Source organism: Labeo rohita, chromosome 16, assembly GCF_022985175.1.
Source record: "Labeo rohita strain BAU-BD-2019 chromosome 16, IGBB_LRoh.1.0, whole genome shotgun sequence".
NCBI lineage: Eukaryota > Metazoa > Chordata > Actinopteri > Cypriniformes > Cyprinidae > Labeo > Labeo rohita.
In genome coordinates this window covers 22,838,782-22,899,729 of record NC_066884.1, presented here as the reverse complement: position 1 = coordinate 22,899,729, position 60,948 = coordinate 22,838,782, and the positions used below count along the sequence as shown (strand labels likewise).

The 60,948-nt window shown below is 36.2% G+C and overlaps 5 protein-coding genes across 8 annotated transcripts in view; 3 read left to right on the top strand and 2 right to left on the bottom strand.

The window, feature by feature from the left end:
* Positions 1-299: 299 nt before the first annotated feature.
* Positions 300-18,023, top strand: pex5 (peroxisomal biogenesis factor 5). Of its 3 annotated transcripts, XM_051131728.1 has the most exons (17): positions 300-553; positions 4,323-4,480; positions 4,688-4,726; positions 4,843-4,960; positions 5,038-5,181; positions 5,374-5,464; positions 5,741-5,831; positions 8,074-8,196; positions 10,479-10,589; positions 11,128-11,211; positions 11,311-11,430; positions 13,563-13,706; positions 13,834-13,904; positions 13,990-14,211; positions 16,382-16,547; positions 16,631-16,788; positions 17,050-18,023. In XM_051131728.1, the coding sequence occupies exons 2-17, from the start codon at positions 4,367-4,369 to the stop codon at positions 17,288-17,290; spliced, it is 2,037 nt and encodes a 678-aa protein (XP_050987685.1). In that variant the 5' UTR covers positions 300-553; positions 4,323-4,366; the 3' UTR covers positions 17,291-18,023. The 3 variants fall into 3 exon arrangements, with proteins under 3 accessions (XP_050987685.1, XP_050987683.1, XP_050987684.1); XM_051131726.1 differs by lacking the exon at positions 10,479-10,589 and having other exon boundaries at positions 17,050-18,022; XM_051131727.1 differs by lacking the exons at positions 8,074-8,196; positions 10,479-10,589 and having other exon boundaries at positions 17,050-18,022.
* Positions 18,024-18,451: 428 nt separating this feature from the next.
* Positions 18,452-23,328, top strand: cdca3 (cell division cycle associated 3). Its single transcript, XM_051130506.1, has 7 exons — positions 18,452-18,654; positions 18,829-18,982; positions 19,147-19,249; positions 20,947-21,557; positions 22,301-22,637; positions 22,866-22,945; positions 23,072-23,328. Exons 2-7 carry the CDS (start codon positions 18,845-18,847, stop codon positions 23,162-23,164), a joined length of 1,362 nt encoding a protein of 453 aa, XP_050986463.1. The 5' UTR covers positions 18,452-18,654; positions 18,829-18,844; the 3' UTR covers positions 23,165-23,328.
* Positions 23,329-24,706: 1,378 nt separating this feature from the next.
* On the bottom strand, positions 24,707-31,756 carry gnb3a (guanine nucleotide binding protein (G protein), beta polypeptide 3a). Of its 2 annotated transcripts, none has more exons than XM_051131668.1 (9): positions 31,609-31,756; positions 29,819-29,961; positions 29,561-29,706; positions 29,099-29,162; positions 27,670-27,832; positions 27,479-27,545; positions 27,198-27,399; positions 25,608-25,824; positions 24,707-25,497 (listed from the first exon to the last, which is right to left on the bottom strand). In XM_051131668.1, the coding sequence occupies exons 2-9, from the start codon at positions 29,873-29,875 to the stop codon at positions 25,391-25,393; spliced, it is 1,023 nt and encodes a 340-aa protein (XP_050987625.1). In that variant the 5' UTR covers positions 29,876-29,961; positions 31,609-31,756; the 3' UTR covers positions 24,707-25,390. The 2 variants fall into 2 exon arrangements, with proteins under 2 accessions (XP_050987625.1, XP_050987624.1); XM_051131667.1 differs by lacking the exon at positions 31,609-31,756 and adding an exon at positions 30,582-30,824.
* A 6,265-nt stretch (positions 31,757-38,021) lies between these two features.
* p3h3 (prolyl 3-hydroxylase 3) lies at positions 38,022-46,769 on the bottom strand. Its single transcript, XM_051130473.1, has 16 exons — positions 46,446-46,769; positions 46,045-46,229; positions 45,783-45,941; positions 44,438-44,624; positions 44,091-44,222; positions 42,344-42,486; positions 42,085-42,174; positions 41,925-41,977; positions 41,763-41,842; positions 41,545-41,672; positions 41,318-41,413; positions 41,061-41,211; positions 40,836-40,953; positions 40,375-40,450; positions 38,478-38,618; positions 38,022-38,401 (listed from the first exon to the last, which is right to left on the bottom strand). Exons 1-16 carry the CDS (start codon positions 46,732-46,734, stop codon positions 38,234-38,236), a joined length of 2,196 nt encoding a protein of 731 aa, XP_050986430.1. The 5' UTR covers positions 46,735-46,769; the 3' UTR covers positions 38,022-38,233.
* A 1,946-nt stretch (positions 46,770-48,715) lies between these two features.
* usp5 (ubiquitin specific peptidase 5 (isopeptidase T)) overlaps positions 48,716-60,948 on the top strand; it is a 13,813-nt gene continuing 1,580 nt past the window's right edge. The window contains 19 exon segments of the mRNA XM_051130708.1: positions 48,716-49,046; positions 49,493-49,621; positions 50,785-50,796; positions 51,017-51,083; positions 51,186-51,313; positions 51,393-51,538; positions 51,662-51,846; positions 51,989-52,083; positions 52,179-52,372; positions 55,177-55,248; positions 55,907-55,997; positions 56,168-56,293; positions 56,379-56,532; positions 56,611-56,739; positions 56,742-56,784; positions 56,868-56,956; positions 58,159-58,344; positions 59,774-59,917; positions 60,009-60,151. Coding sequence (XP_050986665.1) covers positions 48,939-49,046; positions 49,493-49,621; positions 50,785-50,796; positions 51,017-51,083; positions 51,186-51,313; positions 51,393-51,538; positions 51,662-51,846; positions 51,989-52,083; positions 52,179-52,372; positions 55,177-55,248; positions 55,907-55,997; positions 56,168-56,293; positions 56,379-56,532; positions 56,611-56,739; positions 56,742-56,784; positions 56,868-56,956; positions 58,159-58,344; positions 59,774-59,917; positions 60,009-60,151 — 2,241 coding nt within the window. The 5' untranslated portion in view covers positions 48,716-48,938.

Here is a 60,948-nt window from a genome sequence, read left to right as displayed (position 1 = left end):
TTCTGTTTCGGTATACACGTTTATAGCAAAACGCGCCTAAATGATACATACATATAATTATTTAAAATAAATTACAGCGCTTAAAAGATACTGCAGCACAGGAATGATTTTAAAATTACTTCTTATTCTACAAAATAATTTCCCAGGATGGTAAAACAATAGGTTATCAACCTGTCACTCAAAGCATGCGCTGTCACTTTAGGAGTTTTACGTAACTTTCTACGTAAATCTCGCTCCGTCCGTTATGATGCTCAGCACAGTTGCCGTTGGTGTTTACGCAAATCGCGTTTGTGAATAGCCGGAGCGTAGCGTGTAGGATTCGTGTGGCTGGTTCGCTCCTGTTCCAGTGGGCCACACGAGGAAGGTAAATAGACAGGACGGTCACCAGCGCAACATTTACCCGTCAGGTACCGACAACCAGAGGGCCGTTAACCTCAGCTGTCTCTTTCGGGCCTACTACGCTCAGACGTGTTTTGTCTTTGTCCAAACTCCATTACTCTCGGGATAAGAGGAGAAAGAGGGAAGAAGAGAGGTGACAACATCGCCTGTGCAGGTGAGATGAGTGTTTTTAGCTTGTAAGCTAACTGTTTGCTGCATAGTTGACTTATTTGACCTGCTAGCTTCAATGTTATAATCAAACCTGCAGCACAAAAACGGCTGTTGTTAGCTAACCGGTTGTTGTCTGTTACGTTGCTATGTATAACTGCCATTTACATTTGAGGAAAGTCACACTGGCACTTCATGTTCCTGTGCTGAAGCCAAACTGACAGCAGACAAGAGCCAAATTAGGAACAGAGAGTGTTCAGTATGTCTGACATTAGTTTTTAGTGCAAGAATGATGTGGTCAGATGACCAGTTCAACCGGTGGTCATTCATAGCACAAACACTCCTGTTGGTCTCATTGATTTTTCATCAATGTGACAAATACATGAGGGAAGCAGGTTGTTTTGGGATTATTGCAAAAGGACAGCAAGGTAAACCAGAGCTGCTTGTTCACATGCAGTCTTGGTTAATTGTTAATAGCTGTTTTCAGGAACAATGAAATCTGTGTAATCCTTCTAGTCTGGATAAGCTGATGGAACATATGTTTATGCCAGTGGAAAGGTAGCTCAGTCGGCAGGATTTATCTCAAGCTGATGATTCATTGTCTTTCAGTCTCTGTTCAGGCTGGAGACATTTATGTTTGTGGCAGGTATGGTGGCGTAGGACTCAACGGCAAGATATTCATCCTAACCACTTCCAGAGGTGAAATGGTTTACAATAATCATTATTGAATTTAATTCATATAAACAGACTAGAAGTCACTCTCAGGGGCACTGGTGATTCTGGTAACTTTTTATGTTACTTAGGACAACCTTTGGGTTACCAGTCTGGACTAGTAGCTTGCAACCATGGACCGGGGCCCTCTTGAAATGACTTAGAATGTTTTAACTTAAAGAATTAGTTCACTCCAGAATTAATATTTCCTAATAATTTACTCACCCCCATATCAACCCAGCTGTTCATGTCTTTCTTTTCTCAGTTGAAAAGAAATTAAGGTTTTTGAGGAACACATTCCAGGACTTCAATGGGGACTAACAGGTTGAAGGTCCAAATTGCAGTTTCAGTGCAGTTTCGAAGGGCTCCATCCACATGATTCCAGTCAAGCAACAAGGCTCTTATTTAATGAAACAATCTGACAATTTAAAAAAAAAAACACACACACACACAAATGCTTGTCTTGGACTAGCTCTGCGATGTGCGTCTACGCCTTCACGCATTATGTAGTCACGCTGGAAAGGTCACACATGGTTAGTTCTTGTCTGTGTACTCTGATTTAAAATGGTAGGGTAGGGCAAAAAACTCCATCTCATTTTCTACTCCAAATTCAAAATCATCCGACATCGTTTTACCTTTTTTTTTGTAAAGGGCTTTTGACTTTCTTTGCATGTTCGCTTTGTAACACTGGGTTCGCTTACATCACGTGCGACCTTTCCAATGTGTTACATAATGCATGAAGTTGTGGACGCAGAGCTAGTGTAAGCAAGTATTTGTTATTAAAAAGTATATAAATTTGTTTTTGTTTTTTTAGAAAATGGCAGATCGTTTTGCTAGATAAGACCCTTATTCCTCAGCTGTGATAGTGTAGAGAAATTTTTCTTCTGGAAGGGAACTATCCATCATTAAAAAAAGATAAAACGCCTAAAAAACTCACAAAAAACAAAATCATTAAAATTGGGGTTTTTTTTGTACGATGGCATTTTAGTGGCATGTTAAAAAAAATCACATCTAAAATTATATGATTAAAGTTGTAATATTTCGAGAATAAAGGTCAAAATAGTATGAGAATCAAGTTGAAATTGTAAGAATTGATTAGTAGCAATTACAAGATTAAAGTTATAATATTTTGAGAGTATATTCTAGCCTATTGTGCATGCAAATGGCCCGGATTGGGAGCACTGGGAGATATTCCAAAGTCTTTGCTTTCAAAATCTGTCAAAAGTTTTATTTTGAAAGATTTTGAAAGCTGAGACTTTGTTTTGTACTGAAAGTTCCAAAAGCTTATTGCTATTATTGGGTGGCTGGCACACTACAAATTGGCCTAGTGAATGCTATCAACGATGTGAAATATTATTTCCAAGCATACTGTCCCTGCAAGTATAACACACATGGTATAATTTTATGACTATATTCTTTATTATTATATTATTTCAACTTCATTCTCAAAATATTATGACTTCAATCTCGTAATATTAGATTTTTTGTATTTTTTAAAGTGGCACTAAAATGCCGTCGTAATAATGAATATGCATTTTTACTAGATATTGTGAGTGAAAATATTTTTGCAAACTTTTATCCTCAATCTTTATCTAGAAAATTAATAACAACTAGAAAAATAATGTAAATGTATTGTTTAAAACAGCCTGGTAGCTGGGAACCCTGAACAACTTAAGGCAGGAATTCACTGTACATGACTTGTGCCCAGATATTTTGCACTTATTTACTGCCTGGAGAAGTTGACGTTAGTAGGGCCCTATGAAATCTGTTTTATTTTTTTCCCAACTTCCGTTTTTTTTTTTCCAAATTCCATTTTTTCCATTTTAATCTTTCTCAACTCCTTTTTAATGGTTAAATTAAATTTTATTAATCAAAGAGCATGTCTAATTAATTAAAATCATGAAACGTATACAATTTCACATCAATTTAATAAAGGTTTAACAAAAATGACATGTTCAGGGCCGTATGAAATATTTAATTTTTTCTCACAGTGTGTTTTATTGTTATCAAATTCTGTGTTTTAGCATGTCTAATTATTTGAATGCATACTTGATTTATTCACATTTATTCTTAAAATAGCCTTATGAAAGTTTTTTTTTTTTTTACCCTCAGAAATTCTGTGTAGTGTATTTAAAATGTTCTGGTTATGCAACGAAGGCATAAAATATTAATTTCATTTATCTTTTAAATATTTCTGTGTGTATATGATATAACGCTAGTTTTCCTAAAATGAAACGGTCAAATGCTCATGAAGTGACTCTCAGTAGATATTGTTCGTGTATTTATGTCCTCATTTAGTGAGACGACAGATGCTGAAATCACCTCGAGCGTCTCACGCTCGTCTACTCCATTCATTAAAACAGAGACACACAGAACATGCAGGATTCACATTTAAATGGTATTTTTGTAGCATAATATTAACAGATACTAGTCCATACTGTGGTTTGATTTAAGTGTAAGACTTACTTTTGATTAATTCATTCAAACTTTGACAAATTCCGTGACATTCCACGTTATTCAGTAAATTCCATTTTCATGACTGGATTCCGTGATTCCGTACGCGTTTTCCACATCGCAGAAATCATAGGGCTCTAGGTTAGTTGCCGATTCACTCTGCAGATTGAGCTGACAGATTTCATAAACAGTCACGTAGTATATGATAGTCACAGACTTAGAATTTTTTGGCTTCAAACTATTATTCTGTCCAGTCCAGTGTTTGATATCTCAAGACTATTTTAGAACATTTGTTTTTATCATCATACGTAAGAAAAGTCAGTTTCTTGTAACTGGAACGACTTGAAAGTCGGCAAGTGTATGATGCCCACTGTTTCTTCTGTAACTCTTTAATGCCTGGTGTTTTAAATTCTGTTTAGATTTTAAAAGTTATGTAATGTATTCCAGCCTGTAGAGATTTAGGTGTTGAAAACAAAACTACAGCTGGGGGGCCTGCAAATATTGTTTTGGACAATGGGGGGCCTTGGAGTCGGAAAGATCCACCACAACCACTTCACCACTGTCACTTGTAACAGCAAACCACTCACTGATGATATTTCATTTACATATAGATATCTCGAGGTGTTAGCCTGATCGAGCCTGACGGTGTGTTGCCATGGCGATGCGGGAGTTAGTGGAGGGGGAATGTGGGGGAGCCAATCCGCTCATGAAACTCACTGGTCACATGACCCAAGAGGGCGGGGCTTGGAGACACCGATCAACACCCACTGTAAGTTACTGAACACTTTTTTTTTTTTTTTTTTTTTTTTTTTTTTTTTTTAAATCATGACAAAATATTTAGGGCTGGAACAACACCAATCAATGTCTGTAACATAAATACATAAATACAATAAATTAGTAGATTAATAGATTGAAAAGTTGCAGCCTTAAAAAATATTAAAATTATGTGATTATTAAAAATCTTTTCTCCCCATAGATTCCTCCTACTCCAATTGAAATAGCCACTGAAGAGGAGGTGTGTATTTTGGTCTTTTGGATATTTCGTTTTTTTTAGTGACCTGATCAGTTTGTCGAAGTCCAATAGTCTTCTATGTTTTTACTGTAATGACATTCTGTTGTTTTGAAATCCAGCTGGTCAGTGAGTTTCTACAGGCCCCACAACGACCTCCTCACACTTTTGATATGGGTCAACTGCTGGAAGAAATGCAGCAGATAGATCAACAGAGCTACAGACAGGCTCCACAGAGAGGTAGACTGCACAAACACACATATCGTCCGATTTTAACACTTTTCAGTGTGCTATAACTATACGTTTTCATTTCCCAGCTCCTGATGTGGCTGCTCTAGCACTGTCTGGCGATTGGGCAGCAGAGTTCTTGTCTAGTGCCGACTCCGCCTCTTCTTCTGGACAAGCTGGTCTGGATCCTGCTGATGCTGATTGGACCAGAGAGTTCATCAACGAAGTAGCAGGTAAATATATTTAAAATATGGTTATTTAGCCCAGATTTGTAATGCCGTTAGATGCTGTTGGATGTCATTACGTGGGGCTGACAATTCTTCACTCATCTTTGCTCAGCCATCCTTTCATTCTCCAAAGCTTCACTCTTTCTGTCGTCTTCTACTATACCTCCACTATTCAGTTCCCTTCCTCCTGTCTTATAGACCCTGGCCGCTGGGCAGAGGAGTACCTGGAGCAATCAGAGGAAAAGTTATGGCTAGGAGATTTGGGAGAAAGAGAGCAGGACAAAGAATGGTATTTTATGTAACTTAGAAGAATAATATAGAAAGACGAGGCATAATAACTCTACTGTTTGGGGTCAGTAATTTGTTTTTTGTTTTGTTTTTTGTTTTGTTTTTTTCAGCAAAATTACCTTTATTTGATTAAAATTACAGTAATTGAAAAAAAATGAACTTCATTTTTTGTTCCACAATTTGAAGATGTACTGAAAGTTCTGATGTTAAAACAATTTGGTATTAGCCACCAGCTGTTATGTCTTTGCTGTAATATATATTTTTTTTATCCTATCAGGACACAAGAATACCAGGCAGGTGAAGAACTACGGCAAACAGCGAATGAACTCCTTGCCAAAGTGGATGACCCTAAACTACAGAACACAGAGGTGAGAGTAAGAGGAGAGGTTAAGATTTTAAGTGTTGTTTGAGCTGCACCTGAAACACTTTAGTCAAAGTCACCACATGCATATTAAACAAGACAAAGATATTACACCCAAAACAAATCGTACACATAGTTCCTCTTCTAAATTAATATTCTGTTTTAAAGTTAAGTCCTTTCTATGTTTGCACAATCGCAACCACAAGCAGTCATAATGAATGATATTACTTGGCAGAAGAATAATTTTTTCCTGTAACTGTTTATTGAACGTTGGTATCTTTGATCGTAGTGCTATTACTTTGATTCTTATAATAGCAGTAAGCCACTAAAATCTAAGAATAATAGGCAGTCCACATTGGTAATATCACTGCCTCTCATGACGTATTGCTGTATTAAATGCTGCAGCACAGGGACTTTGTTAATGTAATTTTATGAAATATGATTTGCAGGATGTTTGACTAAAGTTTATCCATTTCAGAATTTGCTCTGTTTGCTCTGCTTTCACCAGTGCCACATCACCGAATTGATCTATTATGAGGGATCACTTAAAAGCCTGACCAAAATGAAAATTTGCTAAACATTTACCCACCCTCAGGCCATCCAAGATGTACAGTTGAGGTCAAACGTTTACATCCCCCTTTCAGAATCTGCAAAATATAAATTATTTTAACAAAATAAGAGGGGTCATACAAAATGCATGTTATTTTTTTATTTAGTACTGACCTGAACAAGATATTTCACCTAAAAGACATTTAGATATAGTCCACAAGCAAAAATAACAGTTGAATTTATAAAAAGTTTACATCCCCTCGATTCTTAATATTGTGTTGTTACCTTGTGTTGTTGATTTCTGCCTGCTGTTCTTCAGAAAAATCCTTCAGGTCCCACAAATTATTTGATTTTTCAGCATTTTTGTGTATTTGAATCCTTTCCAACAATGACTGTATGATTTTGAGATCCATCTTTTCACACTGAGGACAACTGAGTGACTCATATGTAACTCATATGTAATTATTTTACCAAAATAAGAGGGATCATACAAAATGCATGCTGTTGTTTATTTAGTACTGACCTGAATAAGATTTAAAACGTAACATAAAAGGTGTTTACATGTAGTTTACATATTACAGAAGGTTCAAGCAGTCACTGATGCTCCAGAAGGAAACACAATGCATTAAGAGCCGGGGGGTGAAAACTTTTTGAATTTGAATTTTTGCAGATTCTGAAAGGGGGATGTAAACTTTTGACCTCAACTGTAAGTTTGTTTCTTCATCAGAACGAATTTTAGAAATGTAGCTTTACATTACTGTCTCCCTAATGGATCCTTTGCAGTGAATGGGTGCTGTCAGAATGTGAGTCCAAACAGCTCATAAAAACATCCAGTCCATCAATTAATGTCTTGTGAATAACTGCGTGTTTGTAGGAAAAAGTCCATCCCCTGTTGTCCTTTTCTTAATTTCCACTGGCATATTGGTTTAGAACTGTTTTGGACTGATTTTACTTGTAAACGGTGCTTGACCTATGCATATTTCTCTATTGGGAACTTATATTTTAGCAGTAAGCAGTAGCTTGAGTTAAAAAATATCATAATGATAGATGACAGATCATTACAAACACACAGCATTAATCGATGGACTGGAATCGTATGGATTACTTGTGGATATTAGCTGTTTGGACTCTCATTCTGACGGCACCCATTCACCCGTAATGTAATGCTAATTTTCTTCAAATCTGTACTGATTAAGAAACAATGTCATCTTATCTTGGACGGCCTGAAGGTAAGTAAATTTTGTGCAAATTTTCATTTTTGGGTGAACTGTTACTTTAAGTATAGCTAAAACTGTGTTAATGTTGTCCCAAGAGATCTTTTTTACATCCCAGTGTGCCCTTCTGGGTTATATTTAGAAAGGTTAAAGTAATACATTAAGCAGTTTAGGATCATTTTTGACTTGTGATGGATGATGAAGTGATGTGACATTGTTCATGTTTTCATGGGCATTTCTTTACTTGCTCATATTTTTCTCTCTTTTTCATTTAACTCTGCTCATGCTTTGTTGTATCATTTGGGATACGTTATGCTTTTAGCCGTTATTCCTTCCTCCTTGTGGTCTGCTTGTGTCTGACCATAACTGTCAAGAAAAAAGCACTGGTGTATTTGTGTGTGTGTGTGTGTTGAATTAATCGTCAGTGTGTTTCCTGGTAGCAGTAGATGTGTAATAGCTGTTGTTGTTGTTGTTGTTATTGTGTAGTTCCTGCGGTTCATTAGGCAGATTGGCGAGGGCAGTGTGACTGTGGAGGACAGAGCAGGAAAAGAGAACACTGATAAAGCACAGGCCAAGGAGGCACAGCACTGGGCCTCCAGCATTAACCAGGTACGAGGCCTTCCCAGCTCCTCGCATAGAGGAAACACTGTGAAGGGTGACACTGCAGCCCTTTGGCAGCCATCTTGGCTCTTCTCAAGCTGCTAGGCAACATTAGCCAGAATTACATAGCATACTGTAAATCCTTGCCAATGTGCACTGCTGTGTTTTAAATAATTAGCAATGAAAAATACAGTTTTGGATAGCTTCATTTATTTTAGAGACTGGAATCTGTATAAACAGTGGGGTCTGAGACCAGATTTAAAGGCACAATATGTAAGATTTTTTTGATGAAAATATCCAAAAACTACTAGAACAATGTTATATATTTTTGTGTACTTATATTATACCAAATGTTTCGAAGAATGTTTAAATCCAGAGAAATAAGCAATTTTAACTAGTGTAATGGATCGTATCATTGCTTCACGTGCCAATGAAGTCGTACACCCTCGATTTTGGTTCCGGGTTTTTTTTGTAGAAAACATGGAAACACCAAAGACGCTTTAATATGTTTTATTAGATAGTTGACAAACACACAGAGTAGCATTTTAAACAACGTTCAGTGCACTCAAATGTATCTTGTATGATACAACAGCACTGCTTGCATACACATGACCAGAAAGAGTGGAAGAGGTTGATTGTGGCATAATAAAAGCTCCACCATCGCACTCGTCCTTCATTAGCAATTGCTCCAGCATCCTCATTTTGCTTCCAGGTCTTTCAGCCCCACTATGCTTTATACTACAGTGACCTGTAGTAAGCCTTTAATACATTAGCTCATCCATGAACATGATTTCTGCCCAAGTCCTGATGGATTGCATGGGCTGTGGGGATGAAGAAAACAACTCCCATAATTCCACACTCAATCACGGCATCATTAAACTACGCCTTTGGTTCTTTGTTTGTTTTAAATTTGCGCCCTTTTACAGTGAAAACTTACATATTGTGCCTTTTTAAAATTTGACATTTAAAATCTATTTTAGTCTATTATGTGTGATATAATATAATATAATATAATATAATATAATATAATATAATATAATATAATATAATATAATGTAATATTACTGTTCATAGGTTTGGGGTCAATTATTTCTTTTTCTTTTCTTTTTTAATGTTTTGCTCTGCTTTAATGCTTGAATGTTTTTTTTTTAAAATACATTATAAAAAAAAAACAAGAACAAGGGAAAACAACAAAAACACACTTAAATATATAGCAGTGAACAAATACACTGAAGTTTTTTTGTGGTCAGTTATTTCAAAGATTTATTAAATTTATCAAATGCGACATTATACATTTATAATGTTACAAAGGATTTCTGTACAATACATGCTGTTCCTTACAACTTTCTATTCTTTGAACAGTCCTGAAAAAAACAAAACAAAACAATGGTTTCCAGAAAAATATTAAGCAGCAAAACTGTTTTCAACATTATTAACAGTAGGAACTTTTTCTTGAACACCAAATCAGCATATTAATATGATTTCTGAAGGATCATGTGATGCTAAAATCTGTAGTAATGGCTGACAAAAATTTAGCCTTGCCATCACAGAAATAAATTACAATTTAACATGTAAAACGTTATTTTAAAATGTAATAATATTTCACAATATTACTGTTTTTACTGTATTTTTTTATTAAATGAATGCAGCCTTAGTCTTGAAAAAAACAAAAAAATCTTACTGACCCCTAACGTTTGAACTGGAGTACATTTTGAAAACCATCTATCCATTTATTCTTAAAATTTTATTATATAAATAGTTTTTTTTAAATATACAATTAAAATACAGTTAAAATAGAGTTTTAAGACAAATCATTATGATGTAAAATGAATAAGAAATATTATAGATTCTGCACCAACTTGTGGAGTTCACTCAAATTCACTATGGTATCCTGATCATATAAATATGTATTAGAAGCAGTATTTTTTGCTAGTGATCTCAGACTTTTGGACCCCACTGTAGTTAAGCCAAGTCCAAGCCAAGTCCAAGTTTTTTTTTAAAGGAAAAATCACAGTTGTCCAGGACTAGGTCTACACTATGCTTGGAAACTGGCCCCTGTTTTTAAAAAAATATTTTTTGTCCTATAGTTCAAACAAGCAATAGTTTAATTGTGATATTTCCTTCTTCCTTTTGTCATGGACGTTGGTCATGACATCTTTTAATCCCATCCTGATACCTTTTAACCTCCATCCATACCTAAATTTCCCTAATGTCCTTAACAATCCCACACCAAATGCATACTATCCATAAATCCCCCTCCCTGTACCCTCTGTTCCTTACTGGCTGCCCAGTTCCTGGAATCAGGGGAGGGGACTGTGCAAGTGGAAACTCGAGAGGGCAAAAAGAAGAATGACAAAATAAAAGCTAAACAGGCAGAGCAATGGGCTACTATCGTCAGGCAGGTAGGACCCTGATCAGCCGGCAACAGTGATGCAGTAGTCCTGCAATTTCTGTTCTGTCCGTGTTTTTAGGCTTGTCATTTTCGTTATGTTAACTAGCCCCTGCTGACCAAACCCTTTTTTGCCTTAAAGAGAGCAAACTGTTGCTTTAATTTAACAGTGCTTTTAACATAATTATCGCTGCGAGACGCCAGGCCTGTAGAGCTAATGCCCTGCTCTCACTGCTTTTCATTTGTGCCCAGCTACTGAAACCACTTTGACTTCCTGCAGTAGTGAAGGTACACTGAGCATTGCTTGCTATTTTTAAAATAGAGAGGAAAGGAAAGATGGATGAATGAGGGTGAGATTTTTACTTCTTCTGTCGGTCTCCCAAACCCACTTTTTCTTTTTCCATTACATCCTTTCTTTATTCCCCCACTCTCATTCATCATAGTATGTTGTCTTTTTTCCCCAGTTCAGCTAAGTAGTGTTTAAGCATTTGCAGGCCCTGTGATGTGTTACTGAGGCTGTTAACAGCCTGGCATGTCGCTGTGCTCGGTAGGTTTCGGCAGAGTCTGCAGAATCTTGGGTAGATGAATTCACCGCTTATGGGCCAGACTTCCAGCAGGCCAAAGCAGCAGTCGAGGTGAGACAGACTAAACACTTGCACGTGTTTACATGAACTTCAGCGTGATACTGTTTCATTCACTGATGATTGTGTGTCGTTGTGTGTGTGTGAGTTCAGAGCGATGTTGATTTCTGGGAGAAACTCCAGCAGGAGTGGGAGGAAATGGCGAAGAGAGATGCTGAAGCTCACCCTTGGCTCTCAGATTTTGACCAGATGCTCAGCAGCTCTTATGACAAGGTATCTGGAACATGTACAGCTGTGCCCATTTACAGCATGGATACTTCCACCTAATTAAAACTTTAAGGCCTTTCCCAGGCTCTAGTCTATACTTTATTACAGTTTATACAACTGTTAGTAGAATGAATTCGTCAAGATTTACTTTAAAGTTATATATGGGTCATTGACGTTCAAACATTAAGAATGTTGTGTACACATAAATTCATATTAAAATTTTTAATTAAATGATTTTGTGTTTTTTCATCTAGATGAATTGGCTGTAGCCTTAAAAAATGTCATGTGGTGCAACCATGATTTATATTCAAACTCTTAGTAATCAAAGTGTTTGCATTTGTAAATAATGATCTCATATTTTTATTCTATAATTTCAGAGTTGCCTTCTTAAATGTAGTTAGCAGACTTATTTTTTCTGTAAATTGCATAAAACTAATAAAAATGTATTACAAATACCTAAAAATACTTTTACATAAGCCTACTGTGGCAGTGATTTATATTTCAACTGCAGAAATGAGATATTTTATTGTTAATTTAATACAGTTATTGCTATTACTGGTTGCACCATATGATGAGTGGTCGCTCCAAATGACACAATGACCTTATATCATTAAAAATCTAGTCTGTGCTGATAGCCTCGTGGTTAGTGCACTGACATATACAGCGCAGCTTGCTTTGCGAAGGGTCAATTTAGAGGAGTGGGAACTTGCTGGCTCAGGTTTTGAGATGACAGCATGAACATCCTTACAGTAGAAAATGACATCTGGAGTTTGTGCTTGACTGCAGGGTCAGAATAACATGTTGCCTATGGCGAGCAATTATTTTACTTTGCTTGGCAGTGGAATCAGGTAAAACAGATTAAAATAGTTATTATTAAATAAATAATAATTACTAATAAATGCATAATTACCAAACTAAAATTAGAAAAAAAAATATTGTACAAAGATGAAACACAAACTATGACCCAAATTGCATCAAAATCTATTCCAACTGATACTAATATAAAGTATTTTATGTATATAAACTATTATTTGAAAGGCACCACAAATGCCAATCTGGGACATATATCTATAATGGAAAACAGTCTGCAGTGGTCGCACCACATGATATTTTCAAATTCAGTCAAAATGTACAAGCACAGAATTGACCACCTAAACAAAACAAGCTAGCTTCCCACAAAAAATGACATGTATTTATTTATTTTATTTATGTATTTTTTAGGGTCATACCACATGATATCCTAATGTAGCAACTACATACTGTTAAAAGGTTATTTTTTTCCACATTTGAAAGAGAATTATGAACCAACTTGATGCTTCCATGGGTTCTTGGCAAATTGATATATGATGCAATGTCCTGTCTTTGAATGGATTTCAACTTAAAAGTACCAAAATGGTAGTTTCTTGATGGTTGCACCACATGATATTTCATTAAATGGACATCATTGGATAAAGTTTGTTTGTATATTAAGATGGAAATATAAATGCAAATGCTTTGCAGTTTTATACAGGACTACAAAACACAATTTGTCAGAAAATTAATCTGAATAAATTTAGGTTAATTTCAAAGATGTTTCCAAAACAGCGGTTATGGCCGGATGGTCACACCACATGAGAGTTTGACACTTTAAATAACAGAAAAACTTTAAATTACAAATAACTAATGTTTTGTTGAAAAGTTAAAGTGACTACATACATGACAGCGGTACTTCATATATATGGCATCTTCTTTATGCATTTAAAGCAATTTTAACGGAAAAAATGCAATTAGACAAAATTTAGGCATCATATCACTGACCCATATACCATTTAAGCTGCAGTCCGTAACTTTTTTTGTTCAAAATTTACAAAATGTATATAATAAGTGAGTATTTCATGAATCTATTTTCCATACCATGTTTTTGGCTTATCCTGAATCACTATTATATACCTATAACAAGTTTTTGAATTCTGACTATTTTATACTGGTTCTGAATAGGCCAGTACCTGCGCGATTAGTCATAGGCATAAGCAGAGAGAGGTAGCTCCTGGTACAATATTCTTCCGCAAGACGCATGCAGTTCTGTTTATGAACCGCTAGAGCAGCAAAAGTTACCAACTTCAGCTTTTAGTGTGAATATGCCTTTAATTCTCTCTTAGGGATATCAGTTTGAAGAAGACAACCCCTACCTGTCCCATGATGATCCGTTTGCTGAGGGCGTGAAGAGGATGGAGGCGGGGGACATTCCTGGAGCCGTACGCCTCTTTGAGAGCGCGGTTCAGAGAGAGCCAGACAACCAGCTGGTCAGTTCCTCATATGTATAATCCCACATCCAAAAAATGATTTATTTTGTTTCAAGGGGTTGTGGGACAGTGTTCTGCTTTGTTGTTTCTCTTTGTGAAATGCTGACTATGTGTGATGATACTGCAGGCTTGGCAATATCTGGGCACCTGCCAGGCAGAGAACGAGCAAGAGTTTGCAGCTATCAGCGCCCTCCGCAGGTGAGAAGTATAACTGCAGTCTTACAGTCTTGCAATTAAATTCTCTATTATAAGCTTATATTAAAGTCTCAATTGTTATTTTCAGATGTATTGAGCTGAAAAAGGACAATCTGACGGCTCTCATGGCTTTAGCTGTGAGCTTCACCAATGAGTCACTACATAGACAGGCCTGCGAGACGCTTCGTGATTGGTTGAGGCACAACCCTAAATACCGGCATATCCTTGAGCAGCATGAACGAGAGAAGGAGCGCGAGGGTGTGAGGGAGAGAGAGAAAGAAAGAGAGAGATTTGGATCACTTTTGCCAGAGTAAGAGGTTTCCTCAATGCTGTAAAGAAAGATTTTGGGTTTAAAGCAAGTACACTACATGATGAGTGACACTGCATTTTCTTGGTTGCACCACACATACCACAATGAAATCTCATTGACCGAAGTCAATAAGAGTCAATACGGTTTTTTAAAAAGACATTAACACTTTTTCAGCAAGGATCCATTAAAATACTTCAAGGGAGTAGATCACCCAAAATATTCACCCTCATGTTGTTCCAAACCCTTAAGACCTTCGTTCATCTTCAGAAACACAAATCAAGACACTTTTGATGAAATTCGAGAGCTTTCCTGCATAGACAACAATGCAACTGACACGTTCAAGACCCAGAAAGGCAGTAAGGACATTGTTAAAATAGTCCATGTGACATCAGCGGTTCAACCTTAATTTTATAAAGCTACGAAAATACTTTTTGCGTGCAAAGAAAACAAAAATCTCTTCCATGTCAGTTTTCGACGCTCATGTCCTTTCTGTGCCTTGAACGCGGTATTACCATTGCTGTCTATGCAAGGTCAGAAAGCTCTCGGATTTCATCAAAAATATCTTAATTTGTGTTCCAAAGATGAAGAAGGTCTTACAGTTTTGAGTTGAAAAATTAGGAAGAATCATAAAAAATGCAGTATGGAGAAGGATCATGGAAATTATGAAAATAGAAGGCAATTTTTGCATTTAGTGTGGGTTGACAAATGGTTAGAACATGGTGTAAGTGTCACTGTAAGACTGAGGAATGAGTCAGAATTATTTCAACAAAGACTTTAACTTGTATTGAACCCAGAATTCCTTTAAACCCTACTTATGCTTGTGTGATACTGTGAACTAATCAGATGTGCAAGCAGCCGCAGCAGCCTGTTATTAATGCCTTTTTACATTAATGTGCGACATGCATAAGTGACTGGACAGGGCATTGTAACCAAGCAACAGATTTACATTTGTCACCAATCATAAGCGGGCAGTGCTCTAAAAATACACAGTCTTACACAAACACAGGTGTGCAGTTCAGTCTGCAGACAGCATTCTGAGTAGAGCTACATATGCTGTTTCAATCAGTTGACAGTGCAGATATTAAAATACTTTTTTGTATGACTCAGAGATGATTATGCAATGTCTTTCTTTAATTAAATATTGTTGTCCAAAATAAATTCTACTCACCATTTCATTCCAAAGCAACTTGAATTTCTTTTTCTGTGGAGTGCAAAAGGAGAAGAATATTCTTGCTGCTCTGCTCCAAGTCATTTAAAAAGGCCAGTTTACCCAAAAATGAAAATTCTGTCATTAATTACCCTCATGCCCTTCCAAACCCACAAGACCTTCATTCATCTTCAGAACACAAATTAAGATATTTTTGATGACATACGAGAGCTTTCCATCCCTGCATAGACAGCAACACAACTAACACTTTAAAGGACCAGAAAGGTAGTAAGAACATGATAAAAATAGTCCATGTGACATCAGTGGTTCAGCCTTAATACTTTAATACTTTTTGTGCGCACATTTTTGAAAGATTTATTTTCTTGTATCTTGAGTAACAACTTTATTCAAAAGTACCATGGTATTTTTGTTTTCTTTGCGCACATAAAGTATTCTCGTAGCTTCATAACATTACGGTTGAACCACTGATGTCACATGGATTGTTTTTTTAATTCCATTTTTTTGAGCGGACAGAAGAGATGAGACAGGAAGTGAATGGGTGGGGGAGTTGGATCAGGAAAGGTCCACGAGGCAGGATTCGATCTCAGGACACCCGAGGTGCAACTGCACCATAGGTTGGCGCACTGCCCACAAGGCTATTGGGGCTGACACATTTGTCTATGCAGGGTCAGAAAGCTCTCAGATTTCATAAAAATATATCTTAATTTGTGTTCTGTGGAGGAACAAAAGGTCTTACAGGTTTGGAACAAGATGAGGGTGAGTAATTAATGGCAGAGTTTTCATTTTTAGGTGAACTATCCCTTTAAGTAGGTTTGTAGTCTCTCAAGCTCCATAGTGACAAAAAAGTGTCATAAAATTGTCTCTGTGACTATATTCCAAGTATTTTTAAGCTATATAATGGTTTGGAATGACATGAGGGTGAGTAAATGATGTGAGAATTTTTTGGATGGACTGTCTCTTTGAAGGTTAATTTATTATTACCCTTGTTCATCTTCCTCCTAGGGCACTTTTTAATGAAGTGCAGACGTTGTTTTTGAATTCAGCGGCTGCTGAACCCACACGGGTGGATCCTGAGCTGCAGTGTGGTCTGGGCGTTCTCTTCAACCTGAGTGGAGAGTATGACAAGGCTGTGGACTGCTTCAGTGCCGCCCTGTCTGTGAAGCCACAGGTTGGTTCATTTGCACTTAGGGGCATTGTTATATTCTTTACACATTTAGTTCACATACCTCATTCTCTCAATTCTAAATGTAGGATTATCTACTGTGGAACAAGCTGGGAGCGACTCTTGCTAATGGAAACCGATCAGAGGAGGCAGTCGCTGCTTACAGACGCGCGCTGGAATTACAACCTGGGTTTGTACGTAGCCGATATAACCTGGGCATCAGCTGTGTCAATCTGGGTGCACACAGGTTAGTAAAAGAAGGTTTAAACGGATAGTTCACCCAAAAATGAAAACACTATGCAGTGTCAGAAAGCTTTTGGATTTCATCCAAAATATTTTAATTTGTGTTCCAAAGATAAACGAAGGTCTTACAGGTTTGGAACGACACGAGGATGAGTAATTATTGACAGAATTTTCATTTATGAGTGAACTATCCCTTTAAGCATGGTACACATGAAAGAAAGATCTAAATGTCACAATAAACGCAATTCTTTTGAATCTCTATCAGGGAGGCAGTAGAGCACTTCCTAGAGGCCCTATCTCTGCAGCGACAGGCCGCAAGTGATGGAGAGGGAGGTGCGGGTCGAGGACCAGGTGCAGCAGCCACTGTGATGTCAGACAACATCTGGTCCACATTACGCATGGCACTGAGCATGATGGGAGAAAGCTCGCTTTACTCAGCCGCCGACCGGCGAGATCTGGACACGCTGCTGGCGCACTTCTGCCAGAGAGATGTAGAGGCTGAATGAAGGATGCAGGAGATGATGGAGCACAGGAAGATCGAATGTGAGTGTGGAGAAGCCTGTTTGGGAGTGAAAACAACAAGACTGGAGATGTACATTTCAACAGAGGGGCATGACTTTTGAAGGTGCTAATAAAGAGAAAACGAGTGGGAAACATCCATTTAGCTCCAGCACTAAGTTAATGGACAGGCGGATGAACTGATGACTGTTTTTAAGAAAAAGATGTTAAAAAGTCCATGGTACAAACGGTTTTTGTCACAGGTTTACGCTTACAGAGAATTTTTAATTTTCCCATTTTGTTAATCTTGAAGATTACAGTTCTTTCCATTGTCCTTATCAAAATTAAAATATCAAAATAAGGGGAAAATAAGGTCCCTGCACTGTGAGCTCGAAGTACTTGCCTCTGTTTGACACAGAGATGAGGATGTGGAGAAATAATTGTGTTCTACATCACTACAGATTCTGTACAACATAACAGAAGTGAATTGCAAGCCTTAAAGTTATATTGGCAACTTCGTGAGTGACGGAAAGGTTGTGATACCGAAAGACTGTCTGTAAGCATTCTTTCCTATCAGATATTTGCTTTTGCTGTAAATTAATTTGCTTAATTGTAAATTTTACTTGCCATATTGTGTATTGTATCATAATTATTAATGTTTTGCATATAGCCAATTCAAATTGCTATTACATCTATGTAATTCAAGCAATAAAGCTTTGACAAAAATGCTTGGTAACTAATTAAAAATAATTTTTATTTTTTTTTTAATTTAAAAAAAAACAAAGAAAAATACTTTTCATATTTCTAAACACACGTAATAAAATATGATACAAAATATTACGTACATTTTTTACATGTATTCAGCTTGCCGTTAGCAATAATCAAAATAGTAAAGCTAAAATGTACTTTCTAATATTTACAACATGCTTTTTATAACTGTCGAATAATAATTCCTTCACTAAATTCACTAAAACGTATTTTTGTGACAACAGAAGTGTGATTGTGTGCAGTGTGTTTTGACTGTTTTTTAAAAGACGACGTCAGCAACACGCTTCTGCATTTCAAATCGCTGGTACACGCCCAATAAAAATGTATTCGCGGTCTCAGCCAATCAGAAGCGCCGAGGGAAAGACCTTTCGCGTTCGGCTATTGGTCTGTTTAAAAATCGCCGCAAACACAGAACTACCCATTTAAATGCTCTCGCTGGAGTCACACGGAGTTTGGATTGGAAGACGACTGAAGCATTTCTTTGTTTATATGTGCGTTTGTACATATTCATAGATATAAAACGTGACATAAAGCTGGTCTAATATAACGTGGTAGATAAAAGGAACACATAGTGGACTGTACGTGGAGCACGTTTATCTTTAAGGTGAGTTTGAGTTTGTTTATTGGACAGTAACTTTGTCGTGTTGCTAAAATGCAACATTGCAAAAACTGATACTTATTTAATTAAATGAAGTGTTTTACGCTTAGTGTATTAGTGTTTTAACTACTTTCTATCTTCCTACCACACATATTTTCATAAACCGTGCTGTTTTCTTAGTTGCAAACAGTGAAAAATGGGTGCCAGTGAAAGCAAGATGTCTGTGGCATCAACACCAAAGGTAGACCCGAGCCAGCGGCCGAAAGCAGCGCGTGTAGCGAGACTCGTAGACCCGCGTTCACCGTCCTGTGCTATCGACCGCACACCTATACAGGTAAGTTACGAACATACCGTAACAACACCTTTGTTTGAGTTTGATGTAGTCATTTATCGATAAGCCAGGCTGTGAGCTGAGTTATGCCATTTTTCAAATCCCGTTTGAACAGTGAGTGAGCAATGGGCATGATGAAGAGTTTAATTGATTGTATTTTCCCGTAGGTGGGCGTGGCTTACTCTCCTCTTCCTGTGGTGGAGTCAGTTGGTCCTGTGTTTGTTGACCCCCGCTCACCCACACCTGGCATTACTCGAACACCAATAAAGAGTAAGTTAATTGTGCCACATTATTTTCTGTGTTACATGTAAACTGTTTGTGCATTATTGCTCAAAATATTTAAAAACGGCAAAAAAGAGCTCAAGCTAAAAGCTAATTAATATTCGTAAGCACACCCATTTCTGTAAAGAGTGCACTTTTTCAGTTGCCTTGTTTGTGTAAGTATTTTTCCCATAGGGTTAGAGTCACAAGCAATGAACCAAACCAACCAGCTGCAAAGTGAAAAACATTACAAACGTTTTTTTTTTTCTATGGCCACTGTGTAAAAAAATATAATTATAATATAAAAAGTTAATTGCAAGTTTTTCTCACAATTACGACTTTTTTTTTTTTTCATCTCAGAATTGTGTGGTTAAAAACTCACAGTTGTGAGTTATAAAGTCAGAATAGCTGGATATAAACTCACAATTGCAAGAAAATTGCCTTTCTGATTTTTTTTTTTTTTTTTTTTTTTTTTCACAAATGCAAGTTTGTCTCTCACAATTTGTTTTTGTTATAACTTGCTATTGCATATTATAAAATAGAACTGTGGGGAAAAAAAGTCACAATTGCAAGATATAAAATTGCAATTCTGAGGAAAAAAAATTGGAATTGCCAAATGTTTGTATCTCACATTTTTTTTTTTTTTTTCTCAGAATTGCATGGTAAAAACTCATAATTGTGAGTTATAAAGTCAAAATAGTGGGATAGAAACTCGCAATTGCAATTTTTTTTTTTTTTTTTTTCCTCTCACAAATTTGAGTTTGTATCTTGCAATTCTGACTTTTTTTTCTTGCAATTGCGAGTTTACATCTCACAATTTGGACTTTTTTTTTTTTTTTCCTCCTCCTCAGGATTGCGTAATACAAACTGGCATTTCTGACTTTTTTTTTTTTTCTCAAAATTGCATGAAATTAACTCGCAATTGCAATTTATCCTGTCAGAATTGCATGATTATGAGATCACAATTCTGGCTTTTTTCTCAGAATTGCATGGTAAGAACTAAGAGTTGTAAGTTATAAAGGCAAAATAGTGGGATATAAATTAGCAGGTTGCAAAAAAATTGCAGTTCTGACTTTTTTTTTTTCCCCTCATACATGCGAGTTAAAAAGTTAATTGTTAGTATCTCACAGTTGTGACCTTTTTTCTTGCAATTGCGAATTTACATCTCATAACTTGGATTTGTTTTTTCCTCAGAATTGCATGACAAACTTGCAGTTGCAAGTCATAAAGTCACACACGTGAGTTTATATCTCACAATTCTGACTTTTTCCCCTCAGACTTGCATAACGTGAACTTGTATTTCAATTTTTTTTTTTTTTTTTTTCTCAAAGTTGCGTGATTAAATTCACAAATGCGAGTTATAGTCAAAAAATCAAAATAGCGGGATATGAAGTCACTTTTTTTTTTAACAAATGCAAGTTTGTATTTTACAATTCTGACTTTGCAGGGGGGAAAAAAGTCAGACTTGTGAGAAATCACAATTAACTTTTTAATTTTTTATTCAGTTGCAGACACTGCTAAACCCAGTTTCTTAAAACACATTTGAAATGACTTCAGCAAATGCATATAACATCAAGTAACACTGTCATAACTCTTCTATCTTTAACGATTCATAAGTTATCCCTAAATATCAGTTTCCCTAAGGAGAAAATAAAGTCACAGTCCTTGGCTCTCTTTAAGCTCAAACTCTTTTGCCTTCTTTACAGTGAGCGTCACATCTCTTGCTCGGCGCCTGAGCACCTTCTTTCTCAATGACGTCAAGTCCGGCAGCGACTCTGTTCCTTCTGTTCCTCCGGTGTCCTTCAGCAAACACCCCAGCCTACCCGGTGTGAATCAGCAAAATGAAGCAGGCCCCAGAGATCCTCTGCTCCCTCTGGTAAAAGCCCAGAACTCATCCACCCTCAATGGAGACACAGATGCTCTGTCCACCCCTGTGCTGATCTCCCCTTCAGAGGGCTACGGCTCCATATGCAGCAGCCCGTTTGTGTTGATCGGAGACGCGCAGATGGAGGTGGAGGTGGATGCTGAGGCCTCGCTGGAAGAGGCGGAGGAGGCTCTGCTGGTTGGTGGTTCACCGTTAAGGAAAGAGCTCAGTCTGAGTCTTCTCGCTTGTCGTGAAGGTGTTTACTCATCTTCTCTGGAGGAACGTCCTCTGACTCCTCTTCCTCCTGCTGAGAGGCAAGCGAATGAAGATCACTCCTACGCGCTCTTCTCAGTCCCAACGCAATCCACAGAGCCTGAAACTTCCACGCCTGTTGTTGAAGATGTCGTGACCCTGGAGGCAGAAGAGGTCCCGTCCCAGACATCTGAAGAACAGGTTTGTTTTTGAGATTATTCAAAGTCTGTCATGTATTTATTTATTTATTTTTTTTTTTTTGTTTGTTTGTTTTTTTGTTTTTTAATTTGATCAAAGCAATTTTTCACAATATTACTATTTTTTTTTAATAAATACAGCACAGTAATATTTTACAATATTAATATTTTTGCAGTTTTTTTCAAATACAGTGTAGTAATTCACTGTATTTACTTATGCTTTTTTTAAATGCAGCATAGTAATACACAATATTACTATTTTTGCTGTCTCCCCCTCAAAATTGCAGTTATTGTATATTTGTGAAAAATGTATATTATTTTTAACGTACATTTTTATGCCTTGTCTGTGATACGCACATTATAATTTTATATTTGGTTTGGTTTTTTAAATATTGATAAATAATATTAATTTTCAACCTATTACAATTTTTAAAATACTTAATTTGTTTTATTACAGTTTGTATTTGTGAAAAAAATTATAATATTTTAACCATTCAAAGAAAAATAAATAAAAAGTGATGCATTTTAAAGTTAAATGTATGTTGTTGTGTGTTGGGTTTTTTTTTGTTTGTTTGTTTTTTTTTTGTTTGTTTGTGTTTTTTGTTTTGTTTTGTTTTGGGGCCAGTGAAAATTTCAGTACAGGTGGGAATCTGAACTATTGGCCCGATTTAGCAAGCATTAAAAAAAAAAAATCCATACCGTTAAATGTCGTAATAAACTGACTGATGTGTGTCCTTCCTTCATCAGGTGACTGCTGCACTTCCAGAGGTGAGCAATGAGCAGCCAGAGGAGATCAAACCTCCCACACCTCAACCTGCGGAGGTCTCCAGCAAACCCGGCCCGGTGACCAGCACCCAGGTTGAAACGGCCCAGCCTGGCATCCGTTGTCTGAAGTTTGACCCCCGCAGCCCAAGTCAGGCTATTTTTAAGCCCCAGTGGTTGGGCGTAGGCTTCGGGACCACTGGAGTTAGAGCGAGAGGGGTACAGGCGCGTGGAAAATCTGTAGCCTCACCACTCTCCACCAAAAAGACGGCCACAAATGAGAATAACAACATGGTTGTGCGTACCAAACAGAGACCGAGAGGTGAGTGTGTCAAAGCTTGTCAATTTCAGGTTTATAAAGCTCTGCACCTGCTCTTGCATTAAAAGGTGGATGGAAGACTAAATAATAAATCTTTAGTGTATTTAAGGTTTTTTTTTTTTTTTTTTTTTTTTTCTCCCCCTATTTCAAGTAATAATTTTTTTCCCAAGTATGCACTTTTTGCAGTGGTTATATACTAGCAAAATTTGAGGTGTTTGTGCAATATTACAGAAAAAGTTCTGATTGCTGAGGGCAGATCACCCCTGCAGGTCCTGAGGGAGGCAAATTCACCCAGAGGCCGCAACTCCCAGGTAATTACACAGTTATTAGTCACCAGTTATATTTGAACCTCAGTGCTTATTCAACTGTAGAGTGTTATATAGTCACTTTTGTCTGTTAAACCTTCAAACTCTCAATGGATCTTCATGTGTCTTCAGATGAAGTTGAAAGTGTCCACCCCAGAAAAACAGAGGTTCAGTCAGATGGAAAGGAGAGCTCTGATTCTGTCAGTCAACAAGGAAAACGAGTGAGACTACCTGAGCAGACCAGGATAAATACAGTCAACACTATGTATATACTACAAGCCTTAAACTACATGATCATTCTTTTTTCCTATTCTTTACTTCTTTACTCTTTCTTTGTGTGTTTGTAAATAAACACTGTTTTAATGTAAATAAAATATCATTTGATTTTAGTTTTGTTTCTTTTTTTATCTGATGTGAGTGCACTGTGAAACTCTTTTTCAGAAAAAATTGAACAGATTTCAATCTGTCATTGATACCAACTGTTCACAAATCAGTTCTAATGGTGAAAATGTCAGTGTACCACTACCTTCAGCCCTGCAATTGACACTTCACATGGAGTCTGATTGACAGGTGATCTTGGACTTTTTTAGGATCAGAGAGTTGGACATCAACTTGAAAAATGGTGTATTGATGTCTTTCCACAGCTGAAGCAAGATGCCTTCTGAATAACTAGTCGCCATCAGATTGGTTAAATTATGCAGGATTTATGCAAGAGTTAATTGAAACTGTAAGCCAATCAATATTCTTCAGTTATGTTTAACTCAATTGACCACATTTTTTTTTTTTTTTTTTTTTTTAAACTGTTACTAATTTATCTTAACTATTTCTGTAACATGAGAACGGTTATCCAGTACCTGGGGTTTTTTTTGTCCTGCATCAGATATTTTACATATAGGATGTCTACATATAGTCCACAAGACAAAAAAGGTGGTTCAGATAACCCCTTCAAAAGTTTAGGAACCCATGGTTCTTAAAACTGTTGTTACCTGAGCTGTGTTTTTATCCACAGCTGTGTTTTTTGTTTTGTGATAGTTGTTCATGAGTCTCTTATTTGTTATGAACAGTTAAACTGAGCACTGTTGAGAAAAATCCTCCAGCTCCTGCAGATTCTTCAGTTTTCTAGCATCTTTTGCATATCTGAACCCTTTCCAGTAGTGACTGTATGATTTTAAGATCCATCTTTTCACACTGAGGGACTTAAACACAACTATTAAAAAAGGTTAAAACGCTCACTGATGCTCCAGAAGGAAACACAGTGCATTAAAAGCTGGAGGGTGAAAACTTTTGAACAGGATGAAGATGTCAAAATTTTTCTTATTTTGTTGAAATATCTTTTTTTCCTATTTAGTACTGCCCGTCAAAAAGTTTTCAACCCCCGGCTCTTAATGCATCATGTTTCCTTCTGATGCATCAGTGAATGTTTTTTAATAGAACAACTATGGGACTCCCATATTTTGTTTTGTGACAACCGTCACAAAAAAAAAACAAAAAAAACATATATCATCCAGGTAACCACACACAGTATTATGAACCAAATGTTCCCAAACTTTTGAAGGGGTTTATTTTAATAATTTCCGCTATTTTTTTGTCTCGTGGACTATATGTAAACAGTATAGACTGCATGTAAGTTAGTATTTACTCAGGATGATCTCTCTTAAATTGTTAAAATTATTCACATTTTCACAGATTCTGCAAGGGGTTCACAAACTTTTGCATGGTACTGTATAATATTTGTATTTCTTTTCAATTTCAGATATGAAAGATCAGTCAGGTTTGTCACAGTATTTTTTTATTGGCCCGAGTAAGCAGAAAAAACAGATGACACTATCAGTGCACTATCAAAAAAATCTAACACTAAACGCAATCAAAAGAAGCTTTAGTCAGAGAATTACTCTAAAACTTCTTTAATCTATCTATAATTTGTAAACCACATTTTATAAAAGTGAAAATATCATTCTGTGTAGACTTAAGTCATTGTATATTCAGTCTTGCCCAACTATTTTGGCAACCTCTGTCATATAGGTTTGATAGCACAGGATGCATTTAGATATCAGTAAGCTTGATTCAACTAGCGTTGAAAGTCTTATTTCATATACGATTATTGCTAATATGCTGTGACACCCATGTGTTAAAGACCCTATCCAAAAATTACCTCACAAATCATCAAATAGGTAATGGCTTTGTAAATGCCCACTTTTGCGGTTAGCAGTCCCTGAAAAAACAAGTTTTCTGGTTTTGCGTAATTTCTTTGACAAGATTATTCTACAGGTCGGCCCATCTCTAAATGAGGTTTTCTTAATCACAATCTTTCTCGTTGTGATGGCACAACAAACATATCGCTTTCCCTCCCTACTTATACAACTATATGCCACAGTCCTGTTTCAACTGTCCCCTTTACATTTTACCCTGTCTTTGACATATTCTGATTTTGCCTCCGTTTGAGACAGAGCCTTAGTTCCAGATCTTCAGAAAGCTATCCCATGATCCCGTGCAGCAGGCCATCCCATCAGGTGTCACGCCAATACAGCTCACTCTGTTGTCATGACCAGACAACACTCCTGTAAAACAAACACCATAAATGTAATAACATTTAATATACAGGTATTGCATCTAAAATGCTCTATCCTGAAGTTGACATCTGTCTTTGTATCTCTTTCCAGTGACGTACCAACTCTCTCTGCCTTCAGCGAGTCCCAGATGTTGCAGTTGAAGTCGTCGTACCCAGCGAGGATGAGTCTTCCAGAGAGGGAAGGAGCGATGGAGGTCACGCCGCACATGATGCTGGAGTCCTGGTAGGTGATGAGCTCCTGGTCTGAACGCAGGTCGTACAGCTTGCAGGAAGCATCGTCTGAACCTGTGATCACTGCATTGCCATTGGGGAAAAACTGCAAAGTGACAGAGAGAAAAATGAATGCATTTGTTAGAATATATTGCAAAACTCGCTGACACTTTATGTTAGGGTGTGCTGTGTGGATGCTATAAGGCGTTCTGATTGGTTATTAGTGTGTTGCTATGTGGTCTAGAGATGGATTGGGTTCCTTCCTCAGTCTATAGGAATTTATATAATTGCTCATTCTCTTAATGATGTAAAATCCCTCTCAAACAAACTGCACAATTTAATATATCCTTTATGTTTGCAGTGCAAATAGTGCAGGATAATCTACATACTGTACGAGTATATAAACAAATGTAGCTGTTTAATTTTAATACATTAAAATGACTCAAACTAAAATAAATGTAAACCGAAATATTTTTAAAAACTATTAAAAATGTTAAAAGCACATTGTCTTAATAAAACTAAAATTATTAAAAAATTATTAAATAAAAAAATATATTAAAACTATTAAAAATAAATTTGAAATAAAAAATAAATGTTAGATGAAAAATTTTAAATGTACCTGAAATAGTTAATTTCATTTTACTACATTAAAATGACTAAAACTAAAATAAACGTAAACCTAAATAAAAATATATATATATTTATATAAAAAACTACTAAAAATTACAAAGCACATAATCTTAGTAAAACTTAGTAAAACTAAAACTGTTTTTACATTATAAATAAGTTAATTAAATAAATCTGAAATCAAATAAAATATATCTGTTAGATGAAAAACTTAAAAGTTATCTAAAATAAAATGTTTAATTTTATTACGGTAAATTAATATAAACATAACACATTAATACATTAAAATAATAATAATAAAAAAATAAATCTAAATAGGAATATTTAAAATAAATAAGTAAAATAAATAAAATAAATTTGAAATTAAAAATAAAATATAAATGTTAATGAAAAAATTTAAATGTTTTATTTTAATACATTAAAATAAATGTAAGCTAAATAATATATATATATATATATATATGACAGAAGCACATAACAATCTTAATAAAACTGAAACTACTTAAAAAATGATTAAATCATAGAAACTGTTAAAACTATTAAAATAAAATAAGTTTATTTATATATAATATAAATGTTAGATGAAAAACCTAAAATGTAGCCGAAATTACAAGAATGTAAATCTACATTTGAAATATTTTCAAATAAAACTACTAAAAATTACAAAAGCAACAATTTATTCTAAATTGAAGAATATATATTTTCAAAAGCCCTGTTGGAGTATGAACCACTGGATGGTAATGAACAAATAATAGTAATAATAAAGCCTTAGCAGGCCCCGTTCACTGTAAATGTAACTAATCGATATTTCTTTGGTTATGGATTAATTATTGGCTTTCTGTTTATTCTTACCCCAATAGCGTTGATATCACTTTCATGGCCTCCAAAGGTTTGTCTGCACTGGCCGTCACGGATGTCCCACAGTTTGGCTGTGAAGTCACAGGCTCCTGAGATGAAAGTGTTGAAGTCAGGGGCCACACCCAGAGACATACAGTCACCCAGATGACCAGCGAAAACAGTCTTCTGTGATCCTGTCTCAATGTCCCACAGAACACTGGAAAAAGACCAGAGGTCACATTATTTAAGGAAATTAAATGAATACATTATCTGCTGTAAACCTAAGGCAAATGTACCAGGTACAGTCTCCAGAGCTGGTGATGATCTCATTGTCATTCAGGAAGCGGCAGCAGGACAGGTAACCTGATCAACACAAAACCCATAACACAAATTCAGATCATACACAGAGACATCAAGACGCAGCTAGCTCATGTTAAATATTTCATTATTGCTGTTGTATATTGCAAGCAGGTTCACGCGTTTTCACCTGTGTGTGCTGCGAGCTCACGCATGACCTTCACGTTGCCATCTTTCCCCTTCAGGTTATAGATGGAGCACATGTTGTCAAGTCCTCCACATGCCACCATGTTTCCTGAAGGTGCGTACGAACATGTCATCACCCACGAGGACTTCAGTGGGATTGCATGCACCTAAAACACAATCAGAGATGATGGGTAATTAATGTTCTGCAGATCAAGGTTTATTGGCGAACGGTAATATATACGTTGGGCCTTATTCATGAAACTTGTAAATATGAGTAATTGGTGTGTGAAATGGACCTTTCCTTTTGTCTATAATTAAAATGAAAATAGACTATGAGGCTGTTTTTAATAATATTTGTTGATTAATTAAATTCATTTTCACCTTTTTAATTAACTGGAACTTTTTTCCTGAGTAAACAATGAGCGCCGCCATGACGGATTCTTCCGTTTGGGTGCTCTTGTGTTCCGGTCTCATTAGAAATACGCGTTAAAATGGGGTAAAAAGGTCAACTGAATTAATCAGACTGATTAAATGGGAACGTTTCAATATAACAAAATCTAAAAAATGTACGCAGGGTTCAGCTGTGCTGTTGTTGTCTGCTACAGTAAAAGCGTACCGGCAAATTCTGTTATTATATATTATTATGCTATAGAGTGCTATCAAAAGTTTGCCTAAAAGATCACAAAACATTCGTATGTTTTACACACTGGAGCAGTTGTAAAAATAATTTCGCACCAACTAACATTTTTAAAGTATAAACTCTCATGAACAGTTAATTAATGAAAATTTACACGTGAACATTGTTTTACAGCCGATTTCAAAAAAAAAAAAAAAAAAAAATCATTCTGCTCAATCACTCTGATGATTGAAAAAAAGAATCAATTATTCTGATAGTTTCATAAATTAGATCCAGTGACAGCTTTCTCACATTTGTGGCTTTATTACTAATAATTCCAGTAACTTTCTCGGTATTGCGTAACTATGTGACTTTCTCATAAGTGTGCCTTAAATTCCAAGATATGAAGTCACAACTGAAAAATATAAAGGCACAGTTATGACAAACACAGTCAATTGTGAGATATAGTCGCAGTAGCACTAAATAAAATCAAAATGACCTTGGTTTATGATGAAGTATGTGGCAAAAACCAGCTTCTATAGCAGATTTAGAAAGAACTGAAACCGCCCCATTCCTGCTTTCGTGCTTCATGTCATTTAAATACTTCTCCTCCCTCTTGCACACAAATGTGACCACTGGCAGGTACTGATTTTCTTAATAGCCTTCACCAGAAATTATTTGCATTTAAATGTACGTGACAGCAGCTCCAAGTTAAAGCAACAGATTTTGTAATTTATTTCATCTGTAACAATTAATAAGGATAGGCTCAGTGATTTTTGGCCTTTCTGTAGCTAAGGATTGAAAAACGTTTTAGTACCTTATTGGTGGTGTAGCTGTCCCATACAATCAGTTTACCATCTTGAGATGCGCTGACACACAGTCTGAGAGAAAGACAAAAAAGAAACATCAGATTACAAGATAAATGTGTTCTGGGACCACAACAGTGTTTTAATAATAATATTTATCTACTCCTATAGTATTTGTTAATATTTTCACTTTTCAATTTTTAGTTTTGGTATGTTTATGTGCTTTGAAAAAAAAATGGTAACTTTATTTCAATTTTAGTCATTTTGATACTTAAAATTATTAGTTGCCAAAGCAACATTTCTATTAGTTCTTGAAAATATGTTTACATAATCATTAATGTCACTTATATTTGCCTAAAGTCAGTGCAAGTCTTTTAAAAATGACATATGGGTATAATGTGTATTTGGATGTGCTTGTAGTCTAGTACACGTGAAACAGCATGTGTTGCTTTTATTTGCATATAGATGTTTACTTTGAGTCTGTCCCCCAGTGCATGGCATAGATTTTGGCCAGATGTCCTCTCAGTGTCTTCCTGGTCTTCAGCTGCACACGTCCCACAACAGCTGTCCCCGCCACATGATCCTGGAGGGTGAGGTCCTGCACTGCTTTACGAGCCGCCTGTAGAGCACAAAACATACACATAACTGATGTTACAGCTGATCTAGAACTGAGAATCAATCTGTAAAGTTACATAGATGTTTCTAAAGTTTCTCATATTCTTGACACTAACAGTAATGTCATCCTTCAGGCTCTCCGCCTCCTTTCGCAGTTGCTCCATTTCACCCATGGCAACGGTAGTCAGGCACGGTCACCCACAGATACAGACAGGAAGTGAGGTCAGTTCAGCCAAGAGAATGCTGGGTGAAAACTCTCCTGAAAATGAATATACATTTCCTTGTTACATCAATCAGTGCAATTTATTTCACTGCTTGTGGCAAGAGCTCATCATATTTGCTTTCACTGTAATATATCTCCAGTTCCCGTGTTCAACATCTATTTGCAATTCAAACCGCCTTCGACCTGGTTTGCAAATCCTCACAAATAAGGATGCATGCAAAATTTCTCTCGTAACAACACCACAAACATACAAGTGCGTAATGAGTCAGAGTCAAATAAGAAACTACTTTATCAAACATCCATACACCTGCTTTTATATAGTTGGATATTAGACAAATAGATGGTTTGGTTTACATTTACAGCACATCAGTTTTTGGGTAAGTCGGCCCACATTAGAACATTACAGCGGCATTCATTAGTGGTATTCTTGAGTGTTCAAAAACAATAATTTGATTTTCTGCTGAAAACATAACTGAGACACATTTTAGACATTATTGACAAGGTCTCGCTCTCTCGAAACCGTCATCTATAATAATTTCCCTTCATTTTAGATAGTTCACCCCAGTTACAGTGCCGTCTTTCGCCTTTACAAAAAGCATTTTTAAAATAACTATTCTAACTTATATACCTTCTTAAGTTTGAATATCACGTCTTACCTTAGAAACGAAGATTAATGTAGGCTATTTCCTTTTGTTGAATTGTTTATTGAATCTTTGTGTCTCTCCCAAGCTCTCATGACCAAATGACTTTTGCTTAAAATTTGTTTGAGGGGAGAGAGCGAGAGAACAAAGGGTGTGGATGGGAGAGAGGTGGACCGGTGGGAGGGAGCTGTCCTGTAATGGGCATCAAGGAACTCAAGGTGAACGCCATACCTGGAATTTTTGTACTTGTCGTCAATGTAAATTAAACGGCAAGGTAATGTTATTACCAACAAGGCTGTGAGCACCAAACGCCATAACCAGAAAGAGACTAATGAAAGAGAGAGAGGCAGGCAGGAGAGAGTGAGTTTAAATCCACACTGCTGAGATTTTAAGGGAGGCCTTTTGAATCAAATCTGCTCTCATCCGATTATTGACTGCTCTTTGCATCTGGATAAGAGCTACAGTAGAGATGGGGAGGGGGAGAGATGGATAGAAACAGAGAGAAAGAGAGAGCTGGGAATGGGTGTGAAAGTGTGGCCTAGCCATCGTTTGAATTTGAGCTTCGGCAGTTTACTTTGTTGAAATAACAATATGCCATAGTCAGTCATTTCAAATTTTTATAGTTAAAAAAAGTCCTAAAACTACTGTAGAACCTAAATATGATTTATAATCTCTAGCCGATTCATTAAACTATGGTTACTTATTAGGACATTTTAAATAATTAAAAATATTTCTTAAATATGCTCTTTTTTTAAGCATTAATCACAATATAAAGAAACTATACATCATAATTGTGTACCAGTGTAATATTTATTCGATATCTTGCATCTTCTGATATCTTAAAAGCATTTATGCTACTTAAAATGATAAAGATTGAAAATGGCGCTACAGCACCAAGATTTAACTAATTGACATATATGTTTCAGTTCTGATTTAAAGTGAAATTGTCCTAGTGTAATTCGTGATCATATTTTCACGATGCCATATTCATAAGTTAAAACTGAAGCAGTAGCAACGTATAAAAGACCAAAACTACACGTACCTGTTCCTCTGGGATGTTTCTCCACTCTGTATCTCCTATTCCTTTTCCACTCTCTATGCACTTGCCTTTTTCTCGGGACAATGTTCATTCAGGTTTTCTGCGTTACGCACCTTCTGATCTCTCTCTTTCTCTTTCTCTCGCTGTAAACTCTGTGATGCTTTTGTGATAGGCAGATGAGGATTGGAGGGGATGAAGTGAGATCAGGGCTGAAAGGATAAAGCCTGGGATGGAGAGAGTGAGAGGGAGGGAAATCTGTTAGGACAGGAGAGAACGGAGAGCAAAAGACAAGAGAACTAAATAGTGGAGAGAATCAGGTCATGGGGTCACATGACAGAAAAGCAGGTGTGTGAAGAGCCAGGTGTGGGAGATTTTACTTTTTTTGTGGATGATCCATATCCATCCATTTTCCCTGATATAATAAACAATGCAAATATTGGCTAAATGTAGAAGTTTGCTTTTCTAGGCCTGATCCTAAAGATCTGCACTGATGATACATCAATATACTCTAAACATAGATGTCCATGAAAACCAAAATTTTTTTTTTTTTTTTTTTTTTTTCAAAAAGCCACCAGATGAGGGTCATGTTTAGAGTGGTCTATAAGTCATGAATGAGCAGACAGAACATCCACAACATTCTCACACGTCACTGTGATGGAAAAAAGCTGAAAACAGTAAATAACAGACTGGAGAGACATTTCTATGTATGGAATGATGAGCGGTTTCAGATCACTGAGAGCTGGTGTTGCGTACACTTTGGAAACTTTCAAAATTAGGAATATTTATACTTTGAGATGAGTGGAAGGCTTAAACTATGTTTTAATCTTAAGAGCGTGAACACTGTTGTAACAAAACATAACTAACACAGTTCAGGAACAGAAATGCATGAGGAATGAAAGAATTCTGTGCAGCAAAAGAGCTTAAAGCCTGTGAACATTTAAGGCTTTGCTTAAATAAATTTTAGTGTCCTGATTTAGAACTGACAAACTATCATTATCATAAATATAACTCGTCCTCCCCCACCTCGCTGAAGCAGACAAAACATCGCAGCGTGGTGGATAAAATCATCACTCGATTTAGCAAGGAGGGGGGACAACGCGACCCATGGGTGAAAAGGATTATATTCTATTAGGACAAAAGGGAGTGGTTTACTTTTGCATGGATGAACATCGAAAAAAGGTTATGTGCAGCATTAGGTTCAGTGTCATGTAAAAAGCCCTTGATTGTAATGTATAGTTAAGATGTGTGCATTTATATAGGATCGTCTGTGTGTGTGTGGGTTAGGGTTAGGGTCAGGTTTTGCCTACTGTACTTTATGGGGAGCAAATGTCTCTACAAAGTAATTGAAATCTTTGAGATTGTGGAATCAGCCAACACTATCCACAAAGAAAATGGCTTAATAAACATGCTATATATTGTCTTGATGAAAATGAAAAAAAAAAAAAGTTTAAATATATAATATATTAATATAAAACAACAGAAGACCACAACCTGTTTATTTAAGTTGTATGTTGTTAAAGTCCCCATGAAATCAGTTTTTTGGCTTTTAGTATGAATATGTTAGCCTTAAGGTGATCTATATAGTGTGCTCCAAAACAATGACAAAATTTGCATTTACAAGATATATGCATTCAAAACTTACAGTCTCTAACTTCTGCCAATGTGGATCAACTATTTTGATGACATCACCCCGCACTTCAACTTCTCATCAAACTTTTTGTTCAATCAAATGCTCTCTAGAATCCAAAGTGTCACGGCCCCTACACTATCCACCTTATTTTTAAGGTGGATAGTGGATAGGACACTATCCACTATCCACCGGCCATTTGTAAATGTAATGTCTCATCCGCGTCCAGCTATGTTTTTTTTACAGATAAACACCATATTATTTAATGTATTATCTTAATTATGAACACAATAGTTTGTAGTGCAAACTGTTTTACCGTTTACGGCACTTCAATATTCTTCACGTTATTTCTCTATGGCAGATTATGAACAGGAAGTCTAACACATTACCAGAAAACTGCTTACTTCCGCACTGAAAAAAAAAGGTGGATAAATAGACGCAGAATCTGCAGCTGAAATCGGTCACTTCTTTACAGAAGTTGTAATTTCAGTACAGTGAATGGCACGTAGTGCACTATATAGGGGATATCACAGTGTAATTATCAAAGTCCCTTTAAGGCAAGTCATTTCACTTGGTGGCCATCTTTGAAACACCTCTTGGGCAGGCAAGTGCAACTCCTATCTCTTTGATTGGGGAAACATCAAATTCACCAAAACTGTTCACCAAGCTTACGATTAAATTTCATGTTTGAAATCACCAATGAACTCTGACAACAATTGCCTCATAAATATTGTTCCTTATTCTCCAATAGCATTAAAAAAAAATTTTTCAGGCGAGATCAGCCAGTGCGCATGCGCAGTACTGAGCGCACGTTTCTATAGCAACTGTGAATTCTAACGGCAGCTGCAGTGACGCACTGACTTTACTAATCAACGATTGGCTCTTTTATTAAGATAATGAGTTGCATCGTTCCCCATTCAAAACTATACAAGTGACAAGTCTTGGATATTCTATAGTCTTTGGTAAATATGCATTCTGTTGGGACGAATGAAGTCTGGTTTCGCTTTGTGTCACGCAAACCGCCGCAGAGTGCACACAAATTCTACACAGAATGTTAAATGTGGCTTTACCAAGCTTAATGGCTCTAACCTAAGCTGTGATATAAACAAAACACTACTGGCTATTTTAAAAAAGGGGCAGGACTGTTTGATATGTCCCGCCCTGTCTTCCTGTTTCAGTTGAAATTTGGTCAACACAGGATAATGCTGCATGTCTTAAAGCACTTCAGTGGATCTTTAAATATTTGTTAGATTTTATATTTAAATATTTATTTTATTTATTTTTTTAAATTGTATAACAGTTAGTTACAGTCCTCTACATTTGTTGGTGTTCCAATCCTCTAAATTGGTCCAGTGGTGTTCCAATCTTGAGAAAGTAGTAAACCATCCGGGTATTTCTCACATACTATTTCATAAGTACTAAGAATTCAGACATTCTATTCATGTGGAGTGCTTTTCACATTTTATATAGTACGGAAATTCTCAGTTTCGGGCGCAGGTCTTATATCACTTTTTGTCTGTCTGTGATTGTGCGTTTCAGACTGTTGTGTATTTTAGAGGTGGGGATTTCTTATGTTGTTACGCCAGTAGGTGGTGACATTTAGCGAACGGGTCATTGAATCATTCATTCAACCATTTCATTCAAAAACTAATTTTTTCTGGAACAAAATATCACTACAGTGTATTGTCTAGAGATGCAGTTTGTATTATGTGGGTGTGTTTGGAAATATTTTAGTCAATGGAGGAAAAAAAAATGCAAAAGTATCTGATACACTGTAAAAAATAAAAAAACACAATTTGTTGAGTCAGCTTAAAATAATTTGTTACCTTGCTGCCTTAAAATTTTAAGTTCAGTCAACTAAAATAAGTTTAGTCAACTTGAAATGTTAAGTTGTACTAAGTTACAACTTAGATATTTGTGTTTGCTAAACTTAACAGATGGGTAAGTAACCCAGCTGCCTTAAAATTTTTAGTTGATTCAACTCAAATAAGTTGTCACTTAGTATAATTTAACATTTCAAGTTGAATAAACATTTTTTGAGTTGACTGAACTTAAAATTTTAAGGCAGCCAGGTTACAAATTATTTTAATTTGACTCAACAAATTGTTTTTTACAGTGTAATATTTTGTCTTCAATCCAAGTTTCTCAAAACAATCTTGTTTTTTTTTAAAGTCTGCTTCTTATTTACTTTGTTAATGCACATTACTAGTCTAAGTTAATCCACAAAAAACTGTTTAACATTAAAAAATTAGGAAAGCCGGCTCCTGCATCAGTAGCACCGACTTTAACTGTTATAAAACCATTATCACACTTACAATGGTAAATCATAGCTCTTCCTCATGTGATGTTTACTTAAACAAAGATCACTGGAAAGTAAATGGACATTAAAGTGGAATTTGACAGTGCATTTCAGAAAAACACCACCGTTTTATGTACATTTAAATTAAATAGCCATTGTTCATTGGTTTAAACAGAATCAGTGATTCCTGGTGTGTCTAACGTTTCCTAAAGAAAGTGTCCTAGAGGACTCAGTCATTTGGCTAAATATGGACACTCTATGAAAAACCTACAGCTGTGTGATTACATTGAGAAATCCAGGTTAAACAAATGTCTCACTCTAAAAAAAACCATGCTAAAATGTATGAGAACGTACCATCGCTCCATTATCACTATTAATATCCATGCTCCCCAGCTCAGCACAAAATCCTGCACACAACACCAACATGTTGCATAATGTTATATGTTACCATGAGGGAGAAAGAGATTATTCATAAATGCATCTCGGTAATAGTCAAACATCGATGGAAACAGGTCAGAAGGGTCTTAGTCATTTACCTAAGAGGTACATCTATACATCTGCTTTGCTCTTAAACTCTTAACTGTTTTCCAGGCCTGCTGAGTATCAGATGCATAGGATGATATTAACACCTTATGACCCATTAGTTATTCTATCCTCTATTTTACAGTGCAATGTAGATTAACTCAAGTATAGAGGATCAGTAACCAGCATAATTAAGGCAAGAGTCTGATTTTTGGTGCATTAGAGGAGGGTCAGTGATATTCAGGTTTGGGTTTAATGGAAGGGGTGTCATATTGAGATGAGGAGTCGGGGTCTGAATGATTACATGATTTCTTGCCTGGATTATTATTCCATACTCTAAATGGGAGATTTGTAAGATTCATAAACAAATGCACTCATTTATGAGGGATTATCTGTAATCTCGCTCTCCATCTCTCTTTCCCCCACCCTCTTTTTCTCTCTCTCACTCGTTCCATCAGTGCTAATGTACCGCAGGACGTCAACACCTCCCCTCCTCCCTCTCTGTTGTCTAGATGTATTATACACTTGTACCTTCTGTCTTTTTTTGTCTCGGTTTTGATTCTGAGAAACGATAAATTAATGAGAAATTAAAGGTGCGCACAGTTGCGTTGATCGCTTTGACAGTGGTCTTGGATTTATATTGACACCTAGTGGTGTGGATGCAGTATCATGAAAAAAACATGAGGTGACTCATGCCATGCAAAATAAATCAGCAACAACAAAACGTTGTGCTTTTGTAAAATAAAGCAAACCTATGCATTTTCTGCCGTCTCTGTCTCTGTGAACTTGAGCGCAAAACTTTGAAACTCTGTGAAACGTCTACTTTTAAATGAACTAATTCAAATAAAAAAAAAATTCTCAGATTATGTGATCCGTATGAAACATGCATAAAGGCGTATCCACTACCGCGGAGATGACGAGTCAGTGTCGCCGACTTTATCTCTTAAGCCAAAAACAAAGAAAGCACTAGTTGTATATTTATAGCACTAGTTATAATAAATTATTAAAATGTTAATACAGTCTCCCTGCTGTTTTTCTCTGACACATTCATAATTATTATATCTGCTGGTGCGTTGTGGCAATAATTTTTGTGTGTGCTTGAGCTCTTATTAGGCTGTGTTGGCAATTAAATGCTCATTATTATGATTTATACGGTTTATTAATAAACGTGTGACTAATAGAAAATCTCGTTGAAAAATCTAGTTGAGGGCAGCCCTTGTGTTTACATGAGTTAAATAAATAGTTCACCCAAAAGATTTTGATGAGTATGATTTAGATGAGTTTGTTTCTTTAGTGGATCAGATTTGGAAAACTTCAGCATTACATCACTTGCTCACCAATGGATCCTCTGCAGTGAATGGGTGCCGTCAGAATGAGAGTTCAAACATCTGATAAAAACAACATTAATCCACATGACTCATCGTGTAAAGTGAAAATCAGTGATTTTTACAAGACACAAATGAGTCATTATTGTGTTTTAACTTCAAGCCATTGCTTCTGGTCAAATAGCAACACTCTAGTTGAAAAGGTACATGACCTGTTGTCCTCTCATGTCAAAATCCACTTTCATATTTATTTAGAACTGTGTTTTGGGCTATTTTTGTTTGTAAACAGTGCTTGATTTGTGCATATTTCTCTCCTGATTCAGACAAGATGCCTTTTTCACTGAAAAAAGCAATATTATGGCTAAAGGAGTTGTATTTTAGCCGAAAGCAAGAATTTAAAGTTAAAAACATCTTCATCTTAATTCTGACGGCACCCATTCACTGTAGAGGATCCGTTGGTGAGATAGTGATGTAACGCTAAAATTTCTCCAAATCTGTTCTAAAGAAAAAACACATCTACATCTTTGATGACCTGAGGGTGAGTAAAATGACAGCAAATTTTCATTTTTTGAGACGGGTGTACTTAATAAAATATGAATTATAAAGAAAAAGAAGAAATTACTACATAACTTGAACTACATAATTAGTCCATTCGCCGCTTCTTTATTCTTTGAATTAAAAAATTATATTTCAAAATTAATACTGAAACAAAGGCACAAACATACACACACTCTCACACTTATACAGACATAAACATGTAAAACAGTCTGGGATAAATATAAACTAGTGTTCAGAGACAGTGAATTAGCAGTGAGGCATTTGATGTCCATTGATTGGCTCATTCATCTGTCATTCTTACAGCTCATCCCGCCTGCCTGTCACTCTTTCTCTCTCTTTGCTCTTCTTATTGCCTTGGCTTCTTCCACTGCGGGCAGTTCTTACGGCGCTGTCACCATCACCCTTGTCCTCTTTTACTACACTCTTTCCATCCGCCGCCCATAATTCTTCAGCTTCCTCACGTTCCTAAGATGAAGTTAAACATATGAGTAAGTTTACATACATTGAACACTTTTCCTCTTGAAAGTTTTAAGTTTCTCACCATATCTCTGTGGTGCTTTTCAGCGGTAAACCAGAGTGCCAATGCACATCGTCGACCAGCTGTTACTGCTGTAACACCATGGGGATTGACAGGTCCTGATGTAAATCCAACCATTCGCCCACATTTTGGCTTAACCCTTGCCTGGGAGAGAGAAAAAAAGAGATACTGAGACTGGATCGTATTCACCAATCATGCATACGCATTAATTTGTGTGAGAAATCTGAGTATGGCGAATCATTATTTAAACAATAACTTTCATGTTAAAATGCATTCTAAATTTACATATACAAAAATCATACTCTGGGTGGCTATAATAATTTAAGATTTATAAAAATTAAGAATGGCAACTTACTGATCTACTATTTAAGTTTCCTTTTCTTCAAAGCCATAATTTAAACACATAATCTCCTCCTCTGAAGTTACCACCACCAAACTTGGGTCAGACCTTCAGACTGGTTTGACTTTGTGTGTTTTATCTTTTCTAACTGATCCCACTTACAGTTTTTGTAAACCAGTCTATCAAATCCACCAAAAATCCCATAGACATTAATTGAGGGGGTGAAAACTTTTGTACAGTGAGACTTGCAGTGTATTTAAGCTGTCTATTGTCTATAGCAAAGCTTAACAACTCGCTACTGAAAAAAACAGCTAAAACTAGCCTAAGCTGGTTGGCTGCTTTGGCTGGTCTACCAAGCTGATTTTAAAGTTGTTTTGGCCACTTTTTGGTTTGTCTTAGCTGGTCAGGCAGGAAGACATGCTAAAAGCAAGCAAGCTAGCTTAAACCAGCTACTTTCAACTGAGCTAAGACTACACAACCAACTCAGGCTGGTATCACCTGATTTTTAGCTGTTTTTTTCTTGTTGTTATTAACTGTTTTTTGTTTTTTTGCTACATCAGCAAACTGGTTTTAACTGGTTTTCAGCTGTTTTTTAATGAATCAGCATTTTTTTCTTCTTCTGAGACAACATCTGTATCTGTATCTCCTCCTCCAACATGCTATTCATGCTAGAAACAAGCTAGCAAAAAAGTAATTATGTTAAATCATGCTAGCAACATGCCTATCATGTTAAAAAAAACATGTTAACATGCTAATCATGTTGGAAATATGGTAAATAACATGCTAATCATGTTAAAACATGCTAACAACATGCCAACTATGCTAAAACATGCTGGCAACATGCAAATCATGTTGGAAACGTGCTAATAACATGCTAACAACATACTAAGCATGTTAAAACATGCAACCAACATGCTAACAACATACTAATCATAGTGGAAACATGCTAATCATGTTTAAACATGTTAAAAACAGGCTAACAACATGCTAATAACATGCTAGCAAGATGCAAATCATGTTAAAACATGCTAACATGTTAACTATGTTAGAAACATGTTAGCCATGCTAGAAGCATGTTAACATGCTAACCATGCTAAAACCAGGCTAATCGTGTTAAAACATGCTAATCTTATTAAAACATTTTAAAATATGATAATCATGTTAGAATCTTGCTAGCAACATGTTAACATGCTAAAACATGTTAATCATGTTATAAGATGCTGCATGTTCACAACATGTTAACAACATGCTAGTCATGCTAAAAACTTCCTAGCGACATGCTAATCACATGCTATCAGCATCTCTCTTATCTGTAAACTTTCAAATTTCAAGCTTTTACAACTGCTTCAGGGTAGGGTTTCTCAAGACAACTTCAAAGTTTGTTCTCAAACTTTACTCATCTAGTTAAGAAATGTAAAAGGAAGACCTATCATTTTTAATGTTATACGGAAGAGTTTATTGCATTCTTACAAGTTTTAGATGTAGCTTATTTGAAACTTATAAATATGGAACTAACTATGAGAAAAAAAAATGGAGTGACTACTGGCAAATGAATCTTACCGTGACTGTTTTGGCATCTCGATCAGCGAAAAAGAATTCACCTCCTTCAAAATCATCATTCAGGTAAAGAACTGCACTGCAAAGGCAACAAGAGAAACAAAATCATATTTTTTTCTTCATAAAAACAATGTCAGTCATTTTACAGATTTTACAGATAAAACATGTCTCCTTTCTATTCAAATGAGGCTCAGTATAGAATATGTTGGATTCATAAAAATCAACACCTCATACCATCAAATGTTGCATAATTATTCCCAACAGAAAGTTAGCAGGAAGGGATTTTTTAAAGCAGTGTTTGTATACACTTCACAGCATTAATTTGTCTAAAATGTGTACTAATTTTGTGTGAGAAGCTTGAAATCCTATTCTGAATTTTTACCACAGTCTGTCGTTCATCATATGAACTTTAAATCTTCTGAACTTAGTGAATCACTGAAAACAACATATGCAAATGAAGGCACCTGAGATCTCGATGAGTGAAAGCTGGAGATTCTCTCCAGCACTGCCTGGTTTCTGGCTCCAGGATGCAGTTATCCACATGAACTGGGTGAGAAAGATCCAATCGCCCTTCCTGATGTCCTTCACGCACAAAGTCATATATGTACCAAGCGAGATGTTAACCATGTTAATAATGCATGCTTATGTGTGAATGACTGTTCCTGTTAGAGCACTATATAAATTTGTACCTGGGATTGCGGAGCGGCACACCAAATGTGTGTAAGCAAAGTACAGAATAGAGTGGCTTCTGAAATACGAATCCATCAGAGTTCTTACAGTCTCCCCGATCTCATGTAACAGCCTGGCATCTGATTGTTTAACCAGCCCATCCTGAGCCAACTGGAAAACAGATATTTTCTAATTTAATGCCTAGGGTATACGTGGTGAAAATGTCTATAATTTTATGACTCATTCTAGTTTGTGTCACGAATGAGTAATATTTTACCTTAAGTGCTCTGAGAACAGTCAAACCCTCAAACTTCTCATGCGGCGTGTGAGGAGAACGTCGCCCCCGGTAACCATCACCCACTGATGCGGCAACCTATCATCAACACATGCACATGTGATTTGAGTTTCTTTCAGCTGCTTTCTGTTAGGAGGCTGAACTGACATTGCACTGATCGCAACAGTAATTCAAATGGCAGATTTCTGGATGATTACTGAAAAGCTCACCGTAGCAAGCTGCATCACGCGATCACATTCAGATTGGGATAAAACTCCATCCAAAACCACACGGTTGGACCCATTCAGGCCCTGATCGTCCATAGTGACTGTTACGCCAACCACAGGAATAGGACCACCTGAATCAAAAGTAGAAAAGACATAAATGCATATTAAAAAAAATAAAGCCTTTATTGTCGAATGTGTATATATATATACAGTGCTCATACCTGCATAAAATCCACTTTCATCCACTTCTTCGACTTTCCCACCCTGCTTCAGTTTCTCATGAAGTTTCTCTTTCTCTTCTCTGTGAAGAAGAAAAAATTGAACCTGCTTGGAAATTTATTTCACCAGTTTCTTTTTATCATTTTTCTATTTCCATGTCTCACCTCCAGGTTTCTCGCAGAGATTCGGGCACAATGTCTTCAGGTGTCCACAGATCCTGATGGGGACAGAGAGTGAGACTGAGGCCTTTTTTGGCTAGTTTCAGAAAGTTAGAACAAAAGGTGAGAGGTGAAAAAAGCCTGGCAGCAGCATAAGGGGATGTACCGGGTCACTGAATTTAAAGTCCAAGTTTGCCATCCCAAAGTAAAGCAGTCTCTTCTCCTGCAATGCTCTGCTGATATACTTGGCAATTTCCTTTGAGAAAGAAAGATGGAGTGGTCATTTAAAGTCTGTATTGATCTGAGGCATTGACTCATTTATTCATCCATCCATCTAATAGACAGACTCTCCTATAAATGCACACATTATTCTTTCTATCCATCTCCCATGTGTCATAGTTTCTCTACCAGTCTGTTTATAATACCTGCATGGGGCCTGTTTCTTGAGCCTCTGTGTCGCCCTCTAGAGTCTGAGTGTAGAGCTCCAGATTACTAAGGGAGTCTGAATCTGTGGGGTAAAAGAGCAGCAAGGAGCGCAGGGTCTCTACCGCCCCCTTCAGGTCACCAGCTGCAAGACACCAAAGAGAGGTTACAACCATGTTTTGTTAATGCAGTGGTTCTCAAACTTTTCAGGCCAAGCACCACTTTTGATCAAATCTGAATATTTAAGTCACAAACAGTCTATTTTTTTTTTTATTGATGTACTCCAACAGTGATCAGAACTTGAGAACAATTAACAGCACCAATTCACCACTATATATATATATATATTATAAGCCAACGCTTATCAAAAATAATTTTTTATCATTTTATAAATGGGAGGGGGGATTAAATAAATAATAATATAAGTAAATAAATATTAGATGAAAAGCTTTAACTTAACAAACAAAAAAATATAAATTTTACCTTGGCAACTAACTGAAATAAAATAAGTTTTAAGTACAAACATTAGTAAAAAAGAATATTAATTTAAAGCCAAATCAAAACAGAAATATGCATACTAATGAAAATGCTAAAAACATAAAATTAAACTAAAACAAACTAAAATTAAAATGAAATTATATTTAAAAAGCTCATTCAAAATATTAATAAATACTATTAAAAAATGTTAGAGAATATATAGAATGTTAGTGTTTTTGACACCAGTATTAAAATTGTATACAGATCAGAAATTAGAAATAAAACCTATAAAGATAAAAATAACAATAAATAAAATAAAATTGCAAATTTAAGTTATATCATGCATTATAAGGGAACCATTGTGTTGATGTATTTTTTCCTTTTAATTTTTTCCTTTTTAATTTTTCTGGATTCTGTTTTAATTTTCTAGACTCTGTGGTTCAGTGGTTAAATTCAATTGTATTAATCAAAAAGCATGTCTAATTAATTTAAATCTTGAAACTTACACAATTTAACATCAATTTATTAAACGATTAACAAAAATTACATTTTTAAGGCTCTAATGAATACATTTTGTTTTAGTTTTATTTGTACAATTTTTTGTTTTACATTAATTTTCTGAATTCCACTGTAGTGGTTTCATCAAACTTGAATAATCAAAAGCATCTCTAAATAATTCATTTTTATAAAAAAGTGTATTAAAATATATAAATAAAATATTTCTTAAAATATGTCACAGTTTGTTCAAATTAAACCACATTTTTTAAGTTTCTGTTTGTATGATGGTTGTTTTTTCTTACAAGAATTAGTAAAATGCTCATGAAGTGACTCTCACAGCAGTTCTAGAGATTTAAGGGGTAAGGGGTCTAGAGATGTTTATGTGTTCATGTACTCATATATTGAGGCAGCAGAGGCTGAAAACAGTACTTGGCGGTTTTATATATACAAACACTAGTTCATTTTGATTTAACTGAACTGACCTACTTTTGATTTATTCATCCAAAATTTGGCAAATTCCGTGACATTCCATGTTATACAGTAAAGTCCATTTTTATCACTGGATTCCCCCATCCCATCCACGTTTTCTGCATTGTGGAAATTATAGGGCCCTATATGCTTTATTCAACCAAGTGGAATTATGTTTTGAATAGGAAACAAAATAAATATTTTCAAAATAAAGAAAAAAAATAAAGAAATAAAGAAAAGAAAATAATAAATGATTTGTGAATAATAAACACTGGTAGGAAACATCAGTGCTTAATGACATCTGACCTTTGAACTGTGCAATATGTAGGTGCTCGAGCTGTAAGGGCAGGAAGTCCTCCAGAGCAGAAACCCTTCCAGGTCGCGTTGATACTAAGGTCACACACATCTGTTTGCATGACAGCAAGGAGAGAGAGAGGTCTGAAGAAACAGAGAAACACTGAATTCACTGAACCGTTATATAATTATATGTCATAATGGTGCAACACACTATTTCAACTGTTCTGTTGATAAGCAAGTCAATTATTTGCAAATTAGATTGGAGTTTAACTATTTCCTGAAATAATCTAATGTTACACTATTAATAGTGGCTGCAATAACTTGATAAGACTTGGTAAATAATCATTCTTTTTCACCTGCAGCTCTCTCATAAGCACCCTGAACGGTGTCTGGCTCCTCTGGAATGACCCGTGTCACCATCACACATTGAGCTCTGCAGTCTTCTGTCTGCTTGAGCGTCTCATTCACACACTCCTTCCACTTCTTCACCGCCTTCACCCAATCAGACAAACTCTCAGCCATGAGAGCTGCATCGTACATCTCCTAAACAATTATACACATTACAAAAGGATGTGAAGATGATACACAGGAAGGCTATTGTGGTTAACTTAAAAAGAGTGAGGACAGTGAGGTGTAGAACAAGTATATAATTCACAGAAATGGACATTGTCCAGATATGTGTCTCAAAGACAAACGACTGTTCGGTCAATGTGGGTAGAAACTGCCAAAATAACACCCTACACAACACACTAGAAACCAACATAACTATTATGATTTGCAACAATGCAATTACACTGCCAACAGTTATGAGAGCTGCTCAGACAAGAGTATGCGCACTGAGCACATGCAATTCAATTAACACTATTTTTTTTGTAGTGACATTTGCAAGAGTTATTTTAGTATTATTTATCATCATCTTTAAAATTTATTTTCGTCCTCTTACACAATTTTCCATAATAAACACATACAGAATTATAACAAATATTACATATTAACTGAAAATGACTGAAGCCTGTAGGTGTAGACTGAAGCTTTATCTTATTTTTCCTACCTTTGTTTCATTATAATTCTAATAAGTATCACTTTGACTTATTTTAATCTATACTAAACAGACACAAAACAGTTACTTAAGAAAACATTTCTTAAACCTGTCATAAATAACTGAAAGCTACATTTTTCATTCATTGTTTACATACACCTTGCAGAATCTGCAAAATGTTCATTATTTTACAAAAGTAAGCGGGATCATACAAAATGCATGTTATTTTTTATTTAGTACTGACCTGAATAGGATATTTCACATAAAAGATGTTTACAAATAGCTCACAAAAGAAAAAAAAAAGTTGAATTTATAAAAAATTACTCCATTCAAAAGTTTACATACACTTGATTCTTAATACTGTGTTGTTGTTTTTGTTTAGTGATAGTTATGCATGAGTCCCAGGTTTGTCCTGAACAGTTAAACTACCTGCTGTTCTTCAGAAAAATCCTTCAGGTTCCACAAATTCTTTGTTTTTTTCAGTTTTTGTGTGTTTGAACCCTTTCTAACAACGTTTGTATGATTTTGAGATCCATCTTTTCACACTGAGGACAACTGAGAGACTCATATCCAACTATTACAGGAGGTTCAAACACTCACTGATACTTCAGAAGGAAAAAAACAATGCATCAAGAGCCGAGGTTAAAAACTGTTGAACTTACCCAGTGTTGCTCCTGCTCTCTCTCTCTGTCCTGGAAGGATTCTTCTTTCACTCCTAACAATCTCCTGTACTTCTCAATGTTGTTTCTCATCTCCAGGTGACTCGGATTGGCCACAAAGAACGTGTGAGCAGCTGAAGCTGCTTTGGCCATTTTATCCAACTGTATAACAGCGAAAGAGGGAGTTTAAACTCACAAAACAGCAGGCTAGCTTCCAGGTGTGTTGCCTGATTTCACATTTAAATACCATGATTGGTCATTTTACCTTGTAGTAGGTGACTTGCAGGTAGTTGTAAGGGTTGCGTGTTCCAAATTCATACTCAATGTCTGAAGATACCGGGAGCAGAGCAGCAGGAGAGACGCTTCGTCCCATACAGAACCTCACACACTCAGCCCGCACCTGGATCCAGTCTAGTATCCCCAGGTCCCAGAGAGTAAAATCCTCTTTGTCTACACACACACACACAAACATGCATTAACATGCACTGAACTGGATAAGTCATGGAAACTCCAGTCTCCAGTTTGCAGAGCATGATTTTTACTAGTACTGTACTCTGTCAAGCATTGTAAATGAATGAGTTACTCCAGGTCATTTAAACACTCGCACACTGAGATTGAGATTGCGGACATACACTCTGTGCATCTGTACAAAAACTTCTGAGTTACCTAGTTTGGAGATTCTGTCATCTCCTGCTGTTAAACACTCGTCGTGACATTTTCGTCTGGTCCGCAGGAGCTTGTCTCGCGTGGAAATGGATTTCTCCAGGAACTCCGCTGCGCGCTCCCAATCCTCCCTAAAATACGCCCGAACCCCGCGGTAGTAGAGCTCATCGTAAGGGGTTAAAAGTCCGGAGGAGCTCTCTGAAGATAGTCCGCTGCCTGCAGTTATAAACACATAGTTAAGAATAAAGAGGAACGCCACGTATACAGGGCTTGTGTTTGAGTGTAGCGCCATAGTGCAGCGGCTGTAGTTGGGATGTGAGGAGGGAGGAGGTCACACAGAGGAATGAGGGAATACGTGCCTGGCAGCGAGAAACATCCAGCACTAGAGAGGAAAACTAATGTGTCTGTATGAGGGCACAAAAAAAACAAACATTTTTTTGTATTTCTAACATATTTATAAACTTAACTATATAATTACTTACATAAATAACTACGTTAAAAAGTGTCCCTTGTGAACATTTACATTATTTTATTAGTAAATAATGGCTTTTATTTAAAAATATTCTAAATACTCTTTAAAAATTCTAATATTGTTGGAATAACTTTTAGAACGATTTGTTTCCAGCTGATAAACGATACAATCCTGACAGCCAATCAGAACCCAGACTTAGACCTCGAGCCTCTAAAGCGGCACACTACAAAACTGCAGCACGTTCCTTTAAGACGTTCTTGGTGTGAACGGGTATAGGGTTTGCATTAGCTTGTTGCAAGCATAATTAGCTTATGTAAAAACAACATAATGTGATATGCCCTCATTTAGTTAGAAGGTAACATATGTGTTGCTAGGAATACTTCAAGTATTATAATTACTTTATTTGTTTTGTTTATATTTTAAATAATGACAGTAAGCCTATGGGTGAGACTAATGTAATAACTAAGAACAATAACAACATGCAGTAAACGGTAAAACTGTTTGCACTACAAGCCAGTATGTTTATAATTAAGAGAATACACTAAATAACATGGTAAGGCAAACCAATTTGCAATATCAAGCAGCAAAACGAGCTGTTTTGTACAGCTAAAAATAGCTGGACACCATGAGACCAGAAGCCAGACCATTAAAATGTACATATGGCCACGCCAACTCTTACAGGAAGAAAAAGGTGGATATATTTATTATAATTCTTACTTAAAAAAATAATAATAATAATAAAAATAAAATTAAATAAAAAAAAAGTCAGCCTAACCTCCCCCCACCTCTGTTTTATGTTATTTATTTATTTTTGTTTGTTTATTTATTTTATTTTCTTCCTTGTATTATTTTTTATATTTTGCCCTCTATTTTTGATATTGTTATAGTTATGTACTTACTATAAATGCATATTATATATATATATATATATATACACACACACACATATATATATATATATATATATATATATATATAATGTACATACACACACACACACATGTCTGGTTTATTACCCTTGTGGGGACTCTCCATAGGTGCAATGGTTTTTATACTCTCCACACTGTATTTTCTATCCCCTTACCCTAACCCTACCACTAAACCTAACCTTTACAGAAAACTTTCTGCATTTTTTCTTTTCTCAAAAAAACTCATTCTGTATGATTTATTCACTTTTGTACCCATGGGGACCTCAAGCCAGTCCCCACAATGTCAAAAATTTCAGGTTTTACTATCCTTGTGGGGATATCCAATGTAGCAAAAACAAGTACACACACACACACACACATATATATATATATATATATATATATATATATATAGGCTAAATCTATTATGATAACATCCAAATACAGGATAACCAACAATCGTAAGCAACTTTTATAATCTAAATCTGTTAGGAAAACATCCAAATACAGGATAATCAGCAGTCGTAAGCAACATCACCCATGTGATACATCACACACTTTATTTGCACTTTTGCGCGCACTTATACTCCCAGTCGCAGGAGGCCAGTATTGTTATTTACATGAGGTAAAAATTTCCGCTTTCTCATTTTGACAACTGTCATGGCTTCCATGTTACCGTAATACTCAAAATACACGAGAATTCACAAAAAAGGCTTATTGTTTCTCCTCAGTGGTGAACTGCTAAAGAAAGTATTTGTTACGCCAAGATTACTATGCTGCAGTAAAAGATCATTTAACTCTTAAAGGAAATACGTCACACTAGTGTGCTTATTTGAAAGTCAAAATTTAATTAGGATTGTAAAATTCCTGTGCGCATTTTTGGCGCTTTACGGTCAAACACTTGCGGCTGTAATGCGTGCAGTGAGAGTGTGTGCAGCGCCCCTGGCCTCGAATGAAACACACTGGATCATCAGTAGCAGCTTTTCATTGAGGGAAACTGAGAGAAAGAAGAGGGCTGTCAGAGACTTCAAGCAGACTGTATTTCAGGAGCGGGGGCCAAAAAACCCAGGCGGGCAAGCGTGTGAAGGCAAGAAGGCAAATCGTGTTTAGCCAGAAATGACGGAGGTTAGCGAGATATTGATGTCGGTTCTGTCTACGATTCGGGTTCCGAGGCCCGGAGATCGTGTTCACAAAGACGAGTGCGCCTTCTCATTCGCCAGCCCGGTGAGTTCAGTAGTAGCATGCGACTGCACAGTCATCGCGCACTTTCGAGTTTTATTTATTTGGTTTTTGTTTGTGTAAGGTTGCTGCTTTGCTTTCGTCATTCCATGAGCTGTGATGTTTGCTAACTAGCGCTCATTGAGTGCACTATTTTCCTTTTATTATGTCAAGCGAGTCAACATCGTGATGTTGACTCTACACTCTTTAGCCACATCTTGACTAAACCACTTAAATTTTAAATGATCATCTTATATATATTACTTTAGCTAGCTGTGAGCTAGTTATAACGCTAACGTGAGCTAGCAAAGTTTGTTTTCTTGATTAGTCTGTGTGCTTCTGTATCATGCGCGTGAATGTTATTTTGTGCACGTGAGACAGCCACAGCCTCACTGAGCGCATGGTGCTGACCAATAGCATTTTGTTTATAGAATTCTTTCCTGTTGTTTCAGGAGAGTGAGGGAGGCTTGTATGTCTGCATGAACAGCTTTCTCGGCTTTGGGAGTAAGTACGTAGAAAGACACCACGCCAAAACCGGTCAGAGAGCTTACCTGCACATCACCCGGACCCGGAAAACACAGGTAAGCACAGAAACACATCTCACATCTTTCTGTACGTTTAAAAATAATAAGCATGCATGGTTTAAGTGCAAGTTCAAAAGTCTCCAAACGGTTAAAAAAAAATGATTTGAGTCAAACAGGTTTCCTGGACACTCCTCCTGTCTTTCATTGGTTAGACAAACAGATAGCCCCACCCTCAAACGTACGCCATTGGTTTAGCCAGTTTTGCTGTTTCAGGTTGGGTGGGACAAACAACATTTAAGAGGACTTGTATGGCATAAATGATATTTCTTACTTAAATATGTAGTAGAAAACCCATGAAAGATTTACAATATTTAAAAATCCACATTGTTTTATATATATATTTCGGACTGTGTGTAAAATATATATAAAACAATGTGGATTTTTTTAAATATTGTGCATTTTTAATTGCCTATTTCAGTACGAGACATCATTTATGTTATATTAAGCCATACAATCTTAATACCCGAGGTTCCCTTTAAGGTCAACAGTTGGGTTCTGCAAGTAAAAATCAGATTTATTTTCTCCATAGTGGAATTTGCTTTTAACAATAATTTATAAGCCATTAAAGCCTGACCAACTGTGAGCTACGAGGTTGTTAATCAATGACATATGCTTTTGCTGAAGCCATCAGGCCAGATTATTTAAACTAATATTTTAATATAAGCAAATTTAACAGTGGAATTCTTGATTAAAAACTACATTCCCCATAATTCTTCAAAGAAATCTCCACCAGTAAAACATAACAAAAGAGTGCACACCCACATTCATAAAGCACTTCAAATTACCTGATTTAGTCTGTGCCTGTGTTTAATTTTTAAAAATGTTTTACTCTCATAATGACCTCGACAGGCTTCGTCCCTTCAAGCTTACATTCATCTATCTCCACTTTTGAGTGCCACGCCCACCTCTCAAATTTCAATAAGCAACTGATGGATAGAACCAAAAATATTCGGCAACATTTGGAAGAAACGATCAGTGTCCACACCTGTTTCTGTGACTTTAAGTACAGTCTTGAACTTTTGTCTTTTGGTCCAAGTATGAAATGCTGTGATTCCCCTTATAGCTGATTGGTTTGGTTCGTGACTTATAACTCTTTCACTCTTTTATTTTTAAAATCTCTATGGAAAAAATGAATTGGAAACATACTTCTGAAACAAAAGGCAGCTGAAAACGTGAGTGGGTGCTGTGGCACTGTACTGCGTTTTTAAACATTTTCTGGCTTATTTATGTCTTTGCAAACAAATATGGTATAGAAAAACATTCTAACATTAGAAGAAATGTTAAATATTGTATTAAAGAAAGCATTTTAACATATTTACGTCTTTATATAATATAACCTCATTTAAAGTGCTGATTCATGGCAAATATAGACTAATCTTGTCTGTGTTTCAGAAGGAAGATGATAACAATTCTGGATCAGGTGACCCTCCAAAAAAGAAGCCCACAAGACTAGCCATTGGTAAGCCCTTGCATTCTTTAGCCCTCATGCTAGTTTACTTAGTTTTGTGTTAGTATGTTTATTTTATGAAACAGCTGATAAGTTTGCATGTGTTTATTGCAGGGATTGAGGGAGGGTTTGATGTTGAGCAGGAGCAGTATGAGGAAGAGGTCAAGGTGGTTCTGTTCCCAGACAGACAGGAAGTGACATCAGATGATCTAGCCTCCATGCCAGATGTTGTCCGGGAACGGGTGAGTCATTTTTCACTAAGTAGATAAATATACATAATCATAGAGCAGACTTTGATTGGCTGTGTTGGTGTCGTTGCAGGTGTCTCTCTCGATGGCCGGGCTGCAGGCAGCAGACTCAGTGTCGCACGCTTTGCAGGTGCAGCAGTGGGACGGAGAAGTGCGACAGGAGTCAAAACACGCAGCTGAACTTAAACAACTCGACAATGGGCTCAAAATCCCTCCGAGGTACTACATGTGTGAATGTTGTGGACACATTTGATATGTCCAGCTAAGCTCTGTAAACATGATCCTAGGAGGAAGTTAGAGTAAGTGGTTCTTTGCATTTACATACTTTCATCTTTCTTTCAGTGGTTGGAAGTGTGAGGTCTGTGACCTACAGGAAAACCTGTGGATGAATCTGACAGATGGGAAGGTTTTGTGCGGCCGGAGATATTTTGATGGCTCAGGAGGGAATAACCACGCTCTCCTGCACTACCAGCAGACTGGATACCCACTAGCTGTCAAACTCGGCACAATAACACCTGACGGAGCAGGTGAGATTGTTACACAAAATGTGCTGGAATCTAATTAAATCATGCTGATGTTGAACTTTTCAAACCAGTAAAAAGTTAAGTATGCTTTACTGTTAACTACAGCTGTATTTATGATGACATTGTGTGATGTATGTCTTTGCAGATGTCTATTCATATGATGAAGATGATATGGTATTAGATGCTAAGCTTCCAGAACACCTTTCTCACTTTGGCATCGATATGATGACTATGGAAAAGGTACAGTCATCCCAAAATTTTCTGTAAGATGGGCTTTCATTCATAAAGTGCGTAAGAAGCTGTTTTTTTTTGTGGTTTTCCTTTCTCTTTGTTAGACGGAAAGAACCATGACTGAGCTGGAGATCGCAGTGAACCAGCGTGTGGGAGAGTGGGAGGTGATTCAGGAGTCAGGTACCACTCTGAGGCCTCTGTGGGGCCCTGGGCTCACTGGTATGAAAAACCTGGGAAACAGCTGCTACCTCAACTCTGTCATGCAAGTGCTCTTCACCATCCCAGACTTCCAGACCAAGTCAGTGCCTCTCAGTGTTTATCAGACTGTGTGTGTGTGTGTGGTTGTTGTTTTGGTGCCATATACACTACATTTCAAAGATTTGGGGTCAGTAAGAGATTTATTTTTTTTTTAATATGAAATTAATACTTTTATTTAGAAAAGAAACATTAAAGGGGCATCGGATGCAGAGTTCACTTTTACATGTTGTTTGAACGTTAATGTGTGTTGGCAGTATATGTACAAATCTACCCTATAATGATAAAAATCCATACAGTGGTTTTTAAATAATCTGTAAAAATAATATCTCCTTTTTCAAATCAAGCCATTCTCAGATGCCTGTCGTTGTGCGACACAGGCCGCTCCCACAATAGTTGATTGACATGAGCGTCTTACCTTAGATCAGCTGTAACAGTCCGACCTCCACTGTTTTGATGCCGGAGCAAGGATGTAAGTTAGACAAGAATATCTCAGATTGAGCGAATGAGGTGTTGTGTTGCTGGATGTAATAATGAATGTAGCGGTTGTCATTTACTCCCGACATCTGAGCCGCTGAAGATGCAATGGATTACATTTGTTTGTGAAGGGAGTGCGCCTCACGATCTATATAAATGTATCTATGTTCGCGTAAATCATTCGTGATCCAACTTCACCCACAGCAGAAGTGAGTATTTTCACTAAGTGTTTTTTTTTTTTTTTTTAATAAATCTCTACAATTACCTTTCCTAATAACGTGCTAGTTCGCAAGTTTCACAGCTAAACGCGCTAAATGTGGCTGAAGTAAACAATCTCTCAGGGCAGCAGAGAGAAGAGGGGGTGGGGCGAGCAGAGCTCATTTGCATTTAAAGGAACAATCCCTCAGAATGGGATGATTTTTGCAGAGCTCAGAGTTTTACACTACCATTGAGAATTTTTTTACAGAAGTATATTATAGACTTCATTAAGACCCTAAAGAATCATATCAACTTGTGGAAAATGGGCATCTGATGACCCCTTTAAAGACAATGCTACAGAAGATTTCTGCTTCAAATAAATGTTGTTTTACTTTTTATTCATTGAAGAGAATGGTGAAAAACATTTATTTTAATACTATTATAAGTGATACTATAAACAATGAATATTATTTAAAATGTAAAATTAACTGTTGCACAATAGTTTGCAACACTGATAATAGATTTGTTTCTTGAGGACCAAATCAGCATATTTAAATGATTTCTGATAGATCATGTGACACTGACTTGAGTAATGCCCAGTGATGGGAATAACACCATTATAAATAAACGGCGTTACTAATGGTGTTATTTCTTTCATTAATGAGTAATCAAACGAATTACTGTTTCCCCCATTACAACGTTGTTACCGTTACTAACAATAAAATGAGGTGTTACTATAATTTATTATATTATAATTTTATTTATTGGTTCATCTGAATGGATGCGCAGCGTACCTGTATTTGACAAACCGTAAACTCTAGTGTGAAAGTACACGACTAGTTGTCACTTTCTCACACATGTAAAGAAAGATACAGAGTGAGAGAGACTTACATACCATGCAGAGCTGATGCACTACATGTAAACGATATTCTTTGCTGTATTTTTCTGTCAAAATAATGGAGCTACTCTAGAATTCTTCAGCTTTTAAGAACTGCCAGTTTCTCCAGTAGTAGGCGGAACTAATGCGCAAATGGCAGTCTCATTGGCTGGTACTCACCTATTATCATCCCTGTTTTGATTTCAGGAAATCAGTTTGAGCGAATGCAGACAAAGTGATTATTATTTATGAACCCAGCGGCTCATTAATCCTTAGTGCGTTTTATATTGTTATTAATAGTAGAATTCGTAGTAGTTTTATCTAAATTGGACCCTGGATCACAAAACCAGTCATAAGCGTCATTTTCTCAAAATTGAGATTTACACATCATATGAAAGCTGAATAAATACGCTTTCCATTGATGTATGGTTTGTTAGGATATGACAATATTTGGCCGTGATACAACTATTTAAAAATCAGGAATCTGAGGGTACAAAAAAAATCTAAATATTGAGAAAATTGCCTTTAAAGTTCTTCAAATAATGTTCTTAACAATGTATATGACTAATCAAAAATTAAGTTTTCATACATTTACAGTAGGAATTTTACAAAATATCTTCATGGAACATGATCTTTACTTAATTTCCTAATGATTTTTGGCATAAAAGAAAAATCTATAATTTTGGCCAATACAATGTATTTTTGGCTGTTGCCACAAATAAACCCCAGCGACTTAAGACTGGTTTTGTGGTCCAGGGTCACATATTATAATGCTTTCATATATTTAACTGTGCCATTAAGTTTTATGTATGTGTAGTAGTAGTCAACTTTTAATGTGGATAAAAACCTTTTTAATTCATTTCAATTTCTTTCATTTAACATATTATTTGGGGGCATCTAAGTTATTTTACATTTTTGAAGTTTTTTTTTTTTTTTCTTTCAAAGTAATAGTTACTTTCCCTGGTAATTAGTTACTTTTATAATGATATAACTCAGTTACTAACTCAGTTACTATTTGTGAGAAGTAACTAGTAACTGTAACTGATTACTTTTTTAAAGTAACATGCCCAACACTGGTAATGGCTGCTGAAAACTTAATTTGAATGAAATTTTAAGCATAAGAAATTTTTTTCAAAAACATTACAAGATCTTACTGACCCCACACATTTGAAGGGTGGTGTACGTGTGTATTAGACTTGTACGTCTTGTATATTTTTATGTTCATATGGAACTTTTGCTGCTGAAATAAAGTGTCTAAGTGCATTTTGTCTCCTCTCACTCTCTTTGATACTCAGATATGTTTCCAACATCGACAAGATCTTTAACGAGGCTCCCAGTGACCCCACCCAAGATTTTAAGACTCAAGTGTGAGTACCTGTCCCACAAACTCTCACTTGCACACATACTTTAAAATATCACTGTGTTTACTCTAAAATAATTCATTCAGCTCTTTAGTCCTATTAAAGGGATAATTCACCCAAAAATGAAAATTCATTAATTACTCGCTCTCATCTTGTTCCAAACCTGTAAGACCTTCATTCATCTTCTTAACACAAACTAAGACATTTTTGATGAAACCCAAGAGCTTTCTGACCCTGCTTAGACAGCAATGCGACTGACACGTTCAAGGTCCAGAAAGGTAGCAAGGTAATTGTTAAAATAGTCCATCAGTGGTTCAACTTCAAATTTATGAAGCTACGAGAATACTTTTTCTGTGTAAAGAAAACTCCCGTTCTGGGCCTTGAACTTGTGTACCAAAGATGAATAAAGGTTTTACAGGTTTGAAATGACATGACGGTGAGTAATTAATGACAGAATTTTTATTTTTAGGTGAACTATCCCTTTAAAGATGATACTGAAGGAGCTTTAGCAATACTATATATCCAGTAGAGGTCGCTGTATATCAACTTTCCCTACTACCTGAAAGAGGGAAAAAGCATGATTATCTGCCTTGTTTGTATCAAAGAGCTTAAACACTGTAGCGATTTCATGAAGTAACATTTCATTTCCACTTTTAAAAATCAGAGCAAAGCTGGGATATGGCCTTCTCTCAGGAGAGTACTCCAAGCCAGCCCCTGACCCCGGAGACGACCCCAGTGCCTCCTCTGAACCCAGGGTATGTACACACACATTTGGTCTCATTCATAAAAGATGAGTAGAAGTTACATTTAAATAATTCATTAATAGTTTTGGTATGTAATGTGACCATTTTTGCAAGAAAATACAGACATTTGTTCTGTTCACGTTCAGGAAAAGCCATTTATAAATGTGGATTTGTTTGTACAGGGTGACCAGGTTGGCATAGCACCTCGCATGTTCAAAGCTCTGGTTGGACGAGGCCACCCTGAGTTCTCTACCAATCGGCAGCAGGATGCACAGGAGTTTCTTCTTCACTTTATAAATATGGTGGAGGTAATAATAATGATTTTCTCTTACCTTGTCTGTTTTACACTACTTACTTCTGCATTCGTTCATTTTGCCTTTTATGTCTTTTCAGAGGAACTGTCGGTCTGGCATGAATCCCTCAGAAGCTTTCCGCTTCTTAGTGGAGGAGAAGATCGTATGCCAGCTGTCACAAAAGGCCAAATATACCCAACGTGTGGACTACATAGTCCAGCTGCCCGTTCCCATGGACCAGGCAACTAATATGGGTTAGACACTCATAGTATGCTTCTGTGTATCCATTCCGTTTTGCCTTTTCTCTCATTTATCATCTCTCTGTTTATCAGAGGAGCTACAAGAAGCAGAACGTCGCCGGGAGGAGGCGGAGTCTACTGGAGCCCCTCCCCCCGCAGCACCACGTGCTCAAATCCCATTTGCTGCCTGTTTGGCTGCTCTCAGCGAACCGGAAACACTCACAGATTTTGGAGCTCTGCAGTGCAAGCCAAAACCACTGCCACAAAGTAATAATATATGTTCAGTTCTCAATTAGTCTTTGGTTTTCTTATATGTGTGTAATAGTGTCTTTAAAATCTTTGTCTCTTAGGACCACTCGGTTTGCTTCGTTTCCTGACCATCTTGTCATCCAAATTAAGAAATTCACCTTCGGCCTGGATTGGGTTCCTAAAAAACTCGGTGAGCTATTTTTTTGGCTGTTTGATAATGTAACATTCATTTTGCGCAATTAATTCTATAATTTTAAATAGGGATATAACGATATCAAAATCTCACAATACGATAATATCGCAATATAAAGTCCACAATACGATATTTATTGTGATATTTAAAAATAAATAAATAAATAAAATAAAAAATGAAGAATTGGAAAAAAAATGACAATTTTGTGCATTTTAAAGTTAAATTATTTTATCTAATGCACTTTAAGAGTTCAAAATTAAGAGCTCCAACCCATGTTCTGAACTAAGAAAGCTTAAGTCTGGAAAAAAGTCAGTGAATTAACTCAACCCTCTTTTTATTTGTGATATACTGTCTCAGTCTACATTCACACTGGTGTTTTAGGAAGCCAAACAAATTAAAATATATAATAATAATAATAATAATAATAACAACAGTGACAGTAATAGCCATATATTGTAAAACAGTTACTGTAAAATAAATAAATATAATATTTCATAGGTATATTGTTTTCTGCTTTACACTACAGTAGGGAAATTATAATACTTTGTTCCTAATTTCTACACTCGAAAGAGATATTTTGAATTTGGACCGCAGTAACGTTACCCATTTAAACTGCTTTTATTTTGACGGAAGCAGTAGTAGAGCTTTTATTTTGACGTTAAACTTCAGCTTTAGTGAAAACAGGCTTACAAAAATGCGTCTCACTACAAGTCTAGTGAAATGCTGTAATCATCTGCCTCAAAAATAAAGCAGAACTGGTGGCCATTGTGTTCCCAAACGTGCACTAAACTCACAGCACATGCAATAAACGAGTTATTTGCATTGACTGTGAATGGAGCCATTAAAGCAGCAGGTCATGAGCAGAACGATGTGCGCACTTAGCTTTGAAACACGCAGTGAAAACGGATTTGATGAAGGGATTTAAGCCATATTGTGCTTTTGGTTTTGGTTTGTTTTACAGATACTGTGTCAAAGCATAATAGCCCAAAACACAACTTTAAAGACCATTTAATTTAGAACAAGACATTTAAATATATTTTAAAAACTACACTTTTTTTTTTTTTTTTGCCCGGAAGACCTATTGTTTCATGTCGTCATGTGACCATGATAATATTGAGACAGTTTTGCTATCGTGATATCACAATATTGATAATAACATTTTAAATTTTGTTAATATTTTCTTGTAATTATTTTAATAGATGTGAGCATTGATGTTCCTGACACACTGGATCTGAGCGCACTCCAAGCCATGGGACAGCAGCCAGGGGAGGAGCTTCTGCCAGAGGTGGCCCCACCTCCTCTCATGACCCCTGATGTGGAGGTTAAAGGTATCCTGGGCTCCCACGGCAACGAGGAGGACGACTCTCTCTACTCCCCACTGCTGTGTCAGTCTGTCTTTTCTCCTCTTTCCGACTGCATCTGTCTGTCACTTAAGCCTGTCTGTCATTCTTACTTTTTCCTTTGCTTTCGTCTTTGTTTACAGTGTCTATTTTATCATATGTGTTTGTTTTAGTTTAGTGTAAACACATTTTTATTTGCTTTATATAAGTATTTCATACAGTGTTAATATTTAATATTTAGTTTCAATTAAATGTCATTTGTTTTGGATTTAAAAGAATAGTTCACCTAAAAATGATCCAATGATTTGAAGAAATTCACCATTAAATCACTTGCTCACCAGTGAATGCTCTGCATTGAATGGGTGCCGCCAGAATGAGAGTTCAAACGGCTGATAAAAACATCACAAGTAATCCACACGACTCCAGTCCATCAATTAACATCTTACGAAGTAAAAAGCTGTGTGTTTGTAAAAAACAAATCCTTCATTAAGGCATTAATTAATGTAATTTTAAACTGTCACTTCTGGACGAATAGCTGTCCATAATTCATAAAAATGCTTGCTCCACTGAAAATGTCCATCGACTGTTGTGCTCTCACAACAAAATCTGCTAGCATATTTGGTTAAAACTGTTTTGAACTGTTTTCAATTTTAAATGGTGCATATTTCTCTCCTGATTCAGATGAGACGACTTTTTCACTGAAAGATGTAATGATGTATTTTAAAATGGCCAGTTTTTCATTTCACAGGATGTTTATTGATGGACTGGAGTCATGTTTTCGATCATTCTAATGTTTTTTTTTTTTATGAGCTGTTTGGACTCTCATTCTGACGGTACCCATTCAATGCAGAGGATCCATTGCTAAATTAGGGCTGTCAAACGATTAATCATGATTAATCGCATTCAAAATAGAAGTTTATGTTTACATACTATATGTGTGTTTACTTTGTATATTTATTATGTATATATAAATACACAAACATATTTTTAAAAAATATTTGTGTATATATGTTTATACCTTGTATGTAATTTAGATTATAAATTAATATAACTATTTAAAAATATTTTTCATCTAAAATATTTTTCCTTAATATATACATGTGTGTGTATTTATATACATATATATATATATATATATAATATATAATAAATATACACAGTACACATGCACACACACATATATAGTATGTAAACAGAAACGTTTATTTTGGATGCGATTTATCACGATTAATCGTTTGACAGCCCTATGCTAAATTTCTCCAAATCTGCTCTGATGAAGAAATAAACTCATCTTCATCTTTGGTGATCTGACGATGAAAACATTTTCAGCAAATTTTCATTTTTGGCTGAACTGTTCCTTTAAGTGTTGGTTTACTTTTTAATTAATATAATTTTCATTAGCATTCAGTTAGTGTAATTATTCTGATATGGAAACATGTCTGTAGAGCACTCTCTTTCTCTGTATGTCTCTCAGCTCCAGTGTTGGATGACTCCACAGTGTCTCAGCTGTGTGAGATGGGTTTCCCCCTGGAGGCCTGTCGAAAAGCTGTCTACTACACGGGCAACACTGGCATTGATGCTGCTATGAACTGGGTGATGGGACACATGGAAGACCCCGGTAAATACATTCATCAATGAGTGTTAGCTGTGAAGAGGATTTAAAGTAGCGTGCAGATTTGCTGTAATATTCTCTATGTGATCTTCTGCAGATTTCTCCGCACCTTTAGTGTTGCCTGGATCTAGTTCTGCTCCTGGCACCACACCCACGGAGAGTCTACCTGAGGAACATCTAGCAACCATCGTTTCTATGGGATTCAGCCGAGATCAGGCCACTCGTGCTCTCAGAGCTACGGTGAGACACGTCAAATGTATTTCTTAAAGGATTCATTCACTTCTTGAAAAAAATTTCCATATGATTTACTCACCTACATGTCATCCAAGATGTTCATGTCTGTCTTTCTTCAGTCGAAAAGAAATTAAGGTTTTTTCTCCTTATAGTGGACTTCAATGGGGATTAATGGGTTGAAGGTCCAAATTGCAGTTTCACTTATTCCTCCAAATGAGGAAAAAGAGTCTTATCTAGCAGAACAATCGATCATTTTCTTAAAAAAAAAAAAAAAAAAAGATATGCCTTTTAACCACAAATACTGATCTTGTGCTGACTCTGCAAGGCACATGAGCATCTTCATGCATTATGTAATCATGCTGTCTTTAGTTCTTCGTCTTTGTACTCCTGTTCAAAAAGGAAGCGTAGAGTGATGAACTCATCTCATTTTCTCCTCCAACTTCAAAATCGTCTGACATCGTTGTTTTACCTTTTTTCGTAAAGGGGTGTTGAGTTTCTTTGCAAGTTTGTTTTGTAAACACTGGTTCAGTGCTTCTGCCTACATCACGCATCTGTGATTTATGTAATGCGTGAGGTTGCGCTAGTGCAATATGAGGATTTGTGGTTAAAAAGTGTATTTTAATTAAAAAAAAAAAAAAAGACAGATCGTTTCACTAGTTAAGCCCCTTATTCCGTGGCAGGGATCATGTAGAGCCATTTGATGCTGCATAAAAAAATGAAATTTGGACCTTCAACCCACTGATCCCCATCGAATCCACTATATGAAGAAAAATCCTGGAAAGTTTTACTCAAAAATCTTTCTT

Bases quoted from the DNA above. Each gene is read 5' to 3' on its own strand.
- pex5 (XM_051131728.1), top strand. From the start codon at position 4,367: ATGGCGATGCGGGAGTTAGTGGAGGGGGAATGTGGGGGAGCCAATCCG. The intron at 4,961-5,037 runs GTAGACTGCACA...TTCATTTCCCAG, and splicing joins CAGACAGGCTCCACAGAGAG to CTCCTGATGTGGCTGCTCTA. The intron at 14,212-16,381 runs GTAAGAGGTTTC...TCTTCCTCCTAG, and splicing joins TTTGGATCACTTTTGCCAGA to GGCACTTTTTAATGAAGTGC.
- cdca3 (XM_051130506.1), top strand. From the start codon at position 18,845: ATGGGTGCCAGTGAAAGCAAGATGTCTGTGGCATCAACACCAAAGGTA. The intron at 19,250-20,946 runs GTAAGTTAATTG...CCTTCTTTACAG, and splicing joins TACTCGAACACCAATAAAGA to TGAGCGTCACATCTCTTGCT. The intron at 22,638-22,865 runs GTGAGTGTGTCA...GCAATATTACAG, and splicing joins TACCAAACAGAGACCGAGAG to AAAAAGTTCTGATTGCTGAG.
- gnb3a (XM_051131668.1), bottom strand. From the start codon at position 29,875: ATGGGTGAAATGGAGCAACTGCGAAAGGAGGCGGAGAGCCTGAAGGAT. The intron at 25,825-27,197 runs GTAAGAATAAAC...GTCACTTTGCAG, and splicing joins GTGATATCAACGCTATTGGG to TTTTTCCCCAATGGCAATGC. The intron at 25,498-25,607 runs GTACGTCACTGG...TTTGTTTTACAG, and splicing joins GCTGAAGGCAGAGAGAGTTG to GAGTGTTGTCTGGTCATGAC.
- p3h3 (XM_051130473.1), bottom strand. From the start codon at position 46,734: ATGGCGCTACACTCAAACACAAGCCCTGTATACGTGGCGTTCCTCTTT. The intron at 41,673-41,762 runs GTATGAGCACTG...CTTTTGATTCAG, and splicing joins TGAAAGTGGATTTTATGCAG to GTGGTCCTATTCCTGTGGTT. The intron at 41,212-41,317 runs GTAAAATATTAC...TCTGTTTTCCAG, and splicing joins CTGTTCTCAGAGCACTTAAG to TTGGCTCAGGATGGGCTGGT.